The 72,089-nt window shown below is 36.8% G+C and overlaps 2 protein-coding genes across 3 annotated transcripts; both read left to right on the top strand.

The window, feature by feature from the left end:
- Positions 1–21,087: 21,087 nt before the first annotated feature.
- On the top strand, positions 21,088–21,711 carry LOC105420722 (uncharacterized). The gene has a single exon (XM_011625436.1). The coding sequence runs from the start codon at positions 21,088–21,090 to the stop codon at positions 21,709–21,711; it is 624 nt and encodes a 207-aa protein (XP_011623738.1).
- Positions 21,712–30,451: 8,740 nt separating this feature from the next.
- LOC18435007 (lysine histidine transporter 2) lies at positions 30,452–39,971 on the top strand. Of its 2 annotated transcripts, XM_020667806.2 has the most exons (9): positions 30,452–31,118; positions 32,664–32,892; positions 36,815–36,975; positions 37,368–37,751; positions 38,251–38,644; positions 38,801–38,906; positions 39,013–39,104; positions 39,200–39,268; positions 39,533–39,971. In XM_020667806.2, the coding sequence occupies exons 2-9, from the start codon at positions 32,851–32,853 to the stop codon at positions 39,629–39,631; spliced, it is 1,347 nt and encodes a 448-aa protein (XP_020523465.1). In that variant the 5' UTR covers positions 30,452–31,118; positions 32,664–32,850; the 3' UTR covers positions 39,632–39,971. The 2 variants fall into 2 exon arrangements, with proteins under 2 accessions (XP_020523465.1, XP_006845127.2); XM_006845064.4 differs by lacking the exon at positions 30,452–31,118 and having other exon boundaries at positions 32,565–32,892.
- The last annotated feature ends 32,118 nt before the right edge of the window (positions 39,972–72,089 follow it).

The following is a 72,089-nucleotide window of genomic DNA, read 5'->3' on the forward strand; positions in this document are numbered from 1 at the left end:
TCGACCTTGAAATTCATGTTATCTGGCCTTCAATTGAGTGCAAAAATTATATCAAACTGTACCCCTTCGCGATGCGGTTGTAACGGATCCGTATTTACATTGATCTGATACCCGGATCTCGGGTTATAACCTCTCAAAGCACGAGATGTCCTCTTTCAAAATTCTAATTTTCATGCTTTTGGGTCTAACTTCTCTATATAATTCTCTCATCGCGGGCCATGTCATGACGCATGCCATATATCAAAATGACCGGGCCGTCGAGGTCTAGTTCGTGACCGAATTTAAGCTTGTTCTGATTCCAAACGAGCGAGCTATGAGCACTTGAAAATCATCCCGAGGGGTGAAAACACAGTTTTCAGATATGACAACTGGTTCACTGACGCCACATCGCAATAGTATGAAACCTACCTGTTTGTGGTAATTTGGGCTTAAAATGGTCCTGAAATGTCCGATTGAGCCCAAATTTGGTCCTTGGGAGCCTTTCGACGCTCTAGAACTGATGGAAGTGATTTGATATTGTTTTGAAACCCAGAAAATGGGGTTGTAGTTATAAGGTCTCTTTACAGCATGTTAGGAGCTGGATTTGAGAATTAAGTTTCGCCTTGATCATGTCAAATCTTATCGAAATGTAACGAAACTTTGTGAACATCCTTCGGGCATCCCAAATTACCCTTTTTCATAAATTTTTGAGGTCATTCCAATGTTCTTTTCAAGGTTGCCTAACTTTAGTCTTATTTTGTAGTGTTCCTATGGTCTGGCAGTGTCTTAGGTACCAGCAAGACCAGGTTGTTACTGGCTATGTGCTTATGCGATTAAGGAATACAAGTACCTCAAAAATGACGTATGACAACTTGCCCCACCGAATGCTGCTCTTCGAGAGAAGCGAGAAGTGTAGCATTCGAAACAAAATTTTATGTTGAAGTTCATCTTTCGAATCCTTACTAAGACATTTTTATTACCTCTCAACTCTTTTTTTTTTCTCAATCGCTGACATTAGAACAATCCTTGTGGGGGAGATCATGTCAATCTTCTTCCTAGAGGGGTGACCGAAGTGGATCCTAGTGATTGGGGGCCTTGCTTAAGGGCTTCCTTCCTAATGCCACTGTAATCTGTTTTTTTTTTGGGGGGAGAGTATGCTAATAGGGTGCCTTGTGAAAGGGCTTATCATTCCTTCTTAACAACATCTCCTAACGGACCAACTAGTGGGTTCTCTTGGTGGGCATTTTGTCCCAATCTTATTGGTGGATAAGGGCTAGTCTGGATTGCACCCAGTACCTTCCATTTTTCTTTGGCTCTGAGTGGGTGCCTTGTTTGAGGTTGTTGCCCCACATTAGTGGCTTTATTTGTAACAGTTGAGGGTCCTTGGTCGACTTGATCCCAGTGTTGTAGGAACTTCATTTTGGCCCTGAGGCAGGCGAGTGGGTGCCCTTGATGGGCATTTTACCCCAATCTAGGTAGTGGGGAAGGGCTAGTCTGGATTGAACCCAGTACCTTCCAATCTTCTTTCTGTAAATGGCTGAAGTCATCTTTGATTAAAAAGCTGCATCAACATGTTCATTAGTCACCATTTTGGGTTTTCGCCTGAACTGGGTAGAAGTGGTGCCATAATAATGGTTTCACCAACTCTTTTTATTGAGGCTCTTTTACCCGTGACCCTGAAGTCGTGTCGACCTTTGATTTTCATTTTTACTCATGGCGCCCTTTTGGGTTTTCACCATGCCCAGTTTTCATTTTCAGAACTCTCTTACTCATGGCTTCATGACCATGCCGACTTGTTATTTTTACTCGTGGCACCCTTGTGGGTTTTCACCATGCCCAATTGTTTTTATTTTTCTTTGGCAATTTTACCCATAGTTTCTCGACTATGTCCACCTAAAAGTTGTTTCTTACTCATGATAATCCTTATCAGGTGTACAACATGCCTGGCTCAAGGATCCTTCTTCCTTGATGATGTATAGGTCAGAGGGATCATGTTTGCATAAGGCTCCCTGGGTTATCTGGTACCCTAGGTGAGCTGTAAGAGGATGGAGGTGTGACGTAGCCGCATGTTTGTGCAGGAAGGCACACCAAGGCTGCGACATGTGCGTGTGAGTGAAGAGTTGGAGAAAGGTCTTTTGGACAGAGCTGTGTTTCTTGTGACGGACCCACGAGTAGATGAAGCGTTGCCAGGAATGTGAAACGTCTATGTGACGTAACTGTGAGCATATGGAGCATTGATATGAAGGTGAAAAGTTTCTGTGATGGAATTGTGAGTAGATGAAGCGGTGTCAGGAAGGTGAAACGTCTCTGTGACAAAACTGCAAGCAGTTGAAGCGTTGCCAGGAAAGCGATACGTTTCTGTGATGGACCCGCAGATAGAGACGACTTATAAAAGCAAGGGTAGAGGTAGAGAGAAGGGCATTCATTTCCCTTTCAAGAAATTTCTTACCTCTTCGGCTTCCCCCTTTCCTTCTAGAGAGAGAAACAAGATTTTCCCATTTTTCGAAGTGTTCTCCTGTGACGCCATGGCTCTGCTAGTACCAGGGTTCGAGCTTCAAAAGGTACTTTTTCAACTTTTTCCTTCTTTTTACCTTTTGTGTTTGGTAAAACTCTTTCGCAGTTTCCCCTTTGCCTCCTTGGCTCTCTTTTGCTCATGGTCTTTAGATGTAGGTACGTGTTGTACATCATTTTTGGCGTGCCTAAATCCCTAACGCAAATAAGAAGAGAGCCAGTGATGACCTAGTCCTGCTGGTACCCAAGATGCCCCCAGACTAAGGGAAAATTGCAAGAATAAGCCTAACATTAGGTAACCTTGAAAAAAGTACCATCAGACCATAAAGAGACCTTACAACTATAGCCCTATGTTAGGGGCTTCAAAACAGTATCAAACTACCGCCATTGCATCTAGAAAGTCGACAAACCCTTAGGGACCAAATTTGGGCTCAATCGGACCTCCTAAGACCATTCTAGGTCCAAATTATACCGAAAGGGTAAGTTGTACACTATTGCGGTGGAGCCTCACCAAAACCAGTCCCCCAATCATGGAGTTCATTTCTCGGGATGACCTACAAACACCCACGCGTCGCTCGATTGAAGTCGGAGCAAGCTCAAATTCGGACACGAGATAGGTCTCGACGACCCGGTCATTTTAATATATGGCACGCCTCGTGACATGACCCAAAATCAAAGTTTTGTTTAGAGAGAAGATGAACTTGAAACTATGGAAATCAGAGCTTTTTAAAAAAAAAGGCATCGCGAACTTCGTGAAAGCATAAACTCGATAACTGTACATCAGATCATCGAAAAGATAGGTCCAATGAGACTGTATCATGAAGGGCTACAAACTAGTATAATTGTTATATTCAATACAAGGTCAGATAAATAGAAAATCCCAAGGATGAAGAAAATAAGATCGCCCGGTCGCCGGAATCCCTTTTTTCAACGATCTCCCGAAATCAAAAAGTACTTCAAACAAGGACCAAAATCGATAAAAAATGCTGCAAAATGATTGTGGAAGTCTCCTATTTAATTTGCAATCAAAATAAAGACTCGAAACACCATAGATTACGTTGCAATGATGGCTCAAAAGTTCACGATCTAGCCAGGTTTCCACCACTCAGGAAAAATTCCACCTCAAGACGATCAAAAGACATCAAACTCTTTAGAATCAAACAAGCATCAAGACTACGATGATCGATCATCCTCAAACTTCGTCACAACCATCCGAAAAAGCTTCCAAGATCTGGCAATGACAAGAGGCGACTAAGGGATGGATGCTTTTATCATTAGCACAAATGTTTCAGGGGCATTTTAGCCTTCATTCTTAAATTCAGGATTTTATTGTAATTTCTTTTAATTGTAATTAGCTTTAGTTTTGAGTATCCACCCTTGTTTTGTGGATCCTCTATAAATATGAGCCTAAGTCAATTGTAAAACAACCTTAGGATTTGTGCTTATCTTACCTTAGATTAAGTACAACAATTATACCAGTTTGCAGCTCTTCGCGAGATGGTCGCATTGAACTCGGCTTTGCGACAATCCGATGCATAGATCTCGAGTTTTGCTTTACGAGGTTCGAGATGTCATCTTCTTGCAACCCTGATTTTATTGGTTTCGTGCTCATCTTCTTTCTAGAAAACGTTTGACTCTAGGTCGTGTCACGGTGCACGCCCTATGTCAAAATACTGGGGTCGTCGTGATCTAGAATATGTCCAAATTTGAGCTTTTTCTGATTCTAGATGAAGGATCTGTGGATCCTTGAAGTCCGACCTGAGATATGAAGTCGCAGCCTTCATGCTTGGGAAGTGGTTCGGTGAAGCCATATTGCGATAGTGTAAAACCTACCCGCTTTGAGGCAATTTGGGCGTAGAACCACCCAAAAAAGGTTCTCCTTTCTAATAAAGCCTCACCAATGGTATTGATTGCCTTAATGAGCTCATACAGCCATAACCCCTCCATCCTCTTCATCATCAAGAAGGAGGCCTTCCCTTTTATGAAGATAGACACATCCATGAAGCCGTGGGTAAAACCATTCAAAAAGAAAGAGGTCGGGCATGATGAGCATCCGATGAGGATCATCATGAGTAAAAGTGAAAGCATCAAATGGATATGGCCACAAAGCTATGGTTAAAATTGCCAAAAAAAAAGAAAATTGGGCATGGTGAAAACCCAAAAGGGCACCATGAGTAAAAATGAAAAGACTGGCGTGGCCATGAAACCACGAGTAAAAATTTTCAAAAATAGAAAATTGGACATGCTGAAATCCTGAAAGAGCGCCATGAGTAAAAACGGAAATAAAAAGGTGGATGTGACCTTGAAGTCACGGGTAAAAGAGCCTAATAAGAAAGAAGTTGATAAAAACCATGTTGCGGCACCACTTCCACCCATTTCAAGTGAAAATCCGAAAAGGCGCCTGAACTAATAAACAGGTTGATGCAGTGCTCACCTTCATAAGCAGCTTCAGCGCATTCAAAGACACCAAAGGCTCAGTGGTTTAGGAATTAATAGCCATCACAAGGGTACCTCGCCACTAAGACCAAAAAGAGCATAAGAAAACATCAATGAGTTGGGTCATCTTCCAAAGGGACCCTGAAGATAAAAAAAATCATCAAGATGGCAAGTCAGATCAGCCACTTGTCGAAGAGATTTTACAATTCAACACAGCAGCAAGAAATAAGAAGAACATGCTGACAATTCGAGATAGAAGTTCCCAAAAGGTCATTGACTGCTTAGCTTAGACCAATACCTCGGCTCCGAGGGTAACTGTCTTTTCAAAGCTCCCATCTAATTACAAGTTTTGACTTTTCAAGAAGGCCACCAAAAAGCCCTCTACTAAGCTCAGTATGATCGGGGCTCAAGCCTGAAAGAGACTGTCTTACTAAGGCCACAATTATCGACAGGTTTAGACATTCAAGATGGCCGCCAAAAAAACGCCCATGACTAAGCCCAGTATATTGGGTATAAGGCCCCCAAAGAGACACCCCCTTGCCATCAGTCCAAATCCTGTTGAAGTAACTCTATGCCCCATTAAGGGCTCTTCTCGATTGTCTATCCAAAGAAGCGAAGACAAATTAGAGGTCTAGTGTAAAATAGGAACAAAGCCCTCCAAAGGCCCCTGCCACTGGCCTTTTCAAGAAAAAATATGACGAATTGGGAAGGAAGGCTCCAAGCAAGACCCCTGACTGCCAGACACATCTGGATTCTAATAAGATTGGGTCCCAAGCCCTTAAACAAGGCCCCCAGTTATTAGAACCAAAAATACCACTGGATTGGGATTTAAGCTTCAAAGGCACCCATTACTTAGCTCAATTGGAAGAATTGTAGAATTGAGACACATGCCCTTAAGCAAGGCGCTCAGTAATCATGATCCCCTAGAAACAAAGGATTCTAGAAGTATTAGGTGTGTCAAGCCCTTAAACAAGGCCCTTAATCATTAGAATCCACTTCAGTCATCCCTCAAATAAGAAGCTTGGCATAGTCTCCCCCTCAAGGATCATGTTGATGCCGATTATCGAGAAGAAAATTATTGTTGTGAGACTATAAAAGTGCCTCAATAAGTATTCGGAAGATGAATTCTGATAGATTTTGTTTCGAATGTTACACTTTTCGCTTCTCTCAAAGAGTAGCATCCAACGGGTCAATTTGTTATATGTCATTTTTGACGTAGTTGTATTCCCGGGACGCATAAAGAGAGAGGCAGCCGCAAACTGGTCCTGTCGGCGCCAGAAACGCATCCAGACCACGGGAGCACTATAGAAATAAGCTTGATATTGGGTAGCCTCAAAATAAGTGTTAGAATGGCCTCAAATTGCATGAGAAAGTAGCTTTCGATGACCTAAGGGCACTCATCGCATTCCGACAAGTTTTGAGCCTATTAGGATGAAACTCAGTTTTCAAATTCAGTTTCTATCATGCTGAAAAGGGACCATATAACTACAACTCTATTTTTTTGAGTCTCAAAAGAGTGTCAGACCATTACCATTAGATTCAAAATGTTGAAAAACCCCTAAATACCAAATTTTGGCTCAAGTGGACCTTCCAAGACCATTCTGAGCCTAACTAACCAAAAAAATGTGGGTTTTGCACTTTTGCGGTGCAACTTTAGTGATCCAATTTCTATGTATGAAAACTATGTTTTCTCATTTCGGGATGAATTTCAATGCTCATAACTTGCTTATTTTGAGTCTAACTAATCTCAAATTTGGACAGGAGCTAGATCTCATCAATACGCTCATTTTGACGTATGTCACACATCATGACGTGACTCAAAATGAGATAATTTTTAGAGAGAAAATAGACTCGAAACTTGAATTTTCAAATATGAAAACTTAAACATCTCCATATTCAATAGGCGATATCTTGATAAACTAATGTCGGATCACTGCAAGTATAGGTCCGTTGGGACCGCACTTCAAAGGGCTTCAGTTTGATATATTTTTATGAGTGATCGGAAGCTGGATAACACTAAAATTTGAGGTTAAAGAAGGCACATTTTTTGATCGTAGGAATCTCTATCTCCCCAAATTGGAATGTGCTCAAATGGAAACCAAAACAGACGAATTTTATCACAGAACAATTGTGATAGAGTCATCTTCAATTTGTGATAGAAAATACCTCTCGAGACATCATGGATTGTGTTAAATCGGTGGTCGAAGAATCAAAAGTTCATGAACTTGACCGGATTTTGGGTTCTTCATCAAAACTCTGATTCAAGTCGATCAATGGGTATCAAAACGTGCGTAATAATGCAAGCAACGATTCTACGGCATTTGATCGCTAGAATTGCCGTCAGAAGTGTTCGAAAAAGCTCCCAAGGCCTAGCAATGGCAAAAGGCCCCTCAAAGAGGAATAGTTTTATCAATTCAAGGTGCTAAGGTTGCAATTTGGTCATAATTCCTAAAAATGAGATTTTTATTTTATTCCATTAATTTTGTAATTTCAAGTAATTTTAGTGGTTTTTGAGCATCCACCCATGTTTATTGGATGCTCTATATAAACAAGCAAGTCAGTTGTAAACCTAAGTTTTGAAGCATAATAAAAAAATTGGGTTTTTGCCCCTTCAAGCCTTTGCTTGTCCATAGCTTCTAACTTCAAGAGAGAGGAAAGAGCAAACTTTACCACTTTGAGTAATTGCCCTTGGACTTCCCACTTCCAACTACCAACTTCCAAACCCTCCCCTCCCAACTTCCAACTTCCAAACCTCCCACTTCCCAATCTCCCACTTCCAAACCTCCCATATCCAACTCCCAACATTCAAACCTCCCTACTTCCAATTCCCAACTTCCAAACCTTCCACTTCTTACTCCCTAGACCATTCTACATCAAACCTACTCCCTACTCCTTAGACCACTCTAGTCTATACTCCATAGTCATCTTAACCCATCTATGCTCACCCATGACCAAATTTAAACCCTAACCCTCTACTTTAAGGTTCAAGCCTATATTGAAGAACACTCAAGGGACCATTATGGTGCACTTAGCCGTTCGACTTAAGCCATCAATCGAACCTAGGTACCCATTCCACTCTCTCTCCTCCCTCTTCTCTTTCTCTCTCTTGTCTCTCTCTTCTTTCTCTTTCTTCTCTCTCTCTCTCTTCTCTTTCTTTCTTCTTTCTTTCTTCTCTTGTCCCTCGTTGTCACTTATAAGGAGGCTCTTTGGGTTAGTGACATAGTCGCGGGCTAAATCTCGTGCCTGCACTTCCCGAACCTTCTGGGTACCAAGGCTTTAAGCCTAGTACCTTCCTTTGTCTCCGGTAATACCTCTTAGGAGAGGTTATGTCGGAAGACTGCCGAATTCCTGGGCCCCTTCTTTCTCTCTCGTCTTTCTCCTCTCTTCTCAATCTTCTCTTCTATTTCTTCTCTTCTCTTTCTTCTCTTTCTTCTCTCTTATTTCTCTTCCTCTCTTTCTTCTCTCTTATTTCTCTTCCTCTCTTTCTCTCTTCTTTTTCTCTCTTCTCTTTTCCCTCTTCTTTCTTTCTTCTCTCTCTTCTCTCTATTTCTCCTCTCTCTCTTTCTCTTCCTTCTATTTCTCTCTCTTTCTCTCTCCCCTCTCACATTCTTTCTCTCTCACTCACTCTCTTGGACCCACGACAGGTTCGAGCCCTCTCTCTCTCACTCCTCTCTCTCTTTCTCTTCCTTCTATTTTCTCTCTCCCCCTCTCTCATTCTTTCTCTCTCACTCACTCTCTCTCGGATCCACGACATATTCGAGCCCTCTCTCTCTCACTCCTCTCTCGCTCATCTCTCTCTCTCTTTCTCTTTCTTTCTCACTCTCTTTCCCTCCACTGTAGCCGACCCACACTAAGGGCAGGCTTGTCCCCCTCTCTTTTGCTCTTTCTCTTTCTCTCTCTCTCTTTCTCTCTCTCTCTCTCTCTCCATATCACGAGCCCCTGTCATGCCCGTCCTCTTTCTCTCTATCCCTCTCTCACACACTCTCTCACGCACGGACCCAAGGCGGATCCATGACATTTTTCTTTCCTATTCTCTCTTTCTATCTCTCTCATCTCTCTTTGCCACCAACTCAGACCCACAGCAAGTTCAAGCTCCCATTAGCCTCTTTCGTTCTCCTTTCTCATCTTTCCCTTTCCCTCACTCTCCTCTTTCATCCACTCTCATCTCGCTACTTCTTTCCCTTCTTTATTCTCTCTCTTCATTCATCTCTTCTTTCACACTCGAGCCGGTGTCCTCCTGAGACAGTTCCTTTAAAAGGGTGTTAACTCTTGGACTGCTCTAACCACTAGTTCACATGGTGTTTTGGGTTGTGAGATATTTCTATTCTCTCGTGCTCGATTACTGGAACTGGGGTCCTCTTGAGAAAATTTCTTTAAAAGAGTTTTAACCTTTGGACTACTCTAACTACTGATTTACATAGTGTTCAGGTCGTGAGAGACTCTTTCATTTTCTTGTCTCTCTAGGTTACTTTTAGGAGGCTCTTTGGGCTAGTGACATAGTCACGGGCTAAGTCACGTGACTGCATTTCTCGAACCCTTCGGGTACCAAGTACCGGTCAGGAGGCTACCTTCCATTATCTCCTGTAGCACCTCTTTGAAGAGGTTATGTCGGGAGGCTGCCCAATTCTTGAGTCATCCCCTCTCTTCTTCTATCTCACCTTCTTCTTCTTCTCCTTATCTCTAAACTAAACCCCCATCAATTTACTATTATTCCTTTACTTCTATTTTTTTTTCTCTATCTTTTCTTCTTCTCTAGCACTTTTTTCTCTATCGCTTCTTCTTCTCTATCACTTTCTTCTTTATCTTTTCTTCTTCTCTATCACTCAAACTTTCTGACTGGAACCCCCCAATCTACCTAAGAATTAACAATATGATGAAATCCCAAAAGGTATATCCTGAAACCATTTTTAGTGTTTAGATCCAACTGTTGTGTAGTGAAGTGAGGGAGCCAAATTCAAACCGTGCTGCAAGGACTGCCGGAGGGTTTTCGAAATGATCTAAGGAGGCGAATTTGCCCAGACGCGTCTTGCAAACCCAAACGGTGAGGTAGGTGCTCGACCTTTTATTTGTCGATTAAAATATCTCTCTTTATTAGTTCATATTCGCACTACACGCACATGCATATACAGGTGCGTGGGCCTATGATTGTTCGAAAGAGGATTCTTCCGACCGGGTCACCCATATCATGCCGACCCAAGATGGCAAGAAATCAGACGCAACCAACTAGTCCAACAAAAAAACAATGCAGAGTTGAATACATAAGCGCAAAAGTTTCAACTTTTAAAACAACTAGAAGCGTATTGAGAAATTAGGGTGCATGATTGTTTGCACCTTCGTGTACCACCAACCAAGAGAGAGAATGTTGCATACGAAAGTCTCCTAGGCATATAATTTGCGTGCTCATGTTGCCCACATGCAGTGTGCCCCAAAAGAGAATTACGAACAAATATATGAGTCACGTTAGATTCACACGATATGTACTTTGAAAAAGCACCGGCTAAAAAAAAAAAAAAAAAACCCAAGTTTTAAAAATAATGTATATTGCTTGATACTATTTAGGTTGTCCATTTCAAGTGTTCATGGATCTATGAGATATGTACCATTTTTTAAGCTAAAAATTTTATAATCGATGATGAAAATAGCTTTTAAATCCATTTAGGGATTTTCCATCCCCGTATTTTCCGGATGAGGCTTTACTTTTTTCTATAAGGCCTAAGCCTTATGGAAACTACATCTATTATTGAAAGACTTGAGTGAGTTTAGCGGAACCACACTATATACTTACTCCATCAGATAAAAGATCAACTCACTACTGTGCTTTCAATCTAAAATTTTCGAATCCACATTATAATTATCTTATGGGTCTTTTCAAAACAAAAAATTAAATTAAAATATTCAACACCTAGATCTGACCATCTAAAAACTAGGCAATATGTGAGAGAAATTAGGGTCGTGGTGGTAGCACACCCTAGTCACCACGTTGTGGTTTAAATTCTCACCACTAACTCGACCCCATTAATACGTTCAAAAAGCTAACTATTAATCTACTTAAAAAAACGGGTAAGGCCTTGTCTTTTTCCACTAAATTAACCACAAAAAGTTTATGTTTCAAAGTTGATGAATTATTTGAGGAGGTTAGATGACATAATTTTGAAAGCTAAATAGGGCTTTTACCCGAGGAAACCACAGGCCCTAAAGAAATACTATGAACAAGCAATAACACAAAGACCCATGCATATTCTTGCTTCATAGTTGTTGCATGGCTTTCCCTTAGAATAAGGACGAACAGGAATGTGGGGACTTGGTGCCCATAAAAGAGGGAAAAAAAGAGGAGGCTGTTACCAAAGGAGCTATCCAGGAAATTATTTGGTAGGTTACCATTATAATTTAATGGGTTTGACTAATTTTGGTTGGTTCATGGCAATTCCTAGGGTTTGACTAATTTTGGTTGGTTCATGTCAATTCCTAGTTCCATTATCCTATTTTTTTGTATCCAATTGGAGACCGTGTGAGAGAAACATAAACTTAAAAAGAAGGAAAATGTTTTGATAGGACTGCAGCCCTATTAAAATAAGTAAACCTTAATTAAAAACTCGTTAAACATTGTATTTGTGTTGTCGAAAAAACTTCAAATCGATCGTATTGGTCTTGCCCATAAGGATGTAAAAAAAAATATTTTAAGCCCTAAAAATAGTGTACATCAACACATGTGTCTAAACCGTATATTTCACTCTAAAAATAAATGTTTATGGATATATAAGATCTTTATTATTTTTTAACTTCAAATTTCACCGTCGGAGTTGGAAATTGATTTTAGAGCCATTATGTTGTTTTCTAGTACCCACGTGCCTTCCGGATGAGGAAGGGGGTGAGGCTTTAATTTTATTTACATAAAGCCTCTACCTCATAGAAATTCCATCATAAATAGAAACGGAGTTTGTCCTCCTCGTACGAGGAATTATTAGGGGCATAATTCATGATTTCATATTCAAGGGAAAACATTATTGTGGCTTTACGCTTTTATTCATAGTGACTTTTTGTTTTTTTTAAAGGTTAAACGAGTTTAATATAGTGGTTAGGTGTAAAGCTTTTAGATTCACTAAAGTTACGAAATGCAAAGTCATAAGAGCAATTTTCATAGACTCCGAGTAAGTCAACACAAAAAACATGTACGGTTTGAATTATAGGGTTCGAAATGATGATGATGATGTGCAAGTACGAAGAAGGAAGGTGTGGTAAGGAGAAGTTTTGGATCATGGAATTTTCAGAAATTGATCTCTGGTCGAATCGGTTGAATGAGTGATTCAGATTAAACCTGATATGATAAAATTTAAATATCAACATGATACGATAAAATTTAAAATAAAATAAAAAAAATAAAATTGTTTGAAATGTAGTTTAATACTCTCTTGTTGGAAAGATAAATGATAAGGTTGACTTCTAGGAAGGATCGAGTAGACTTAAGAAAGGGGCCGAACCCCAATCTGGTAGGTATAACAATTTTTGTACGCTTAATATATTAATTTTTTAAAGGATGTATACTACGAGACCATTTACTTTTGTAGAAGGAGGATGGTAATACTTCTAACTATCTGATTTTAAATTGGACAAATTACGATGTGTCAAAAATTTTGAGATTTTTTTTTTTTTTTTTTTAACTTTGAACATAGTCAATAATATATTTACAATCACCTATTTGAAATCTGACTAACAAAAATAATTGTGACCACATTTTACTAAAAGTAAATGATCTCTTTATATGCTTTTCTATTTTTAAGTGTTAATATTTTTAAGAAATGTTTTTTTAATAATTAACAAATAAATTTTTTTGAAATGAGAACTTCTTTTTTTAGGAAAGAAAGGATACACACTGTGACGTTCAAACATCAACCACGTTCGCCCACTAATAAACGTGCTAGTCAATCGATAAACCACTCTATTTAATTAAAAGAGGTTGTTTGATGCTCAAATATCCTCAAATTGATCATCTCAACATCAAGATGCATGAATACGAGAAAAAAATGGATTTTATGTTTTGGAAATAATGCACCTTGTAACGCATTTTTAGTCTGTCAATTTTCAATATTTCCAAATTTTCATAGATCTACTCGAGCCACACTATTTTTTTAAGCTTTATATTTTATAATTAGAGGTGAAAATATATTTTAAGGCTATCGCAAATATTTTCAGTATTAAAACCACATTTCTTGACACAATTAGAAGGCGTGCTTTACTTTGATTGTTTAGAGCCTCGGCTCTATACAAACCACACCCTTTAATTATTGTATCTTTTATTTTCAAAAAAAGGAAAGACGTACTTGATGAAGTTTGAATCTTAGAATATCAAACATGCACTGTTTAACAAATTAGCCATATCACCTGGATGTTAATGTTACATATTGCACATGTTCTTTGTTTATTTAAATTCAAAAAAGTAAAAGTTTTCTATATGATTGGGTACAAGGAATTTATATACATGACCCCCCAGCCATCTAATCAGATTAGACGGCTGAAATGGCTCAAGTTGCAATAACATTATTTTATTTTTATAAATCATATTGGCATCAAATTGGGGACTTCCAATCCTCACCTTCAAAAAATATTAAAAAATATTTTCAAAAATTAAAATAACCAAAGTATCATCAAAACATTTTAGGGGCAGTTTGATCATTTTGTTTTCATAAAAAAAAAAATTCATAATTTTTCTCGGTGCACCCCCATTGAGATGATCACATTTACCAAATTTCATATCCATCTGATTTTAAAAAAAAAATTAAAAATAAAATACTTTGTGTCGTCCGATCAAGATCAAATTCTCAAAGCTCACTTGTGACATTATAGGTGAAGGAGTACCAGCCATTCATTCAAATCCGATGGCTGGGAGAGAGTGACATAAATAAATTCCCTATACTTAGTTGCATATGGAAAACTTTCTCTTTAAGAAAACCATCAATATCGACCAAGAATCGGCACCGTCACAAGCAATTTTGGACCCAGATCAGCAAATTTCTGAACATTAGTGGACCAAACTTAATTTTCCATCCAAGTTTGGAGTTAACGCACTCCTTGAAATTTTGTATTATTAATTGCATACAGTTTCTACACATGAAGGGGTGGAGACTTTTTGCTTAGCCTCCCTGTGTGATCATCATTCATTCATAATCTCCACCATTGTAAATGAAAGGTGGATGCACCAGGCATTGCAGCCATATGTCCATGAAAAACATATCCTTAAAACACATTTTAGTTCTCTTGAACTTTTGGTAGAGATGATTTTTCTCTTGGGGGAATTTGGAATGGCTTTTCAAGATATTAACATAAGACCATTAGAAACTTTGATTTATGTGACTGTCCATACGAAAAGGAATAAACTAAAAATAATAAATAATAAAATTTTGTTTTCATTGTATATTTTAGAAAAATTGTTTCATGCGGCAGGGATTGTATTTCTATATTTGTGGTCCCCGAAGTATAAAGCATCCAGCTTTAAATAGTTGGTCCACCAAAAAATAATTGAAATCAACGGTCTAAATGTTTTCTTAATAGAATTTTATTTCTAGTTTTTAAATTTTATTTATTTTTTCATATTCATAATCTCAATGTTATAGATTACATTCTCTTAAAAATTACGTCTAAAAATCCATCTCAAAAATAAATTTTAAGAAGTGAATCATTTCTACATAGACTCATAGAAACCGTGTGCATATTTTAAAGAGATTATTTACTACATGCTAAAACATTTTCACACAGAAATTCTGATTTTGGACAAACTATTTTAAGGTTAAATCGTTTGCCACCATACATGTCACAACTTTATGGCTGAAAGCCATAAAGTAGATGCTCTTTTTTAAAACAAAAAAATAGTATTTATCAATTTTAAAGTTTCTTTAAAAAAAATTATTTGTGATAAATTAATAGACTCTATTTTGTTGAAACACTTTGTGCTTGCTTGTGGAGCTTTTATTAATTTATGATAATTCTAAAAAATATTGTAGGAGCATAGATATCAAAGACAGGTATATTTAGGTACTTGTATGGTTCAAAATAAGCTACATGAGTTACATATGAATGTGAAGGCCGCTATAGTTGGTATCAATGGTTTAAAAAACGGATCGATGCCCTAGATCGGGTATCCTAAAAACCCATCCGGATCGGTAAATCGGCAATTCGGATTGGGAATCGGCCGAATCGGTCGAATTCTGCAATAAAATAACAAAAATCATTATTAAAAATCATTATTAAAAATCATTATAAATTTTTTTTTCAAGAAATCCAATAAAAATTGGGGGTCCTACATTATCAAATTTCATTTTTATTTCATCAAGATGCGAATATTGAGATGTTTGTTCCTTGTATGAATTTATGTTAACCATTAAATTTACATCACACAAAAGAAGAATCATAGAATTATTATGGATGAAGTATCTTATAATATCATCTAATTTAAAATATATTATTGACAACTGTAAGAAAAAATAGTATATTACATCAAGGTTTAAAAAAATAGATCAGTGATTTTTTAAACACTAACTGAATTCAAAAAATAAGACATTATTTAAAAATAAGAACAAATCTACAAGTCTTATAATATCATCGAATTCAAAAAATCTTATTTATAACAGTAAAAAAATACATTACAAATTTATAATACAAATAAATTAATAAATAACATATAAGATTTTATTATCATATATAACTATTAATTCTAACATTATAATAAAAATAAAAATAAAAATAAAACCCCTATAATTTTTAATATTATGAAATTAAAATATTTTAAAAAGAAATTATCTTAAAATTGAAAAATAAAGATACCAAAATTCAAAGAAAAAAAAAACCTCTTGGCAATACACACAAGAGCTACAAAAAAAAAAAAAAACAAAGTAACAAAACTTTGAGTAAGCTTTAAACCTCTTTCAAACATTCAATATAAATATAAGAGTAATGATCCTATGAGACCCTCCCACACCTATGTGTGTAGGACCTCAAAGGATCACCATTTAATTTGGCACAGATATCTAGAAAAGTTATTACATGGATATGGGACTTGACTTTTATAGAGATTTGTGCCAAATTTAATGGTGATCCTTTAGGGTCCTACACACATGGGTGTGGGAGGGTCTCATAGAATCATTACTCTAAATATAAATGATATATTTACAAGTGTATTTCTTTAGGCAATGATGATTAAGTTTCAAAATTTTAAATTCTACCTTGTATATATGGTTTTTCAAAATTTAGCATTAAAAATAAGTAAATGATAGAATGTTATCCATCTGGAATTAGACTGATTCTCTAATATGAGAATTGGTCTAAATAAATATTAAAATACTAATTTAATACTAAAAATAAAATAAAAACAAAAATATTTGCAACATAGAATCAGAGGGAACCTTTTGATCTACCTAAACATACTGACTCGCTTAATTCTTCGACAAAACTAGGTGGGCCACTCTAAACCTAGCTAAATCGCGATTCGAGGTAGGAATTGTCTAGTACCTTGCTTATGTGACCCATATCGCTATTTTTCAAAATCAAGTGAGATAAATATTGTATTATTAACATCATATGACTAACAAAAAGAATTTCTATTAAAGCAAAATTTGGAATCAGGTCTGGGCTTCAGTAGTTATAAGTTGACATTAAGTAACACTATATCTCAAGTTCGATCCCTACCCCTGAACACCAAAAAAAAAAAAAAAAATCCGTAAGTCTTATGTGTTAGTACTTTTTCCCCAAAAAAACTCATAATCACGTGCAGGGATGTCAATGAGTAGGGTGACCTGCCTGGCTTTTTTATAAAAAAAGAAGAAGAAAATTTTTTTATTTTCTTTTGATTTTACTTGGCCCAGCCCGATCGAGCCAAGACTACGTCAAACCTATGGGGTCTGAGGCCTGGCTAGGCTAGAGTGGCCCTGTCCATTGTCAGCCTAATTCACGCGATAACTATTTTGTTATAAACAGCTTAGTATTTAAATGTAGTTACTGCAACCGTGGACTCGAAATCTTTTTTCTTTTTCATATTCATGTATCTCGATGTCGAGATGATCAATTGGAGGGTTTTCTAACATTCAAACTACTTTTTATGACGGAGTTTTTGTATGCACCTTTAATTCTACATTTTTATCATTACAATCTTACATAAGCTTTTTCCTTAACAGATTAATATCTCTGTCCTTGATTCTCTATCTCTTCTAATATCTCATCCTTCTCTCTCACACTAAATAAACACCTCTCCTAATCTCACACACAATCTCTCACCACTCTCTAGCCCTCTCTCTAAAAAAACCTCAAACCTTAGAGGAGAGAGAAAAAAATATTAACCACCTCTATAAATGAAAATCTTTCACACAAAGCTAGTGGAGTTTCGTTGCCTTTGAGCACTTATTATCATGCCTATGTTATTTATGTTGATAAGCAACAATCATAAAAGGTATATTCACGTTCTAATGAGGGGGTGGACATTTTTTCTTAGCCCTAAACTTCCATTACTTTCTATTTTTTAACTTGCTTTTTATTTTTATTGGTTATTTGGTGTTGGAAGAGTTTATTTTTATTGTCTAAAGTTTGGACTATCTTTTGGTGTCTATTTGGGTGATTTAATAAAGGAAAAAGTTTATATAGAGCCGAGGCTCCAAACAATCAAATTTGAGCCTACCTCAAAAATTTCACTAGAAGAGGTTGTTTTAATGTCCAAATATCTTCAAATTGATCATCTCGGCATCAAGATACATGGACATGAGAAAAAAATGGATTTCAAGTTTTGGAAATAGTGTATTTTGTAATACATACCATGAGATATTGTTCATTCTTTTGAGTTCAATCTCATATTGCGATTGTATATCGCAAAATTGTGCACGTTTGTTTCATGTGAAAATATTTTTCAGAAAATATTTTCACGTGAAATAATTATTTTATGTAGTTAGGTGTGGGGATATTTTCACATCAATTGGCTCTGGTGCACGTTTCACACCAATTGGAACTTAATTGGTGTGAAAATATTCCAATACCTAACCATATAAGGGAATTTTTTCATGTGAAAATTTTCACATGAACCAAACGTGCTATTTTCACATGAACTATTGTGTATGAATACTTGTATCTGTGTACAAATAACATGGACACCTATTGCATGACAAAAATAATATATAGGGGAATGATTTCATTCAACGGTATGTACAGTAATATAAAGCAGCAATCTTCAAAAAACCATGGTAGGCCCATTTGTTTGATCTAAATGATGTTTTTTCTTCCCAAATTCTTTAGATAACTTTATTAGCATAAGATTAATAATATTATTTCAAAGAAGTATTCAATTTTGCCTAAGGAAGTAGATGGATAGTAAGGAGGGTTTGAAAAGATCCACAAAGGATAGATGCTGATGGATGAACAAGAGAAAAAGATGAAAACAAAGTTGTTTTTTGTGCATCTTTAATTTTACCTTTTAAGGTTGTAACCTTATACATGATGGATTGGAGGAAGGTTTTGGTCATGGATGATGATGGAAACTGAGACCATGATAGATTGAAGGAAGGTTTTGATAGGAGAAAATTATGAAAAAACTAATGGAGTAAATGGGTCAAATGCTGAGATCTGCACGAGTTCTTCTTGCTCTAAAGTTGTGATTAATCGAGCGGTATTGGAGCAATGCAATATCAATACAAACCTCTGTGTGACTAGTTCTTTTTCACCTCCTTTAACATATTATTTTGGCCTTTTTGACTGGGCCTAGAGAGGGTAGAATCTGTTTTATCTTCCTGATGTAAAGATTATTGGAGCTAATAAAATAGTCTTTAAACTACGGTCAAAAGAAGAGGTACGGAAGGCTTTATCTCATAGGTTTTGTAGAGTTCGAGGTGATTTACTATCTCTTGATCTTTGGAAACCAGCTGATCATGGGGCCTTCCTTCAAAAGAAGTCATGCTGGATTAAACTATGGGGCCTTCCCTTAAATGCTTGGAATCGATTTGCATTGGGATTCTTTTCTAAATCCAAATGCAAATTTGTGTGAGTTAAGTTGTGGGGTTTCCCTGGTATGCAGTTTCTAGAAAACATTCTCCTTAGTGTGGATGATGACCTCTTTACAATTATGGCCATGGATGATGATGGTAGGTCTTTGGCCATAAATTTGGGTCCAGTGTATTCTCAACATAAAGTGATAGATGCTGGGCTAGAAAGATTGGATGTGACAACCGAAAATCCTGATTCTGGCATGAAGATGAACCGCCAGTTAGTGGGTAATCAATTTAGGAGAAATCGACAGCATTTCAAATTTCAAAAGCTTCAAAAATTGCATTACTCAAAGGTTTCAAACCGTTGCATTCCCGTAGGGAGGTTTCTGGAATCTTCTACCGGTTTTTCGCAACAGTTTCATGACCACCAATTTGATGTTTCGAATGATGCCACCGACTACGAACGGGTGCCGTTGAATGACTTCTCGACGACAGGCCTAAAAGCACATGGTGGACCCACGGGTCCATTGTCGTTCTTGCACAGGGAAAGTCCAAATCACTTTGGAAAGCCAAATCACTTTAGAAAGGTGGCGAGCGTAAGTCCCAAGAATGATGTGATGATTAGGGTCAGAGATTTGGTCTACTTTTCAGCAGGCCTTCCTTGTTTCAAGTTGACGGCTATGTCAAAATTTCTCTCCATATCCCATCTTTTGAAGGAGATTGAGTCTAGAAGAAATCTCCTTGAGCTCCTCTCTGTGGTGGTCTTTTCCTTGGTTGCTTGATGCACAGGAAGCTCTCGACGCTACTGTGCCAATGTAGTCTCTTGTGGCTTTGTGTGGTGCTAAGAAGACAAGAACTAGGTTTGATCTCCTGCTGATAGAGCCTTTGACCTTAGTAATGGTGGAACCAGAGGAAGCTCCGTTGGGACCTTTGATAATTGAAGGTGGTGTAGCAGTCCCCCAAGATGATATGAATCCTTCAGGCAAAGAGCTTACTGTACTTGAGGATTTTCGACCGCTCAACATCATTCCACAGGTGGACCTTTCGCATCTGCCTTCCATGGGTTCTGCCTTTGAGGAGTCTCCACTTAAATCAATGTTAGGGTTTCCTGTGAAGGTGGCTCAATTGGATAACTTCCCTGCAGTCTCCAAGATGAAGGATGACATAGGTCTCGATGATGTCCTGCTCCGTGTGGTGATGGAGGACATTAAAGAACAAAGAAGAAAGAGGGTTGATATTAACATGGACGACAAGGGGACTGGGAAGGATTAATCATATGTAAACAGAGAGATGGTTTCGGTAACTCCGACCAAAGTGGCAGATGCAGGCAAGAAAACGAGGATTATAAAGGTTGGGGTTCGATCTTCAGCACGTCTTGAGGCTCGTGGCATTTTCAAGAAAGGTCCCCTTGGTGCTATTGCTTTTGGAGATCCGGTGGTTAGTGATGTGGAACCGTCCTCCTCGAGTGTGGCGTCTCGGGATGATGACGAGTTGAAGGAAGCCATGATGTTATAAGAGCTTTACTTCAGTGTAGGTCCTGAGGGACCAGGAGGTTGCCCAAACAACCCCCCCCCCCCCCCCTCCCTTTTTTTATAAATGAATTTCTTATCTTGGAATGTGTGGGGCTTAGGTGACCCTCTCAGAAAAAGGGATGTTTTGTTTTTGGTGTCCACATATAAACCGGTTGTTTTGTTTTTACAGGAAACCGAACTTCCTATGCCCAACGTGTCAGGTGCTAGGGAAGTTTGGGGTTCCAAGGCTGTTAGTTTTTGTGGTATTGTTATAGTGGGTGCATCATGGGGTTTATAGGTTTTGTGGGACCCGTTGGTTCTGCAGAATTTTGATATCATTGTCAAAATTAGTTTTGTGCTTTTGGGCTTTCATTATCCTAAACTTAGTTTTTCATGAGGTCTTATAAATATTTATGAACCTTCTGTTCTAACTCTAAATGAAGGTTTCATTTCTGAGATGAATGATGTGATTTAATATTTTCCTTTTCATTTGGTGGTTGGGGGTGATTTCAATCTTACTTGTTGGCGAGATGAGTGTCTTGCGGCCACTCTTATTAATTCTTCGATGAGATTGTTTAATAGATTCATCGAAAGTAATGCCCTTAATAGATCATACTATTATTGGATCTAAATTTACCTGGTCCAATAATAGCGTTTCTAGACTAGCCATGTCCAAGTTAGATATATTTTTTACTTCAATGGAATGGTTGGAGGAGTTCCCTTTATCGACTGCTAAGTCTCTTCCAAGAGTTTGCTCTAACCGCCAACCAATTCTATTGAATACAAGTGTGGTGCGAGGTGGTCCGAAACCTTTTCGTCTGAATCTGGAATGGTTGGAGATGGATGGTGTTGGGGACCTTATAAAAGGAGCATGGACAAATTGTGTTGTTGAAGGTATTGTGGATTTTTGGTTGCACCATAAGTTGTTGAACATCAAACGAAAATTGATTAATTGGAAGAAAGAAAATAACTTTGACATTAAAGGAAAAATGGATAAGGTTTTACTTGATATTGAAGGGCTTGATCAGAGCATCCAAGAAGCTGGCACCCTAACAAAGCAGCTTAGATTGGAGAGAAGCGAGAAATTGAAAGAGTTAAATGATCTTAGAAGAGCTGAGGAAATTTATTGGAGATTAAGGTCTAGATCGAAGTGGCTTAAAGATGGAGATCTCAATACCAAATTCTTTCATGCTATTGCTAGTGTTAGAAGAAGACAGAATGATATCTTTGAACTTGTTATTCCAGGGGTTGATTCTGACAATGATCAGGCCATGGAACTTGCAGTGATTAATCACTTCAAGAAGATATTTCAAAGGAAGTGAAGTATACCCCAAAATTTGATAGAATTCCTTTTAAAAATGTTACCTAGCAATTTACAAAGCCAGTTGGAAAGAGAGGTAACTTTGAAAGAGGCGCAAAAGACCGTCTTTGCTCTGCCTGGTGATAAAGCACCTGGAACTAATGGTTTCCCTTTAGTTTTTTTCCAAAAATTTTGGAAGTTAGTCAAGGGTGAATTATTGGAGTTGGTAAGGGGTTTTATGATTACTGGGCAAGTGTTTCGAGGAGTGAATTCTACTTATTTGGCTCTGATCCCATAAAAGTCGGTGATATCGGAAATTTATGATATTAGACTGACTAATCTTCTGACAAGCCTTTAAAAAATCATTGCTAAAGTGTTGGACTAAAATTAGCCCTCCCTCTCATCATTTCTAGTACACAATCAGCTTTTATTGAGGAATGGCAAATTACTAATAGTGTAATGATAGCGTAAGAATGCACTCATTCTCCGGTGATTAGCAAAGAGCCTAGTGTGATGCTCAAGTTAGACATGGAGAAGGCTTGTGATAGAGTGGAATGTGGGGCTCTTTTGGAAATTATGAAGAGGATGGGCTTTGGAAATAGATGAAGAAGCTGAATTTTCAGTTGTTTGTCCTCAGCTCACTTTCCAGTTTTTTTAATGTGAGCCCTATTGGATTCTTCAATGCCTCAAGAGGACTTCACCAAGGGGATCCTCTGTCGCTTTTTTTATTTACCATTTATGCTGAATGTTTCAGCTTGATGTTGATTAAGGTGAAATGAGTTGGTTATTATGGCTTTACCATTTTCCATCTGCAATATGCAGATGATACTCTCATATTTTGTGATGCCGACATCTCTCAAGTGGAGAGCATTGCAAGATTTTTGGAGTGTTGTGAGGTGACTTTGGGCCTAAAAGTTAATTTTCACAAGTGTTCAATGATTGGCATTAACTGTCCACAATCTTGTGTTGATGTTCTGGCGAATGCAATGGGCTGTAAAGTGATATCCTTCCCTATTATTTACCTCGAAATGCCCATATCTCTCTCTTATAGTGTGGGATAAGGTCACCAAGCTTGACTAGTGGAAACCAAAATATCTGTCTCTAGGAGGAAGAGCAACACTGTTGTACTAATGTTTGGCCAATCTGCCAGTATACCAGATGTCGCTGATTACCATACCTGCTTTAGTTGGAAAAAAAATACAGAAAATGATGAGGGACTTTCTGTGGGGTTCTAATAGTAAGATGCACAAATTTCATCTATTACTATGGGGCAGAGTGTGCACTCCTAAGAGAGAAGGAGGTCTAGGCATTTGGAAGATTCGAACTTTTAACCAAGCTTTGCTATGCAAGTGGTGGTGGCGTAGCACTCATTTGAAGGATCATCTCTGGTACCAAGTCTTACATGCCAAATATGGTATGGATAGACTAGATCTGTAGCTTGGGTGTGGAAGGGGTAAGAATATCTCTAATCTTTGGAGAACTATTTTAAATTGCAAGCCAATGATATCTGGTTATTTTAAATGGAATGTTGATTGTGGTGTACAAGTCTCTTTTTGGCACCATAGGTGGTTGGGGGACTATCCTCTTAGGGCCGTCTTTCTGGACCTTTTTAGTCTTGTGAATAAGCCCAACTTGAAGGTTTGTGAGGCAGCAGAAACCAAGGGCCAGTGCATTTCATGGGATATTTCTTTAGCATACAGCTGATTGAATAATGTATTGTTAGCACAATGGTGCTAACTCGTGGAGTAGTTGGATAAAGTGTATTTATCTCAAAATGTCGATGATGAGTTTATCTGGGAAATTGAGAGTGATGGTGTTTTCTCTGTGAATCTTGCTACAATCCTTTTTTTCATGACCGATAGAGATGGTCATGCACGTACATCACCCAAATATGGAAATGGCCAATCCTACACAAAGTTCAAATTTTTATTTGCCTAGTAGCTCATGATAAAACTCTGACCATTGATAATTTGATCCAAAGGGGGAAAGTTTTCCTTAATGTCTGTTTGCTATGCAAGGAGGATGGGGAGACTGGGGCGCATCTCTTAATTCATTGTCATTTTACATTAAGAATTTGGTATTGACTTTTTGATATGGTTGGATACAGATGGTTCTTCCTCAGTTGGTTGGGGGGATTGTGTTGTTTATGACAATGCCCTTTCTGGTTAAGACGGGACTAGTAGTATGGAAGATTGTAGTAGGACTGATTCTCTGGGAGGTATAGAAGGAAAGAAATAAAAGAAATTTTGAAATGATTGCTTGTCCTTTTGATAAGCTAATCCATGCCATAAAATGTTCCATATGGTCGTGGTTGTCAGTGATTAAAGAGGCTTGGGGTATTTTCAAAGTGGATGTGATGGCCAATCAGCGAAATTTGTTCTATCTTGGTTCTAATTGCTCTAGACCGAGATGTATATGGGTGGCACCGTGTTTAGGAAGCCTAACGCTTAACTTTGATGGTAGCTCCTTTGGAAACCCAAGATTAGCAGGGATTGGAGGCATGATGCGATATTGCTCTAGTAATGTTCTTTTCTCCTATGCTGGTCCGCTAGGTTCTGCTACAGCAAATTTTGCAGAACCTAGTGCACTGCTTTATGGTTTGAAGATATTCTTAAAGAGGAATTTGCGGTGTAACTGCACGATTGAAGATGATTCCTTGAATATTATTAAATAGTGCAAAAAATAACTGAAAGTCCCTTGGGAGCTCCGGTCTTTGTGGTTGAAGGTGATGGACTTAGTAGTTGGTGCCTCGGTTTCGATTTCCTTTTCTCATATTATAGGGAAGCCAATAGTGTTGCTGACGTCTTAGCTCAAGGAGGTTCCTCTATCCCCTCTCTTTTGATCTCTGATGATGTAATTTCATTTTTGTAGCTATCAATAAAAGTAGTAACCTTGGTAAAAAAAAAGATTAATAATATTAAAATAAAAAGAAAATAATTTTGAATTCATAAAGGTCTAGATCTTGAAATTCATTAAATGGACAGTCTAGATTCATTATTGGATGAGACTCATTTTGACCATATATAGGGTGCAAGTTATTATGATTATTATTATTATTTTAGATTGAATATTGAAATGAAGAGAGTGTGTGTAAAATTTTGGGTTATACAAATACCACAAACATGCTTTCTAGAAGTGTGGTTGCATCATAATATGATACAACCGTTGCACGAGATCATTTTCCATATATATGTGTGTGTGCACGCGCACTCGCACTACTTCTTGTTTTATTTATTTTTGTAGTGTTTTGTTTTATTTTCTTTTTAATTATTCACTTTTTTTTTCTTTTTAGGTTTATCTTTATTCGATCTACTACTGTTATTTTTAGGTTTATTTTTACCTGTATTTAAAGTTGTTGGGAACTCAATCGTAAGCATGTCTCCAACACAAGCACGTTTTTCTGTGTGTTTTGTTGTGTTTTCTTGCAGGTTTATTTTTGTTGTGTTTTGTTTCATTTTCCATTTAGTTAGTAGTGTTTTATGTTATTCACTATCCTAGCGACCACCAATATCTTCAACTACTAAAAAGGCCAAGTTTCTAACCAATTAAAGCACTCCAAAAAAAAGTTCCAATATGTGCAATGAGCTAAAAGTCCTAATTGCACTTAAACAATCATTCAAATAATTTGCAAAAGCACCTAATTGGCACATAATTTAAGAGTCCAACTTTGAAAGAAGACACTTGACTTGATGAGACCCAAGCCCAACGCAACTTTTTGACCCGTAAGAGATGATGAAAATTATTAAAAATAAAAAAGAAACCCACAAACCGCACACCAGAAAACCAAAACACCGAAAACCTCAACTATGAAGAAACCTTACAACAAAAAACATCAACTATAAAGAAGCTTTAGAAGCACCAAAATTTTAAACAAAAAAGTTTCTCCATACCTTTAACTTTCTGTAAAATATGTCTCAATACATGGGTATTACTACTTCGCAATATTAGTGGATTTTTTTATTAGTAATTTAAATCAAAATAATCATTGTGCCCATTTTTTTGTTTTATTTTTTTTTTATATTTTTTATCTATAAAATTTTATGCTTTTATATTTAAAGAATGATATTTTTAATCACATGCAACGCACGTGTTTTTTACTAGTTATTATTACTATGACATTATTAAGCTAAAGTTAAGGGGTTGACAAGTATTGTTTTTATTTTATTATTATTTTTTACATTATTAAGCCAGAGTAAGAGGTTGACATGCATCATAAAAATAAGAAAAGACCATAATTCTATAGAGTATAAGGCACATTATCATCTCTAGAGAAAGAAAGGTAGAGAGTAAGCACATATCTCTCTCTTAAATATAGTTAACCTCTATCTTTTTAGGATAACCAAATTTAAGAGAGACAAAAAAAGTAAGCATAATTTTTTAGAGAGAGAGAAAGAGAGAGATTAACCGTGTTTAAGGGGAGAGAGATATATTATTTTTTTAAGAGATATGCAACCATATCATGGACAACAGCTATATTTAAGGAGAGAGAACCGTATAGTAAACTTATCCCTTTTTTCCATCTGTTACAATATTGTTGGTGATTATCTTAGTACATCACAATAGATGGAGATAATCATGGGGCTTTTAGATAGAGAAAATCAAGGAGATATGAGATAATATGGACATTAAAATATTTTAGGAGAAAAATAAGATAGAGACTCACGTAAAAATACACTCATATCTTTATATATTTATTCTATTTCATAATATTTTTAAAAACTAAAAAATTATAAGAAACATAATATTTAGAGAGGTCTCTTTGTGTCGCTCTTCTTACAAGATGATTTGAAAGTATTTCTCCCAAGCGCAACTCTCTTTCAATCATTATAAAAGAAGGTACGACCTCGTTGCTTATTATTGTTTCCTCATGGTTGCTATTTTATTATATCTTGAATGTTATAGATTTTCTTTCATGTCTATCTGCCATTGATTTTTTGTTCAGATTTGTAATATTTGTTTTTACCATCCATATATTCAATGGACCGCAATGACCAATTGTACTTTGATATTTCGTGATTCTAATAGTAAATTATTCTTCCTCGTAGTCAATTTCGTTAAAAGCATCAATCTTACATGTAGAAGTACCACATACCTCAAAAATCCATCCGAAAGTGTTGCACCGATGGGAAAAAAATGCCTCAAAAATCCATCAAAAAGTGTTGCACTGATGGAAAAAAAAATACCGCAAAAATCCATCCGAAAATGTTGTTCTGATGGAAAAAAAACTAACCCCAATTCTCAACCTCGAGATGTATTAATATGGAAAACAAGATTTTCAAGTGATGTATGTTGTAATATATTATCTAGACCGTCTATTTTCAAGATTTTGAAGTATTTAGATGATCTACACCATGTTAGTTTAAATATCATAATTAGATGTGAAATAGATTTTTAGGTCACTTTTAAAATTTCTGGCATCAAAATTACATCTTTAAGCAAGCTCCCGTACTTAAATTATTTAGAAACAAACATATTATGCATTAAATACTCAAAAGACTATACTCTTATGACTCAAGCCATCTCGGCCATCTACATGATGGAAACTAGAACTAGGGGTCACTATATATATATATGAGCAATGATCCAATGCAACTGTTGTATCATAGTATAATGCAACAACACTTCTAGAAAATCATGTTTGTGGTTTTTGTATGACCTTAAATTTTGCACACACTCTTTTCATCTCAATAATCAATCCCCAAACAAACAAAATTTCAATTTGAACCCTAGATATGGTCAAAATGAGTACCCTCCAAAAACGAATCTAGATCATTTATTTTATGAATTTCAAGATCTTAGCCTTTATAAACTCAAAATCATTTTTTTCTTTTTTAACATTGTTCATCTAATGATAATAAAGCCATCGAAAAAAATTGGAAATGAAAAAATCCTTCTAAGACCTAGATCTAAACATCTCACCAAAATAAACGGCCTATGTTAATTGGGCTAAAAAATACTTTCTAGGTTGTGTTTTCAAATTTTTCTTTTTTTATGATTGTTCATTAGAATGAAATGAACGTATATTTCAAAACTTGTCCCGTAGATCATACAAATACCACAAACATTATACAAATACTTGAGATGAAGAGAGGGTGTGCGTAAAATTTGGGATCATACAAATACCACAAACATGATTTTCTAGAAGAGTGTTGTTGCATTATACTATCATACAACCGTTGCATAGGATCATTGATATATATATATATATATATATATATATATATATATATATATATATATATATATATATATATATATATATATATATATATATATATATATATATATATATATATATATATAGGTGGTGTCACGCTGAAAGCCCTCCCTATTTTAGGGTTAGGGCAAGGAATAGATGAACCCCCAAAATATCATGTCACCATATTATTGTGTTGGACTTGATTAATATCCTTTTATTTGGTTGAATTTATTTATTTATATTCCTTGGGGATATGTCTCCATTTCTACCCCATAGTACGTTGCCGTAAATAATTCCTTCCATAAATTAGTGGGTTTCATTAAGGAGAAGAAAAAACGTAGTGAAACAAATTTAGAATTTCCACAAATTTCAATTACCCAAAAACTAAATAATGAAAAATTACAAAAAACCTCAAGACCACACTTTCTATGCAACTTACCCCAACTTAATTTTTTCTCACACATTTGTCCTGCAAATACCCCCAAGGCAAAAGTTCATTTTTTAGACGGAAATGCCCTTCCCTTACACAAATCATTTTGGCCAAATTTAATGACTTTTGCACCCAATAGCACATTGTTGTCGGACGCCCTTTGCAACTAGTGGACCCCCTTTGCAACTAATGGACCCCCTTTGCAACTAGTGAAACCCCTTTCGCAACTATCGGACCGTCCTTCGACAACTACCGGACCATCCTTCCGCAACTACCAGACCGTCCTTCCGCAACTACCAGACCGTCCTTTGGCAACTACCGGACCGCCCATTGGAACCTACTGGACCGCCCTTTGGCAAGTATCGGATCGCCCTTTGGCAACTATCGGACCGCCCTTTGGCAACTGTCGGACCGCCACTGCCGCTGAACCTCCTTTTGTCAACTACCGGACCGCCTTTTGGCAACTACCGGACCGCCTTTTGGCAACTACCGAGCCGTCCTTTGGCAACTACCAGACCGTCCTTTGGCAACTACCAAACCGTCCTTTGGCAACTACCGGACCGCCCTTTGTCAACTACCGGACCGCCCTTTGGCAACTACCAGACCGCCACTGCTACTGAACCGCCTTTTGGCAACTGACCACCTTTTGGCAACTGACGAACCGCCACTGCTACCGAACCGCCTTTTGGCAACTACCGGACTGCCTTTTGGCAACTGTCGGACCGCCCTTTGGCAACTGCCGAACTGTCCTTTGGCAACTGTCGGACCGTCCTTTGGCAACTACCGGATCGTCCTTTGGCAACTACCGGACCGTCCTTTGGCAACTACCAGACCGCACTTTGGCAACTACCGGACAGCCCTTTGGCAACTACCGGACCGCCCTTTGGCAACTACCGGACCGCGCTTTGGCAACTATCGGACCGCGCTTTGGCAACTATTGGACCGCCCTTTGGCAACTATCGGACCACTCTTTGGCAACTACTGGACTGCCCTTTGGCAACTGATGGACCGCCACTGCTGCCGAACTGCCTTTTGGCAACTGCCAAACCGCCTTTTGGCAACTGCCGAACCGCCCGCCTTTTGGTAGCCTTTTGGCAACTACCGGACAGCCTTTTGGCAACTGCCGAACGACGTTTTACAACTGCCAAACCACCCTTTACAATTTACTTTACAAAGTGCCGGAACCCTATTGCCAAACCACACTTTACATAGTATCAGTCCCTACTGTCGGACCGCACTTTAAGCCATGTCGGATTGCACAATGTCCGAGCCCTACTGCCGGCCATGCTGAAACCCCTGTTTTGGTGGGATTGAGGTGCTGGATTACACAGTGTCGGACCCCTACTACCGGACCACACTTTAAGCCGTGCCGGATTACACAATGTCCGAGCCCTACTGTCGGCCATGCTGAAACCCCTGTTTTGGTGGGATAGAGCTGCCGGATTATACAGTGTCGGACCCCTACTGTCGGATTGCACTTTAAGTCGTGCCGGATTACACAGTGTCCGAGCCCTACTGCCGGCCATACCCAAACCCCTATTTTGGTGGGATGGAGGTGCCGGATTACACAGTGTCGAACCCCTACTGTTGGACTGCACTTTAACCCGTGCCGGATTGCACAGTGTCCAAGCCCTACTGCCGGCCATGCCAAAGCCCCTATTTTGGTGGAATAGAGGTGCACGGTTGCACAGTGTCGAAGCCCTCCCCATCATGTCGAAGCCCCTGTTTTGGTGGGATAAAGGATTTGACTAGGGTATTTGCATAGGAAGTATATTTTGGTAGAAAAAGTATATTTTGGTGGAAAAAGTATATTTTGGTAGAAAAAGTATATTTTGGTGGAAAAAGTGAGAGAAAAAGTTAGGTTGGGGCTGAGTTGTATAGAAAGTGTAGTCATGCTTTCTTTTTCTTTCTTTTTTTTTTCCAATAAATAACGCTCCTCTGAATGGTACCCAAATTAAACATTTTTATCCCCTAGTAGTCTTAAATTAAATATATTAATGAGTGTTTAAATAGGTCATCTGAATTAGAATTGGCCAATCGGTCAGGTCGATCTGAACTCCATCAAATATCGAGAATATCAAGAATCGACTGGTTCTCCCCATAAATTGGTCGGTTCAAGCTAGTCAGATCTTTAATAGAACCAATATGAACCACATCCGCATTTTTTTATGTTTTTTAATCACTGAAACGGCCGATTTTGGCCAGTTCCGCTCAATTGTATTAGAGAACCGACCTCACTAAAAAAAAAATTAGTTTTTTAAATTTTTTTGGATTCAAAATCCAAAGGGGCTATCCAGGTCCGGTACCTATCGGCTTTTTAAAGCCTTGATCTTAATAGTGCAAGTTTTGGGTTGGTTTTTTTTTTTAATCGATTTTGAGGCAATATTAGGCTATAAGATTGGGTTTTAGATTGGGTTTTAGTTTGTTTCTAACAGATTTTGTTGCTGATTTTGAGGCAATTTTGCGGCTATAAGATAGATACGACCAGCAAATCTTCAAATCCATGATCATTTCATGGACGCTGGTCTTTTTGGCGAAATCTCCCCATCCATGACCACAAACCGTTAAAGATCTTGAATTTCCATGTGATTCCATCTCTCCTGTTTGCATTCCAGCCAGCATTCCGGCTATTTTTGGCTAGAATCCGGGGGGATTTGGTTGGAATCTGTATGAAAAACAAACCCATTGTACACACTACTCAGAGACCTCAAACCTTGAAGATTCCGGTTAATCGAAAGTTGGGGGTGAAAACCGGGGATCTTGAGGCGAGTCGAACTATGTGATTCCTTCTTTTGTACAGGTGCTTCTCTTTGCCGTTCCTTTCTTTCTCTTGATATGCATTCCAGTAATTTTTATTTGAATTCGATTTTAGAAATTTATCAAAACAGACGGGTCCTCGTATGGTCAAGTCAGTGTGCCGTGACTTGCCGGAGCGGTCTCCCCCTAGGCCGAGTTTCTCCCAGTTGGGTATTCTACTAAGGGATATAAAGAGTTATCAAAAATTTTTTAAAAAAATTTAAATGTTGGATTGATTTTATAATCTTTTTTGGGATGAGCTTAGCAAAAGATAGTTTGAGATTTGTTTTTTTTTTCCTCTTTTGTTTTAGAATTTTTTAAGGCTATTTTTTAAAAAATATATTTTCTCTACATTTTTAAGTTTGTTTTAACTTTTTAAAGTTGCTTTAAGTTTCAATTTACTTTTATTACTTCTTGTTTTTTTTTAAAAAAAAAATTTATTTTAAGACCAAAAGCCTTATGTTGGATTTTTCCAAGTAAATCGACAGGCTGGTCCCCACTCTTGGAGCCAACAATTATGGGTAGGAAAGTTCTTGGTTCAACTCGGCCCTCTCTTACTCTTGGAGCCAACAATTATTGGTAGGAAAGTTCTTGGTTCAACTCGGCCCTCTCTTGCTCAGACTTACTGGCTTCACCCACCTGATCCACCTAAGTAGGACCAGGTAGGCAAGACCTCCGGTTCCAAAAATGATCACATTCTATTTTCTAGGTAGAATTTCCCATATGCAGTATTGCAGACACCAAAAGTAAACTTTATAGATAGTCTCCTCCAATCAAACTTTTTTTTTTTTTTAAAAGTAACTTTTACCTTAAAAACAAATTTATAGCATATACTCCCAATACAAAAAAATATACTTTTTTAGATGGATGAAAATGCCTTTTAAAATATTGTCGGACCAGAAACAAAAAATGTTGGACCAGGGGAACCTCTCTTCACCTTCTAGAGTAGAGTCCATCACGAGATTGCGAAACCGCAAAACAAACAGAAGCCAAAGTGCCAGAATGAGTAGGAAAGCGTCGAACCTTAGTTATGCAAGATCAAGCCACAACTCTTGGACCAAGTTATGGATGTGCCAAACTATGTGCAAGTTGCCGGATCCACAGTAGACAACTAAAGAGTACTTTTGTCAGAAAAAATTTATAACTCTTTAACTAGGGTATTTGCTCTAAAATCAAGTTTAAGAGTAAAAAATTCTGTAAGCTTATAAGGGTATATGCAATTTTACCCAAAGAAAAATACCAAACAAAAGGTTTTGCCCGTAAAAGAAGGAAAATAATGTAAAATAAATAAACAAAGAGCCAAAATAGGAGTTGACTCGACCATGGAAAATGGAGTTTTTCGTTAGGTTTTCCTGGAAAACGTTTAGAGTGAGAGAAGATGTTTCTCGAGTCCAAATGGAGAGCGTCACGCTTCCGCAAGCTTTATTCCATGTCGGCCTCTTTGGAGTTCGGACTTCTCAAGTCAATGTTTACAAAAATCTAATTTGGGCGTCACATTCAATATAGCTTTCCGCAATGCATACAAGTCCGCTCACAAAATTCCTTGCAGAGAGGGTGTAAACAGGTTGGACGTTTCTCTATCCCATGCGGCTGTCCGCCCCCTTCAAAATACACAGCGGATTCCCCAATTGTACACCTTCCTGTTTAACATTGCGAGGCTCATTTCCCTCTTATCAAAGGACAGTTTACCCCGGTGAACAAGCCCTTGAAGCAGATTATCAACTACTTCCACAACGATGGGAACTCAGGCTTTTGATGATCAGTCGTACTTTCCCAAGGTATTCGCTTTTCCCTTTTCCCTTTTCCCTTTGTTTCTTTCTTTTATTTGTCCTACTTTCTATGGGTATTCGCTTTTCCCGTTTCCCCCGTTTTCTTTCTTTTTTTTTCTCTTATTTTTTTATTTTTTATTATTTGTCCTACTTTCTCATGGTATTGGCTTTCTCTCTTTTTTTTTTTCTTTTTTTTTTTTTTTTTTTCTTTCTGGGTGAATCAATATCCGGCGATATTCACTTTTTCCCTTTTTCTCATTTTTTTTTTTCTGGGTGAATCAGTATCCGAGGATATTCACTTTTCCCTTCTTTTCTCGTTGTTTTGGTCTTCTGGTAAATCAATAAGGACTACTATTTTTGGGTGAATCAGTAACGACTACTACTCCCTGATTAGCTATACTCTTAATTTCAGAGTTCTCTTCCAGAGGACCACTCTTGAGTAGGCTTAATTTCAGAGTTCTTCTGGGATCCGGGAGAGTTATTCATAGGGGAGAGTTAGTTCATAGAGATGGATTATTTTACATGGGAGAGAGATTTTTGGCACTTAAATAGGTAAAAAGGGGGTTCACAAAAAAAAATAAAAAAAAACGCCGGGTACTGTAAACACTGACGACACGTTCTCTTAGGGCCCAATGTGTACCTCCTTTCCATGAAACAAACATGGCAAGGTGGTGGGGAAGAACTTCCAACTGGAGAAAAATAACCTTCTATTTCTTTGATCGATAAACGGTGCTCAATAATTGAACAACGTTGTTTATTGGGGTGTTTGGAAAATTAAATTACTGCCAGTAACCGGTGATGTCATTTGAAAGAAAAAAGGGCCCAAAGAAAATGACGAGTACTTTTGCAGCCCAAGAAAAAAAATCAAATCTGTATTTTTACCACCCAAGAATAAAAATCAATTCCGTATTTTTGTTTTTGTTGTGACTTTTCTTGTAACAAAGACAAAATGGCATCATATACAATCTCTTTTATGTGATCGTTGCAAAAATATCCCCGCCAGTGATTTCATTTAAAAGAAAAAAGGGCTCGATGACAAGGAAACTTTTACCACCCAAGAAAATCCGTATTTTTATTGATACCTTTTTGTAGCAAAGATAAAATGGCCTCATCAATTTTTTTTTTTTTTTTTTTCTTATTTTTTTTTTTTTTTTTTCTATTATCTTGCCGAAAATATCTCAGTTTTTTTATCTTTGCCCTTTTTCTATTATCTTGCCGAAAATATCTCAGAGTCTTAAAATTTATACATTGAGGGTACAAAGCCCATCTTCCTATTCTCAAACAAGGACCTGTATACTGCTGATTTCTGATATTACCACTATGCTGCACATCATCTCAACCATTAGTCGTTAAGAATCTCATGATTGAGATGAATAATTTCCTTCAAACTGCCTTAAGGATATAAGGGCTATTTCTGTAATTTTGGTGGACAAATCATCAAAACCAGCTGTACATATTATTATATTAATTAACACCTAAGATTAGTTAATGGCCCTTTAACAAACTAACAAAGTCAGATTGGTTTCGTTTTCAGTCCAATTTAAATATCAGTGTTAATTATGTCGTTGTTTTTGGTGGGAAATGCCAAAAGAAATGGTTGAGAAAAGTGGCCCTAAAAATAGGAAAATTGTTTCATGCTCGCTGGACCCATGAGTACATGCCGTCCAGAAAGTGCAAAGCACCCATTTTACGCCGTTCAAAAAGTACAAAGCATCTATTTTTTGCGAGTAGGTGTTTAATATGAAAACAATAGAAACTAAGGGTCCAAATGTATTTTTACTAGAATTATTACTTCTAATTTTTAAAATTTACGTATTTTTTCATGATCTTTATCTTCATGTTAGAGATTATATGTGTTTACAAATTAAGTCCAAAAATTCATTTAAAAAATATATTTATTAATAAGCCCATATTTCTACATATGCGAGCTTGGCCGCATATAAACCAGGTCGATAAAAGATCGATAAAAGAAAGGGATGGTAATGCGTGGACAATTAAAAGATGCACAAACGCTTTTTAATGGCTCAAATTTAACCATCCTCATCAAAGAGTCAAAAATCAATTTTATGTTTTAATTCTAATTTTTATTTCAAAAATGATATATTTATAGTTGAGGTCATTTTAAAATTCAGAAAAAGGTAAAATAGAAGAGAGGGATTTATGGCAAAAAAAAAAAAGAGTGAAAAAAATATAAATCGTACACAAAAAAATGATCGATCGATCCTACATTTTTATATTTTTTAGAATTGTTTTAATTTTAATATGTTATACACACAACTCGGCTACCCAAAGTGTAATGAACTATAGAATTAGGGGTCGTAATGGACCAGGTGGCCTGGTGCTCGAGCCTAGGCCACAAGACAAGACCGGCCTAATTCAGTGCATCCTGATTTTCATTTGTCTTTTTGTTTCTTTTTTAGCACGGCAGGGCTTAGAGCCGGACTAGCCCGGCTCCGCCGGCTGCCAAACTTAATACGAAATATGTGAAAAGATTTATACTATTTAAATAAAGATAAAATCCATGATCTCCATAGATTTTCCATTTGAATATACAATGGAGAGTGATTAATTTCATAGTAATAATAAAATTTCAGTTGAAAGAATTTGGATGGCTACATGTTAGTCCTTTACTTCAAAGAGTTTCGTGGCAAGGCACATTAGTTGTTCCTTTGACTTGGTCGATGACTCGAAAACAAAGTGAATTCATACTCCCACGGGAGTGTTCTGTGCATTTAATCCCTCAGACAAGAGACAAATTTTTTCCATCTAAAATTTTGAAAATGTATGGTATAGGGAGGTCACAATTACTTGTAACTATCCTTTTTCTCCATCTAAAATTTTGAAAATGTATGGTATAAGGAGGTCACAATTACTTGTAACCATCCTATGTGAAATTAAATAGCTTGGGTATATCACAAAGTTACGTGGTCAATGAAGTCAATAAAATAAATGCAGCCACCCAATTTCACATCCAATGCTCAAGATTAATTGTGAACACCCTAGGTAAATGGTCTTATTATATATTCTATTTATTTTTGGTATAGATCAATTACTTATAACCATGTATTCTATTTATTTTTGGTATAGATCAATTACTTATAACCATGTGTATGTAAAATTTGATATCTTAGGTGTGTCACAAAGTTTCGAGAATAAATGCAGCCGCCCAATTTCACATCCAATGGTCAATATTAATTGTGACCACTCTGGTCTCGTTATATACTTTCCGTACATAAAATGCTTATTCATTTTGATAGGTCAGTTGCTAAATTGAGTTGGTTACATCCCGCGGGAGCACATAATTTGAGGGCGTAGAAACAAGCAACTGCGAAAAGCATGCCTGGTTTTTTGCAAAGAATCTTTTCCTATAGAGATTCCTTGAATCTCTGTCGGTGGTCTTGCTGGCTTTCCAACACTTTTTAGAAGGTTAAAGGGATATTAAACACAAAATATAGAATAATAGAGAGAATAGAGATTCTTTGAATCTCTGTCTGTGGTCTTGCTGGCTTTCCAACACTCTTAGAAAGTTAAAACGGCCTCAAAATATAGAATAATAGAGAGAAGAATCATGAAACTATTTCTAAAAATATGAATCTGCCCTTTTATTGTGTATCCTTTGAATCTCAACAACGATTCATGAAACTGTTTCTAAAAATATGAATCTTCCCTTTTATTGTGTTTCCTTTGAATTTCAACAATGGAGAGGTTACAGAGAGAGAGAGGGTTGGGTCCTCTCCCTTTTAAATATTGTACAGTTGTGGAGAGGTTACAGAGAGAAAGAGGGTTGGGTCCTCTCCCTGTTAAATATTGTAGAGTTGTGAGAGAGGGTTGGGTCCTGTCCCTTAAAATATTGTAGAGTTGTGAGAGAGGACCGTGAGTCCTTTGTTTTGTGCTGTGGTTTGTAAGTATGGGTGGTGCATTTGATGGACAGGAGAACGATGTATCCTTGGAGAAGCAGAAGGCCGTGGACGATTGGCTTCCGATCACCTCGTCTCGCAATGCGAAGTGGTGGTACTCTGCCTTCCACAATGTCACAGCCATGGTCGGCGCTGGAGTCCTCAGCTTGCCCTTTGCCATGGCCGAGCTTGGATGGTACCTTTTTTCTTTGTTTTTCAATCTCTCTCTCAGTGTAGTCATCGGAGCCTTATCCCGACGACTTACTGTCTTCTACATTCTCATAGTCAAAATATTGCCATGCTTCTGGTTGAATTTATTTTCAATCGTCTCTTTTTCTTAGTTTTAAGTTTGTTCTTATTCTTCTTTGCCACTTCATCTTCTGTTTGATTTCTTGCCTTCTACAATTTTGCTATTCTCTTTTTCATATTTAATACTTTTTCCGATTCCATAGTCTCTCATGCATGTTAGTTTTTTGTGTTAATGAACAAGATCAGATGTTTTCTACAATTAACAATGTCTCATCTCATTTGAAATAGAATATATATCTCTCTCACTTTTTACTTTTGGTTGGACTGCTATATTTTCAGGGGTCCTGGTGTTGCAATTCTCGTCATCTCATGGATTATAACACTATACACCCTCTGGCAAATGGTTGAGATGCATGAGATGGTCCCCGGAAAGAGGTTTGATCGATACCATGAATTGGGGCAACATGCTTTTGGAGAAAAGCTCGGCCTCTGGATTGTGGTGCCACAACAACTGATTGTGGAAGTCGGGGTCGACATAGTTTACATGGTCACAGGGGGAAAATCCCTGAAAAAATTCCATGATACAGTGTGCCCTGGATGCAAACCTATAAAGCTCACCTATTTCATCCTCATCTTTTCCTCTGTTCACTTCGTTCTCGCTCAGTTACCTAACTTCAATTCCATCTCTGGGGTCTCTTTGGCTGCAGCAGTCATGTCTCTAAGGTACCATTTCTTTTTGAAATCTAACCTTGATGGATTTGCCTTGCCCTTTTCATGTTTATCAGTTTAATAGGTCTGGTTCAAATCAGCTCATATATTAAAATGTCTTCTCTGTGAATTTTTTTGTTTTTGCTTACTTTTCATGTGATGGGGCTTCTGACCTTGGACATGTTTCCTTTCTCAAGAAATTAAACTTCATAAACCAGCTACAAGACTTTCCTGTTTTTTCCATTCATTTTTCACCATTAGTTTCGCATGTACTTTTGTCTTATGGTATATATTTGTATATGTATTTGTAAGCGTGAGAATGTGTTTGTGTGTAACTGTGTGCTTTGCCGAAATAGCAAGATTCCGGTTAGTGCTTAATTTTCCTCAAAAGTTATAGACTCAAAATTTTTTAGAGGCACCCACTGTTTAAGTTCAGCTAACATGCATGTCACAAATTACAAGGGTTTTATCATTGCCCTCGAAAACTGAATATTTGTGTCCCAAAATGATGCAGTTACTCAACAATAGCTTGGGTTGGATCCCTTGATAAAGGGAAGCAACCAGATGTAGACTATAGTTACAGGGCTTCATCAACTTCTTCTGCAGTATTTAACTTCTTCAGTGCACTTGGAGAGGTCGCCTTCGCGTATGCAGGTCACAATGTGGTTTTAGAGATTCAAGCAACAATCCCTTCATCACCTGAGAAGCCATCAAAGAAACCCATGTGGAAGGGTTGTGTCGTTGCTTACATTGTTGTGGCCCTTTGCTATTTCCCTGTCTCTCTAATTGGTTATTGGGCCTTTGGAAATAAAGTCGAAGAAAACATTCTCCTTAGCTTGAATAAACCACGGTGGCTAATTGCAGCTGCTAACATGTTTGTGGTTGTCCATGTTATTGGAAGCTACCAGGTTTCTATAGTTTTCCCTCTTTTCCTCTTCTACTTGCTGCTTGCTCTTTGTCCTCTCCATTTTGAACTCCTAAATAGAACCCTTTTATGATATATAACTTTGAAATTCCTCCTTATTGTGAGGGCTAAGGAGATGTGTATTCTGAAATGTGTGCAGATTTATGCAATGCCTGTGTTTGACATGCTTGAAACTGTGCTGGTAAAAAAGCTTAAGTATACTCCCAGCATAGTGCTACGGTTAATTACTCGCAGCAGTTATGTTGGTAAGTAAAACAAACAATTCAGTTCCTTCAGTTTGATTGATGAGACATTGTGTTCGCAGGCAAGGATCTGATTAAATTCTTTTTTTTGCTCTTTCTTGTGGATCAGCATTCACATGCTTTGTTGCTATAAGCCTTCCTTTCTTTGGTGGACTTCTTGGGTTCTTTGGCGGATTTGCTTTTGCCCCAACAACATATTTTGTAAGAGAAAAGAGGCCCCCTCTCTGTGTTTTGATATCCCTATAATTCTCTCTCAATGTTTTAGCATTGTCTCCTAATGTCTATCGATTTTGCAGCTTCCATGCGTAATGTGGCTTGCTGTCTACAAGCCGAAAAGGTTCAGCTTCTCTTGGATAGCAAACTGGGTATGCTCTAAACTCTGACTAGAGAATGTTGGATTGTACATGTCTGAGATAACTGTTGATCAAATGTCCCATAGGCTTTGGCTTAGTGATAACCATCTTGGATCGTAAGATATCTTGGATAGTAAGATGGAGGCCAATGGTTCAAACGTCTAAATTTTGTCCCAAACATTCAAAAGTTGTTAATATTCCTCTGTTTGCTGGACATTTCTGCATCACATACGATAGTTCAATCTGATAATTTTTTTTGTTATTTTTGCTTGACAGTTCTGCATCATCCTTGGTGTATTACTCATGATCGTTGCTCCTATTGGTGCACTAAGGCAGATTATCCTTAACGCTAAGGGCTACAACTTCTACTCATGATTAATGTGAATTTCCTTCTTATGAGGAACCTCTACATGACGATGGGCACAATGGTTTTACAGTTAAACATGTCTGCAGTTTTTTTAATCCTCTTGCACTGTGTGTGTTTATTTGGCTGGTTTGTGCATCGGTCTATATTTGGCTGGTTTGTGCATCTGTCTCTTTCTATAATGTCAAAAGCAAGGAATGATACAATGACATTTAGTTGTGGGATAGAGAATCGCAATCTTTCTTTCCTTCCTTTCTGTTTACATGAAGTTTCAGATCATACAGTCATACACATTGGGCTCATCCTTATGAATATTAATAATATTATGGGCCACACATGGCATATTATTCAGTGCACTGTATCTGATGTAGTAAACTTAATAACATCAAAGCATTGTGGTCCCTTTATTCTGAATATGCTTACGCTCATCCCTACTGTGTCTCTTCCTATATTGAGATCTTGAAAAGATATTCTGGAACGACCTCAAACCTTAATAAAGCAATAATTCAATAACAAACGAGATAAAATGAATCAAAGGGATTTCTGATCTGCCCGTAACTATAATAATTAATGCCTCACCATGGTTAGTGAGGGAATGACCAGGCAAATAAAAAAATTTGCAATAAATATGTTTTGATCCAGAAAGTTGAAACCCAAAAAATCAGGGACAGAATACATATCACCCAAATTGAAATAAGCTAAATAATGAATATTTTGTTATTTGGCTAGTGAAAAATGAGATATGTACATAGATTATATAAAAAATAGGACACGGTTTCTAGGAGTCCATGTAGAAATGTTTCACCTCTTAAAACTCTATGTTAAGATGGATTTTTTGACTTAATATTTAAGGACATGCAATATCTAACATGGAGATCATGAAAATGAAAAAATAAATAAAATTTGAAAATTAAAAATAATAATTCTATTAATTAAACATTTGGACATATTGCTTTTAAATGGGCCACCTATTTGCGTCCATCTTTAAGAAGGATGCTTTATACCTTGGGGACCGCAAACGTAGAAATGCGGTCCTTGCCGTATGAAACAAATTTTCAAAATAGGAATATGTACATTGAGACCATTGGCTTTTGATACAATGAATTCCCAATTTTGACTATTAGATTTGAAAACATGCGGTTGAGTATGTGTCATTGATTAGGCGCAAACTCCAAAATAAAATTTCTTGAATATTGTGACACTTTCATATATTGGATGTTTGAATCTTTAAGATTTTCAGAAGTAAATAGAGCTATATCAACATGCAAGTTGGGTTTCTAACTCAATCAGAAATATCCACAAACATATGACATGCATTTCTTATCAAAATACCAAAATAACCACAAAAAGTTGCTCTAAATTCTTTAGAACTCAAGAAGATGTACAACTATCACTAACTTTGTAATCCACTAAATAATCTCAACGAAAAATCAATTGCAACTATTGATAAACACTTCTAAACAATCCTAATAGAATTTCTAGCAAGCATGCACCCATCATAAACCATTCCAACAATATAAGATAATGCCCAATACCTTTTCATACAACATTTCTCAACCTTCTTCTAGTATTTCTAGATGCAAGAGATGAAAAAGAAAGTTGAAACAAACTCACCAAATTTGCATGAATATGAAAGCACAGTCTAATAGCCTTTCTAAAGAGAGAATGTGGCTGAAAATGAGTTTTTCAGTAATATACAATACAAGTTTCCTGTAAAACAAAGTTGAATGGGGTATCAAACTTGATTTGGAAAAAGGATATGACAGAGTTGAATGGCCAGTGCTTTTCTAATTTCTAAAAAATATGGGTTTTGAGAAAAAATAAAGTTGCATATTTGGATGTTTATCCTTCTCCCATTTCTTTGTGCTTTTTAAGGGAAGTCTTACTACCTTTTTAAAGGCTTCCAGGGATCTTCGCCAAGGGAATCTTATGTTACATTCCTTTTTTCCATCTATGCATAGTGGTTTAGTCTGATGATTTAAAAAGTGGAAGGTAGTGGTTATTTTTTTAGTTTTGTAGTGGCTAAGATGGACCCTAAAGTCTCTCATTTATAATACACAGATGATACTCTTATCTTTTGTGAAGCAAACCAGGTGCAAGTTAAAAACATTGCATATTTTTTAGATTGTTGTGAGGTGGCATTGGGATTGAAGGTCAATTTCCATAAGACCTCTTTGATAGGTATTAACTGTCCTCTGTCATTGATTCAATCTGTAGCTAATCTTTTGGGATGTTTGGTTGGCTCCTTCCTCTTTTCTTACTTGGGAATGCCATTCTCAAATTCTAAGCATTCTATTGCGGTTTGGGATAACGTGATAGAGATAGTCCAAGTGAAATTGGAGCGTTGAAAGCCGAAACATGTCTTTGAGTCCAAGTAAAATTGGAGCTTTGAAAGCCGAAATACCTGTCTTTGGGTGGTAGTGTTACTTTGTTAAGCTCTTGTTTAGCGAATTTACCAATCTATTTGATGTCTCTTATCTATATGCCAACCTCAGTCATAAAGAAAATTGAAAGAATGATGTGTAATTTTCTGTGGGGGACTTTTGGGGAAGAACAAAAGTATCATTTATTTAGGTAGGATCGTGTTTGTACCCCTAAGTATGAAGGTGTCTTGGCATTAGAAAGTTAAAATATATGAATGAGACATGCTTTGTAAATGGTGGTAGAGAAGTCGTCATTATACAGATCAGCTTTGGTTTTAGGTCTTATCCTCAAAATATGGTCTCTGTGGAAACCCATTTATAGGTGCCGACCGATGATTGCAAGTTACTTTCATTGGAATGTTGGTTGTGGTGATAATATTTTCTTTTGACACCCTATGAAGCTTACTTATCTGGAACTTTTTGCTAAAGTTTCGTAACGTAATGCTAAGGTTTCTGATATGGTTGAAGTTAGTGGTTTCCTTGATGGTTGGAGTATTAATTTCCCATATAATAGGCTGAGCGAAGATACTTATCTTCAATGAAAACATTTGATGGGTATCTTGGATTCGGTTTATATTTCCCAGGGGGCCATGAATAAAGTGATTTGGGAAGTCGAATTTGATGGGGTCTTCTCGATCAAGTTTTATTATAGGCTCTTCTTCCACGATAGATGGAGATCGTCTTTACCTGCTGCAGCCAAGGGATAGAAATTGCCTATTCCCCATAAGGTGCAAGTGTTTTTATGGTTAGCTAGCCAAAATAAAACTTTGACGGTGAACAATGTGATTAAGAGGGGTAAAGTTTTACCTAACATTTGTTTGACGTGCAAAGCGAAAAAGGAAACTGAGATTATTTATTCATCCACTGCCACGTTGCCTCTAGAATTTGGTGTTGGTTGTTTGGTTTACTTAGGGTTCATGCTTCACTGTCCCATTTTGTGATGGGTATAGTGTCACAGTTAGCCTTTAATCATTTACCTTCCATGGGTATTTTGGTTTAGCAAATAGTGAAAGGGGCAACGTTATGGGAAATTTGGTAGTAAAGAAATAAATGGACTTTTGAGGGAGAGAGTATATCTTTTGACAGATTGCTTACTAAAATCAAATTGTCTATTTGGTCATGGTTCTCGGTTACTAAGGAGGGTTAGGGGATTTCACAACCAGATGTTAATGTTGAATTTACTAAATATGTTTTTGATGGGTAGAGTAAAAATGTGACCCAGGAGTATTTGGATGGCACCAGAGAGTGGGGTTTTTAAGTTAAATTTTGACGGGAGTTCTTTGGGTGATCCAACTTTGGCAGGCATTGGGGGTGTGTTGCATGACTGTTTTGGAGAGGTCATCTTCTCATATTCTAGCCCTATTGGTTTAGCCACAGCTAACCAATTGGAGTTATTGGCTTTGCTCCAAGGACTTAAATTTTTTATCTCTAGAAACCTTGGGAGTAACTGCATTATTGAAGGGGACTCTTTGAATGTAATTAGATGGTGCAAGAAGAAGTTGCGCATTCCTTAGAAACTGAGGTCTAGTTAGCTACAGATTATAGATTTGGTGGCTCCACTCTCAATTTCGTTTTACCATGTTTATCTTGAAGCGAATTCCTTGGCTGACTCTCTTACTAAAGGGGGGCTTCATTGCCTGCTCTGGCTATTTCTTCATATGTAATTTGTTTTGAGTATATTTGTTTAATAAAGTAAGGAATATTTGTTAAAAAATGTTTCTTGTAAAACAGTTGTTAGTAAATAATCTAGAGAGAGAAAGCTTCTTCGAGATGCAATACGGTGTTGGACTTGATCATGTGACACTGGCGGGCTCTCATAGATATGAGAGGCACGTCCCTTGCACTCAGGTCACAAAGAAGCATAAGAGATAAAGACGTTTTAGGGAAAGAAAGAGAGCTCGTGCTTGGTGCTCCAGCCTCCCAAAACCCTTTCCATAAATATAGCTACAAAAGAGAAAAATAGAGAGACACATGTAGAGAGAGAAATGACAAGTGTTGCCTTTCAATGGCCACTTGTCCCTCTCTCCACATGGGTCGCTCTTATTCCCTACACAAAGCACTAGCTGATTTTAAAATATAGGTTAAGTAGGGTAGAAAAGAAGATAAATAAATTAAAATTTTTGGGCCCTTATTTTGTAAATATTTGAAATCACAATTTTTTCTTAGTTTCCTCCACTTGTTTCAAAATATTTATAAAACAATCATAAGAACTTTTAGTAACAATATAAAAGTTACTTGAGTTGTACATCCTCAAACAACAAATCCAACCACACATATGATCCATCCACTCAATGGCATCAATTGCACACATTCCCACGCTCATCAATGGTCATGACGTATTACATGATCATCAACTATATCATGAACTTCAACTACGTGCTTTTAGATTAGTGGACTTTCTCTCTCTCGCTAGTGTTCTCTGAAAAGCATCTGACACTCACACCATGATACATACATCACTAAGAGGAATCTTTGTCACCTAAAAAATGTGAAGAACTATCAATACAGCGAGTCATGCCATGATCCCATAAGGATCCTCAAACAGTCCAAATTAGACATCGCAAAGTGGAAAATGGTGTCTATAAGACATGACAACGGAAGGTCATGCTCAGTGAGTCATGTCAAAGACAATTGTCCAATTTGGCCATCACAATTTAGATAATAGATTCAAAATACTGTTAGTCGGATGTCATGTTCAACTGTCACAACCCCGCCCCCTGACCCCTGCCAGAGGGCGACAGAGTGCGGGAATCGCGACCAGAGGTTGCGAACGTCACTCGGGTGGGAGTGGCTCAACACATAAAAACACAGAATCAAGTACAAACTATTGGAGAAAACTAGAATAAATTCATTCAACAGATAAATACCAATTCAAATGTACAACCATCTCATTCATTCAACATCACAAAAGTTCTTACAATTCCTTCAAGGCACTACTGGCCAAAAATACACAAAATAAAAATATACATCATCTTGCTAAAATTATCAAAACATATTATAAAAGTCTTCAGAGGATAGCTTTTCAAACTTCTCAACTTCAAGCTTCAAACCCCCAAACGACCACTCGCCTTTTGCATAGATGAGAACACCCTTCACTCTACAGTTATGTAAATGAGATGGAATGAACTAACAACCCAGTAAACAAATCTACGCCATTGCATTACAACTAGCATAACAGTGATAATAGTATGCAATGTACATATATTCACAAAGTACCAAGTGGAGTCCTCCAATATGCTTTCCAATATTCTAACATTATTACGATGAAGTAATTTAATATACAACACATGAGTCATAAATCACTTCATTATCGACAATATAGTAGGGGCAACATAACACAATTACAGAACTAGTAAAGCCTACTCCCAAAGTAGAAGTTTTATTGCTCAAGTTAAGCCAATCTTACCCCTTGAAACCTCTACCCTCATTTAGGAGGGAGGACAATGACAAGTGGATGCCCCACTTCGAAATGCCCTCACACACATACACACATATCCCCAGTGCGTTTTGAGGTTTTCGATAAGCAGTGGCCTTGCAAGACACGACCTGCTCCTTGTGCCCTTCTGGCAGAGAGCGTTACACTATCATTGGGTGACCCAATGCGTAGTGCTCATATAAATCTGAGGGGTACGACCCTCCCAAATATTCACATTCACATCCTGACTCTCATCCTATTATTGGGAGTTAGGGAAAGATCTTAGCTGCCAGCACCATCATTCACACAGTAGGTGCCCATTCACATAACACATAAGCAGCATGTTACTATACACATATATCATATCAGAATAGTTGACACTACCAATAGATAACCTGTTGCATAGTGCCTTATAATAAAAGTCTTAGAAATCACATATCACATAAACAACACGGTACCATCATTCACAAGGTAGGTACCCATTCACATATCACATAAGCAGCATAGTATCACATTATAACGATATCAGTATCTCATCATGATAGTAGCAATATCACATTTTGGTAGTGGCACATCACATTTTAACAGTATCACAATGATAGTACCATAGTAACCGTAACATTATTTCAGTTAAGCCTTACCGCTCAATTCCTACCATCAAGGACAATAACGTGCGCTTACCATTAGAGTCGTAACCTTTGGACCATTTAGAGTTTGAAGACGGTTCCAAAACCATTTTTGTACTAAACACACCTATCATTCAAATGGGGTGGTTTGAAGACAATTTGACCCCATTTGGCCTCTCAAAGGTTCAAAGCGTTGAGGGTTTACTAGCTGCACCCTGTGGTGCACAGGGGACAGAGACATACCCTGCTTCATATTACTATAACTCTCAAACAGTGAAGTAAATTATAATAGCTTCAAAATAAAATTTTAAGTTAAGATGTATATCTTTCTAACAAAGCTAATTTTAAAGAATTTAGATTCCATTTGATGGTTCAAAGATTTATCCCAAACAAGGTGATAGTTCTTAATTTTATCAACACTGCCCACAGTGACATACCTTCATAAAACGAAGTGTAACTTTCAATCTAAGACGAATTTCAAAATAGTTTCTTCATGCAAATTTTTTCCCATTCAAAGATATTTCAAATGGCTATGGTTTGACAAAAAATAGACTTCGTTTGGTTAGTTAAAATCAGTGACCACAGTAGTGTCAGTGGAAAATCCAAGAAAACAGTCAACAGTGATATACCCTCTCATTTTGAAACATAACTTCATTTTCATAAAGAATTTCAACAGTGGGCAAAGGCAAACATTTACTAGACTTGTACATATTTCCAATGGCGGTGATTTGAGGTCAATCGAACCCTATTTGACTGTTCAAAAGCCTCTTTTAAGAACACACATATTTATGGAATTTCACAGTGGCTTATAACATGTCTCAAGAACACATTCCATGACCTTCATTCCAATATGAACATGATAACAACTATTCTCTCACAATGTATACACATAACATCCATTTCTTACATAATCTAATAATCATATATTCATTCTCAACATCCACCATTATCATAGAACAAAAGCCTCAATTTTCAGTGAACAAGACATAAGGATTTTCTACATCACATACACTTTCATTTCTCATTTCACATGCATAAATTATCATGCATCCTTATGACTACAATGCAATGGTGATGGATCCACTTACATGAACAACAATGGTTTCTTTTCCAATCCTCTTCTCACTGCTCTTATCCGCCCAACAATGGCTGCCTTCCAACAGTCACTTCTTCAAACCTTGTGTCTTAGAGAGAGAGAGAGAGAGAGAGAGAGAGATGAAGTAAAAATGAGTGGCGTGGGTGAGAGAAGAGGCTTAAGTACTCTTGTGTTTGAGGTGGTTGACCAAGTGTCACCAAGAGGCTCAAAAATCTGGACAAGTGGCTCTCAAATCAGCATGCATTTAACAAGTGTCACCTACAACTCATGCATGTTGCACACATGACGAAACATGGCTGGCGCTGCACACACGGTGAAACACATATAGCGCTACTCCAATTGCTCCATCTCACTGTGTGTGAAATTTCTTCCTTGTAGACACTCACGGAATTGACTTTCCTATTTCACAGATGGCACTGGCCTTCTCTCTCTACACAGCCGGCGAAAGCACAGGCGGCAACGACACAACCGGCAAAGCCGTGCGCACATTTCCATGAGCTCTCTCTTCTTCTTCTTTTGACGTGCGCGACGTTACTCCATCTATTTCACAGCCGGCAAAAGAACACTACACGGCCGGCAAAAGAACACTACACAGCTGGCGGAAGAACACAATACTCGCTACGATGCGCTCTTTACTGTCGCGTGCTCTATTGCTGCGCACTCTCTATTATCGTTGTGCGCTCTTCTATCCTTCTTTCCTCCTTATCCTGCAATGGACTATAACTGACAGGAAAAAATTTGGGTCGTCACATCATCCCCCTCTTAAAAAGATTTTGTTCTCAAAATCGTTAATCGAATAAATGGGGGTACAAGGCCCGTATTGCATCTTCTCGCTACCACGTTGATTCTTCCCTCGGATGGTACTGTCATAAAACCCGGACTAGAGGAATCTCTTTATAACGCAATATCTGAATTCTTCTATCCAATGTCTTAATAGGTTGTTCTATATAAGTTAAATCCTCCCTGATTGGGATTGGCTCATACTCCAAAACATGGGACGATGATACCTTCTCAATAACGACACTTGAAATACATTATGGATATTGGCTAACTCGGGCTGTAGGGCCAATTGATATGCCACACCTCCAATCCTTTCTAAAATCTCAAAGGGCCCAATAAATCGTGGACCCAATTTCCCCTTCTTGCTAAATCTCATTATGCCCTTAGTTGGTGATACTTTCAGAAAAATCCGATCACCCACTTCAAATTCAAGGTCCCTTCTCTGATTGTCGGCATAACTCTTCTCCCAACTTTGGGTTGTCTTGAGCCGCTCTCGAATTAAGGCAACCTTTTCTAAGGTTACTTAAGCAATCTCTAGCCCTAAAAGTTTTCTTTCACCAACCTCGTCCCAACATATAGGCGATCTACAACGCCTCAAAAAGTGTCATTTGGATACTGGTCTGGAAACTATTGTTATAAGCAAATTCTATTAGAGGCAAATGATTATCCCAATTCCCCTTAAAGTTTATAACACAGGTCCTCAGCATATCTTCCAGGGTCTATATGGTCCTTTCTGACTGTCCACCTGTTTAAGGGTGGAAAGTTGTACTAAAAGTGAGTTTGGTCCCCATAGCCGACTGTAGGATGTTCCAAAACCTTGAAGTAAATCTGGAGTCTTTGCCCCATGCAGTCTTACTATCTCCTTAATGTATAATCGGGCTAACTTATCCATGGTATACGTAGTACGGACCGGCAAGAAATGAGCGGCTAGTGAGTCAGTCCATAATGACTCAAATATTATCATGCCCCAAACTTGATCTTGGTAGACCAGTCACAAAATCCATAGTTAGGTTCTCCCACTTCCATTCTGGCACAAGTAAGTGTTGTAATTGCCCAGCAAGTTTCTGATATTCAGCCTTCACTTGCTGACAGGTCAAGCACTTGGAAACAAATTGTGCTACTTTTTTCTTCATGCTATTACATCAAAAAACTCTTTTTAAATCCTGATACAATTTCATGCTCTCTAGTTGCACTGTATAACGGGTGTGATGTGCCTCTTCCAAAATAACCCTTTCTATTATTTCATTATCAGGGACACAAACTCGACCTTTAAATAACATATCATCACTGCCCAGAGCAAAATCCTCCTTACATTCTAACTTTATTGCCTTCAAAGTTTTCATAAATTGAGGATCATCCTTTTGTGCCACTTGGATTTGCCGAAAGAGATGGGGCTCTATTCTTATACATGAAATTATTCCTTTCCCATCATCAAGGAGCAGATTTGAGTGCCATTCTACTGCATCTTTTAGTAGCTTCATCTCTCAGACTATCATGTGAGCCATTCACAGGCTTCCTACTTAAAGCATCTGCCACAATATTGGTTTTACCCAGGTGGAGTCGATGGTACAATCATAATTATTAAGCAAGTCCATCCATCTTCTTTGTCTCATATTCAATTCTTTCTGAGAAAACAAGTACTTGAGGGTCTTATGGTCGGTGAACACTTTAAATTGAGTTTCATATAGATAATGTCTCCAAATTTTTAGGGCAAAAACCACAGCTGCCAATTCCAAATCATGAGTGGGATAGTTTTGCTCGTACTACTTTAACTGCCTGGAGGCATAGGCTATAACCTTTCCCCTCTGCATCAGTACACACCCAAGCCCTTTGTGAGAGGCATCAGTAAAAACCATAAAATCTTCATTCCCCTCAGGCAAGGTCAGTACCGGGGCTGTAGTTAGTCTCTTTTTCAGTTCTTGAAAACTTCTCTCGCAGTTATCAGACCATACAAACTTAACTTCCTTTTGGGTTAGGCGGGTTAGGGGAACTGCTATCTTCAAGAACCCCTCTACAAAACGTCTGTAATACCCTGCCAGTCCTAGGAAACTACGAACTTCAGATACATTCATTGGTCTTTCCCACTTAAGTACAGTCTCAATCTTACAAGGATCAACTGTAACCCATTCTTTGGAAATAATGTGCCCGAGGAGCGCCACGCTTGGGAGCCAAAACTCACTCTTATTGAGCTTAGCATACAAATTCTCCGTCCTTAAGAGTTTGGAGGACCACTCTTAAATGTTGTTCATGATTTGTCTGATTCCTAAAATACACCAAAATATCATCAATAAAGACCACTACAATCCAAATAGGGCCTAAAGACTATGTTCATCAGATTTATAAACACAGCCGGGGCGTTCGTCAATCAAAAAAGGCATGACTAAGAACTCGTAGTGGCCATAACGAGTCCTGGACGCAAACTTGGAGATATCCTCTTCCTTAACACGCAATTGGTGATACCCGAACCGGAGGTCAATCTAAGAAATACTTAGGCCCCTTGTAGTTGATCAAATAAGTCATCAATTATGAGCAACGGGTATTTATTCTTCACTGTAATCTGATTCAATTGTCTATAATCAATGCATAGCCTCAAAGACCTATCTTTCTTCTTCACAAATAAAAGCGGTGCGCCCCATGGTGACACACCAGGTCGGATGAACCCCTTATTGAATAATTCCTGTAATTGCTCCTTCAATTCTTTTAAGTCAACTAGGGCCATCCTATATGGGGCTTTAGAAATAGGAGTAGTACCATGGCCCAGCTCTATTTCAAATTCAATCTCTCTAACTGGGGGCAGAGAAGTTAACTCTTCAGGGAAGATCTTTGGATATTCTCTGACCATTGGCATCTCTTCTAATTTAGACTGAACACCCTGGTTTTCTACTACATAAGCTAAGTATCCAACACATCTTTTGGCCAACAGGCGAGTGGCCTGAAGGGCTGAGATGATGTGGAAAGGAAAAACATCCTTAATGCCCTTAAAATATAGTTTAGGTTGACCCGAGCATCTAAAAGTTACAATCTTATCAAAAACGTTCACTGTAGCATAGTGGGTAGACAACCAATACATGCCTAAAATAACATCTGAAAGAATCAAATCTATAGGTGACAAATGTCCTTCAATCACAACCCCACACTGCTTATATATTATATCAGTTTCTATTGATTTTCCCTTAGGCATACATACTACCAGAGTCCAAACAAGTTGTATAGGCTTAACATTCAAGTGACATGCAAAGTGTGGTACAACAAATGAATGGGATGATCCAGGATCAATTAATATTCTTGCTTCAATTCAACATACAGAAAGCGTACCTTGAATCACAGAGGTAGACACTTTGGCCTCTTGCTCGATCAAGGCGAACATTTGCCCTTGAGCCCTCAGTCAATCCTCTGATCCCCTGACGGGACAGTCTTTCACTAGACAGGCCCGAAAGCAAGTCCTAGTCTTCCTGAAACACTCAGCTACCATATTCCCAAACTACAGTGAGGGCAGACTGGGCGTCAGTTGCCCCTTACATCATTTGGAACAACCCCCATGATCCTGACACCACCTTGATTGTTTCTCCCCTTCAACTCTCTCCTTAGAGGTGGTTGTGCCTTCTTCTTAAAACTCTTAGATTGGGCGACACTCAACCTTCCATCTCTTCTTGCCCAAAATTCGTCACAATCTTTCTCTATCTTTAGGGCCACGTCCACCAGCGGGAAGAAGGTCTAGAGGTTTGTTGCGATAATCCTTCCCCTCATATTGGGCCGAAGGCCACTCTCAAATTTACTAGCCTTTCGTGACTCAGAATTAATAATATGGGGCACATATCTGGAGAGTTCAGCAAACTTCGCTGCATATTGCTCAATGGACATATTTCCCTATTGCAGCTATATGAATTCTACCTCTTTCCTTTCCTTTACAGAGTGGGGGAATTATTTCTCACAAAAGACTTCTAGAAAATAGAAAATTCTCCCAAGTAGTCACAACTCTTGACCATTCCCACAACTGTTTTACTGAGCTCCACCAGTGCTCAGCTTCTCCTTCGAGCATAAAAGTACCCAGCCTAACTTTCTGCTCATTTGTGTAATTTAGAACTTCAAAGATCTTTTCTATCTGCCTTCTCCATCTCTCAGCCTTTTCTACTCCCCCATGCCCTACCAAGTTTGGAGGTGCCAGCCTCCTAAACCTTTATATCAAATGTCTATCATTCATATCAGAGGAGGGACCGGCATAGCTTCTCTCATCATTTGTGTCATGGCCCTCAAAGTTTTGACGACATCACTGAAGGCCTCGGTGTTCCCATTACTTGAACTCACATTGTTGGTACGAGTCATCAGCATCTCCAACCTAAAACATAAGCATCCTGCTACTAGCCTATCAAAAAACTATCTTACAGACACTCCTAAAACGCTTTAGACCAAGAATCTTATACTGACTACTCTGATACCATAACTGTCATGACCCTACCCCCTGACCCCTGTCGGAGGGCGATAGAGCGTGGGAATCGCGACCAGAGGTCGCCACGTCACTCATGTGGGAGTGACTCAACGCATAAAAACATGGAATCAAGAGCAAACCATAAGAGAAAACTAGAATAAATCTAGTCAACAAACAAATATTAATTCAAAAGTACAGCCATCTCATTCATTCAATATCCCAAAGTTCTTACAACTCCTTCAAGGTACTACTAGCCCAAAATACACAAAAAAAAATATACATCATATTGTTGAGACCACTAAAACATATTATGAAAGTCTTCGAAGGGTGGCTTTTCAAACTTCTCAACTTTAAGCATCAAACCCCCAAACGGCCACCCACCTTTAGCAATGATGCCAACACCCTTCACTCTACAGTTATGTAAATGAGATGGAATGAGCTAACAGCCCAGTAAGAAGATCTACACCATTACATTCCAACTAGTATAACAGTGATAACAATATGCAGTGTACATATATTCACAAAGTACCAAGTGGAGTCCTCCAATATGCTTTCCAATATTCTAACATTATTATGATGAAGCAGTCTAATATACAGCACATGAGTCATAAATCACTTCATTATCGACAATATAGTAGGGACAACATAACACAGTTACAGAACTAGAAAAGCCTACTCTCGAAGTAGAAGTTTCATTGCTTAGGTTAAGCCAATCCTGCCGCTTGAAACCTCTACCTTCATTCAGGAAGGAGGACAATGACAAGTAGATGCCTCACTTCGTAATGCCCTCACACACACACACACATCCCAACGCGCGTAGGGTTTTCGATAGGCAGTGGCCTCGCAAGACATGATCATTGGGTGACCCAATCCGTAGTACCCATATTAATCTGAGGGGTGTTACCCTCCCAAATATTCACATTCACATCCTGACTCCCATTTTATCATGGGGAGTTAGGGAAAGATCTTAGCTGCTAGCACCATCATTCACACAGTAGGTGCCCATTCACATATCCCATAAGCAGCATGCTACCATACACATATATCATAACAGAACAGTTTACACTACCAACAGATGACCTGTTGCACGGTGCCTTATATCAAAAGTCTTAGAAATCACATATCACATAAGCAGCACGGTACCATCATTCACATAGTAGGTACCCATGCACATATCACACAAGCAACATAGTATCACATTATAACGATATCAGTATCTCATCATGATAGTAGCAATATCACATTTTGGTAGTGGCACATCACATTTTAACAGTATCACAATGACAGTACCATAGTAATAGTAACATTATTTCAGTTAACCTTACACTCAATTTCCTGCCATCAAGGACAATGACGTGCATTTACCATTTGGGTCGTAACCTTTGGACCATTTAGATTTTGAAGATGATTTCAAGACCAGTTTTGTACTAAACACACCTATCCTTCAAATGGGGGGTGGTTTGAAGACAATTGGACCTCGTTTGACCTCTCAAAGGTTCAAAGAGCTGAGGGTTTACTAGATACACCCTGCGGTGCACAGGGGACAGTGACATACCCTTCTTCATATCACTATAACTCTCAAACCGTGAAGCAACTTATGATGGTTCATCAAAGTTTAAGTCAAGACGTATACATTTCTAACAAAGCTAATTTGAAAGCATCTGGATTCCATTTGATGATTCAAAGATTCATGCCAAACAAGGTGATAGTTTTAAACTTTATCAACACTGCCCACAGTGATATACCTTTGTAAAACAAAGTATAACTTTCAATCTAAGAAGAATTTCAAAATAGTTTCTCATGAAAATTTTGTCCGATTCAAAGATCTTTCAAATAGTTGTGGTTTGACCAAAAATAGACTTCATTTGGTTAGTGAAAATCAGTGACCACAGTTGCATCAGTGAAAAATCCAGGAAAACAGTCAACAGTGATATACCCTCTCATTTTGAAACATTACTTCATTTTCATAAAGAATTTCAATAGTGGGAAAAAATGAACATTTTACTATACTCGTACATCTTTCCAATGGTGGTGATTTGAGGTCAATCAGACCCTATTTCATTGTTCCTCTTTCAAGAACACACATATTTTTTAGAACTTTATAGTGCCATATAACATGTCTCAAGAACACATTTCATGACCTTCATTCCATGGTGAAGAACATGATAACAACTATTCTCTCACAATGTATACACATAACATGAATTTCTTATATAATCTAAGAATCATATATTCATTCTCAATATCCACCATTATCATAGAACAAAAGCCCCAATTTTCAGTGAACATAAGGATTTTCAACTTGCCTTCCAAGTGAACATAAGGATTTTCTACATCACATAATCTTTCATTTCTCATTTTGCATGCATAAATTCCTATGCATACTTATGACAACAATGCAATGGTGATGGATCCACTTACATGAACAACAATGGTACCTTCTCCCATCCTCTTCTCACAGCAGTCACCCGCCCAACAATGGCTGCCCTCCAATAATCACTTCTTCAAACCTTATGTCTTAGAGAGAGAGCGAGATGAAGTAAGAATGAGTGGCGTGGGTGAGAGAAGAGGCTTAAGTACTCTTGTATTTGAGGTGGCTGACCAAGTGTCACCAAGAGGCTCAAAAATCTGGATAAGTGGCTCTCAAATCAGCATGCATTTAACAAGTGTTACCTACAACTCATGAATGTTGCACACACGACGAAACACAGTCGGTGCTGTACACATAGCGAAACACAGCCGGCGCAACTCTAATTGCTCCATCTCACTACCGTGTGTGAAATTTATTTCTTGCAGACACTCACAGCATTGAATTTCCTATTTCACATATGGTGCTGCCGTTCTCTCTCTATAGAGCCGGCGGAAGCACAGGCGGCAACGACATAGCCAGCGAAGCTCACTTCACACGCGGTACTTCTTCTCTCTCCTATCACTGCACGCACATCGTCGCGTGCTCTTTCTTCTTCTTCTTTTGATGCGCGCGGTGTTACTCCCTCTATTTCACAGCTGGAGGAAGAACACTACACAGCTGGCAGAAGAATACAACACTCTCGGTGATGCACTCTTTACTGTCGAGTGCTCTATCACCACGCTCTCTTCTATCCTTCCTTCCTCCTTATCCTACCATGCACTCTAACTGGCCAGGAAAAATCTGGGTCATCACATCAACTATCCAGATATCCAAACTAGCCATCATAGTGCGGTAACACGGAGTTAAAAGACTACTAGCTGAAGGTCATGCTCAATAAGTCATGCTAAGTATAACTGTCCAGTCTAATCTCGTAATGTGGAAAACAAAGTCAAAAGACTGCTAGCTGGCGGTGGTTCGTGACACTTACCCCTCCGAGGGATTTGGCCACATACGAACTATTAAATGTCCGAAGACATAACCTAACCACCCTCAACGGGTGCTTACACATGCCACACAGGCGTCATCGCTCTAATATGCCACACATGCAAAAGGTAAGCACATAACATTCCACATGCTCAATAGTTGCACCACTAAGGCTCATCACAGGCATATCACAAGAAACCCATGGATCTCAATCCTATACCCCTTACACACCTTTCATATGTGTTTATGCTGACACATTTAATCAATGTTTCAGCTATCATAAAATCTATGTGGATATACATTACTTCTATATCCTTTCGTCCCACAAACTCTCTCACTGAATGATACTTTCCATCATTGTGTTTTACTATACTGTTTTACATAGGATATTTTGAAATGGCTATGGCAGCTTGATTGTCACAATGAATAACTGTTGGAGTTCTCTCAAACGTAGTCAATGGTATCTCATTGAGCAAATTTTTTAAATATATTGCTTCATTGGCCACCTCATATAAGGCTACATACTCTACCTCCATTCTTGATTGTGACATACTCTTTTGTATATGGCTGCCTCATGATAATACATGCTCCTCCATAAGTGAAAATCCATCCAGTTGTAGATCATAATTCATCCTCTCTGCCAGCCCAGTTAGCATCACTGTAGCCTTGCAATTCTAATTTACCATTTCCATAGTATAGGCTATAACTGGTGGTTTTTTTTAGATATCTAAATATTCTCTTTACAAGTTTCCAATGTTCCATGCTTGGGTTACTCATATAACGGCTAGCAACCCCCACTGTATATGCTAGTTTAATGATCCTACTGCTTGTGCATAAGGGATCTTTTCCATAATATCTTTTTCCTTATAAGTCTTAGGACATAGGTCCTTGGACAGTTTACACCCTTTCTCATATAGATTCATCCATTCTAAACTCTTTCAGTATCTTTATAGTGTATAATTCTTGGCTTAGGTAGAGTAACCTTCTCTTCTTATCTCTTGTGATTTTCATACCAATAACCTGCTCTAGTTCTTTTAAGTCTTTCATCTGAAATTATGAAGATAACCACTCTTTGGTATCTTTAATAACCTTAGGATCATTACTTGTAATGATAATATCATCTACATATAGCATTAAAATGAGATGACTACCCCCATTGCTTCGAATGTATATACAATAGTCAGTACTGGTATTAACAAAGCCATAGTTCTTTATTGAATCGTTGAACTTTAAATACCATTGTCTTGAAGACTGTTTAAATCCATAAAGAGATTTCTTTAACTTGCACACTTTGCCTTCATGTTCTTTAGACTCGAATCCCTTGAGTTGTCTCATAAAAATATCTTCCTTTAATTCACTATTGAGGAATGATATCTTTGCATCCATTTGATGTATGTCAAAGTTAATCCTAATGGAGGACTTTCTAGCAACATGGGAGAAAGTTTTTTTATAATCCACCCCTAGCGACCAGTCTAGGTTCATACCTATCAACTTTTCCATCTTGATTCAGTTTCTTAGTATAGATCCATTTACAACTAATGACTATGGCCTTCTGGTAGGTCTACTAAGGTCCATGTCTCATTCTTCATTAATGAATTATATTTATCTTGCATTGCCTCCATCCAATTGGATGCCTCGGATGAACTTATGGCATCTTTAAAGCTTATGGATACATCATCAGGTTCTATATTATACCCATAGTAGTCATCCAAATAACTAGGTCTTTTAGTTTCCCTAGTATGTTTCCTAGGCTCTACCATAATACGAATATGGTTAACACTACAAGGGTTCTCACAGGAATCACTTGGTTGCCAAATTTCTTTTTTTTCTTATTCTATAATTTTAGGATGTTTTCCCTTTGGCATTTCTTCATCCTCACAAAAATGAGCATCTCTACTTTCTATGATAGTCTTCGTCTCATAATCATAGAATCTATAACCCTTAGAGCGACTAAAATACCCAACAAAAGTGCATTTAATTGTTTTAGGTCTTAGTTTTTCTCTATTTGGGATAAGGACATGAGTTACACAACCCCAAACTCTAATATGATCTAAATTAGGTTTTCTATTAAACCATAATTCAAAAGAGGTTCTACTTGTAGATCTGTTGAGAACTCTATTTAATATATAAGTTGAGGCTAACAAAGCTTCTCCCCAAAATTGGTAAGATATATTAGCTTCTTGTATCATACAATTAACCATCTCTAATAAGGTTCTATTTTTTCTTTTAGCCATACCATTCTATTGGGGTGTAAAAGGGAGTGTGCATTGTCTAATAATCCCATGTTCCTTTCAAAAATTTTCAAACTCAAGTGAAGTATATTCTCCTACTCTATCACTTCTCAAAATTTTGATATTTTATCTACTTAATTTTCTACTTCCATTTTATACTCTTTAAATTTTCTTAAAGCTTCACTTTTATGAGAAATCAAATATATATATGTATATCATGAATAATCATCAATAAAAGTGCTAAAATATTCATGTCCTTTAAAGGTTTTAGTATTTAATTTTCCACAAATATCAGTATGGACTATATGTAGAACATTTTCAACCCTTAATCCCTTTGGGAATGATTTTCTATGCATCATTCTTTTTAAACGGTTCTCACATTTAAATTTATCTTTTTCTTTATAAGGAATTAATTTTTTTCTTTCATCATTCTAGACAATTTTTCATTGCCAATGTGTCATAATCTTCTATGCCATACATTGAGGCTTTCTTGGAAAAAAGAATCAACAATATAAGAGGAATATGATTTCATTTCATTAATTTCAAGTTTATACAAACTGCCACAAAGAGAGACCTTAGCCACTTCTACATCATCCTTAAGAAAGTCGTATTCCCCCCTTTTACATTCACTTGGACCCCATTTTTCTCTACCTTAGACAAGGAAATGATATTTACGCCTCATGTCAGGGGCATAGAGGACATCATTAAGGGTAAGAGGACCCCCACTAGGAAGAGGAAGCTTCACAGTCGCCTCACTAAGAATGTGGACCCAAGAGGAGTTTCCCTTATAGAGCTTCCAATCACCAACCTTCTTCTCTTTGAAGTCCACCACATGTTCCTTGCTCGTGGTGATATGCCTTGTTACAGCCAAATCAATCCACCAATCATTGGATGGCGTAACTCGAGAGAGACTCTTCTACTACGAATGCAATATCCTTTGGGTGATTGGGTTCTCCTCTTTTCATCTTCTTTGGTGGGGCTCTACAAAATTTGGTAATATGACCAAGTTTGTTACAATTAAAATATCTTCTTATCCTTTTAAAGAATTTTCCATTTTTCTTGACTTCTTTCTTTGTTTCCTCATTGTTTTCTTTATTCTCATTTCTCTTCTTATGATTGGGTCTTGGATGCCCTTTTTTAGTAGCCAAATAAGCCTGCTGATGCGTTTTTTTATTTTTCTCTTTAGCCCTATAATTCTCTTTCATCCTAAGATGTCCTCTTAAATTATCAAGGGTGTGGATGGTATCATTATGGCACAAGTTTTTCTTAATGTCTTTCTATAAACTAGGGAGATTTTCTACTATCTTCATGATTTGATGATGCTCGGATATGGGTTATCCATAACCAGCAAGTTGGTTAGTCATTACAATCATGTCATCAAAAAATCCACCACCGATTGGTTCTCTCAATTTTATGTTGGTTATATCTTTCATAAAGTTCATATTTTGCCATATAATTGTCCTCAGTATGTTTTTTCTCAATAGCCTCCCATACGTCTTTAGCATTAGTGTAGCGTTCAAAGACCTTATGCAATCTATCACTAAGGCAATTCAAAATGGCACCCTCACATGTGAAATTATCATTTTTCCATTTCAAGTATCTTTGTCTCTCTCTAAGTGTACAGTCATCATCAAGTTCAGTTATGATTTCTTCTTCAATTACACACAACAAACCCATAGTATGTAGCAAATAAGATATTTTACTTTTCCAAAACGATAAATTATAGCCATCAAGCTTATCAATCTTCACTGAATCAGTCAATACAACTCTAAATTAGTCATTTTCGATACAAATTGAAAACCCCTATGCTCTGATACTAAATAATGTGGCTCTTTAAGATTTTCATAAATAAATAGAGCTATACCAACATGCAAGTTAGGTTTCGAACTCAATCAGAAATATCCACAAACATATGGTATGCAATTCTTATCAAAATACCTACAAAAAGTTGCTGTAAATTCTTTGGAACTCAAGAGGATGTACAAATATCACTAACTTTGTAATCTATTAAAGAATCTCAACCAAATATCAATTGCAACTATTGATAAACTCTTCTAAGCAATCCCAATAGAATTTACAGTAAGCATGCACCCATCAAAAACCATCATAAGCTGTTCCAATAATATAAGATAATGCTCAATACCTTTTCAGTTGCTTATACAATATTTCTCAACCTTCTTGTAGTATTTCTAGATGCCAAATATGCAGAAGAAAGTTAGAACAAACTCACCAAATTCATAGGAATTTGTAGGTACAGTTTGATAACCTTTCTAGATAGAGAATGTGGCTGAAAATGAGTCTTCCAGTAATATATAACACAAATTTCCTGCAAAATAGTTTTTAGCAAATAATCTAGAGAGAGAAAGCTTCTTCAAGATGCAATGCGGTACTAGAATTGATCATGTGATACTGAAGGGATCTCACAAAGATGAGAGGCACATCCCTTGCACCAGCTCACAAGGAAACATAAGAGATAAAGAAGTTTTAGGGAGAGAAAAGAGCTCGTGCTTGGTGCTCCAACCTCCCAAAACCCATTTCCATAAATATAGCTACAAAATAGAAAAATAAAGAGACACGTGTAGAGAAATGACAAGTGTTGCCTGGCCGCTTGTCCTTCACTTCACATGGGTCTTTCTTATTCTCTACAAAAAGCACTAGCTTATTTTAAAATATATTTTAAGTAGGGTAAAAATAAAATAAATAATTTAAAATTTTTGGGACCTTATTTTTTAAATATTTGGAAACACAATTCTCTAACAGATGTCACATCCAATGGCTAAAAACGATTATAACTTCATTGTATAAAAAATAAATGATCATGCTGTATATAATCCCATGAAAATTACCATTTGTAATTATTTGAGGATACAAGTCATTAAACATTAACTCTTTGTCATGACATGGTAGTATTTAGGGTCAAATTGAGAAATCATTTCTCTAAATTTTAAACGAACGCAAAAACATGGTATGCTTCCTTATTTTTACAATAAAAACATACGATGACTTTATTAAAGGTACACAAAAAACCAACAATAATACTAAACATAATAATTACATTAACAAATAACATAATAATTCAAGGCTTAAGATCGATATTAAAAAAAAATCCCTATAAGATTGTTGTTAACAAAATCCAAAAATTGGAAAATGTGGAGCAATGGTTCTTACAAATTGTTGTTATGCACACCAATAAATTTGAAAAAAATTCAAAAAGATGAAATTATACTTATAGGGAAAGTAATAAAAGGCTTGTACGAAGCAACTAAATATTTAGCTGTAACTAAATCACTAGCAATGATGTTCTTACTTTAGAAATATAGAAGATTGTTTGAGTTACTCTTTCTCTATTTCTACAATCTTTTTTGGAAATACAGTTGTTATGGGTTTAAATCAATAAAGAGAATGAAAATTTGAAAAGATTTCAAAAAATAAGGACATAATATGCATTTATATTGTTCCAAAGAAATTATGATTTCTTGACAATCTTTTAAGAAAACTTGAAATTTTTAAGGGATTTCAAATATTAGAGAGTTCTCGAGATTTTGGTGTTTTAACTGGAGACTTGCTAACTATGCTTGATAGAATATTATTGATAGAGGTGATGGAGAGAATGGGATCTACCACTTAACTTTGTCATATTCTCATGAGTCCTACTTTCAATACATTGGAAAATGATTACCCTTAAGGCAGTTTAATAACTAAAAAAAGCGGATAAAATCCTGTAACTTTCCCCAACTTTCACGGTATGGTAGATTCCTCTCATTTAGTGGAGGAGAGCTATAACAAAATTTACCACAACATTTTTATAATGAGGAAGCCCTTTTTAACCCTAGGGTCTAACCAAAGGTTGACCCTTGGGTGAGCTCTGTGTGTGTGTGTGTGACACCCGATACCTCAGGAAGACCATTATAGCACATGATGTGAGTTGTCTCTCAGAGATATCGATCTCGTTAACGATGCATTTCTGTATTCGATTTTCAAGTAAAGGTTTACGATTGACTCTTTAATTGTCTATTATCTCCTTTGTTGGCATTCGATACAAATTATTTATATACTCATTCTTGAAGCATGAATTATAAAAAAAACTCAGTAAATAAAACACCCATGAGACTGATGGGGGAAGAGAGGAAGGGGTGCCCGGCAAGGGGGGCCGGGGGGAGGGAAAGAGAGAGAGATTAATTGAAAGAACATTCTAAACCATCTTCAAATTTAGATAGGCATGGATGAGTTACAACCAAAATATCTCATTCAAAAAGTTATAATCTAACATCCTATTGATGAATTATGAAATGGACAGTTAAAAGGGACAATTTCCGGTTTTCCTAGTTATCAAATAGGGGACACTGACTGCAACAATTTTCCAGATAGGCTACCAAACTAGGGGAACTGATACATCGATTTTCTAGAGAGTTCCCCCTCTCTCCAAACCCTAGAGATTTCCAAGAAATTCCTGGAGAAATTGCAAAGAAAGTTGTAAAGATTACAATAATTGCTTTTCTATGACCAGTTGGACCGTAGTATAATTTTGTCTTTATAAAAACTAAGTTGAAAGCAAACTAGCATAAAAGTTGAAAGTAAATGCAATCATGGTGTTAAGCTTTGCCAAAGTCAATTAGTTCATGTTTGAATCAACCTTATTACTGGTTCTCACCTTCAGGGCGACGCTGCGTAACTTGAAATTTAGGATTGAGTTACCTCTATAGGAAGCGAATAATGGTTTCATGTGAAATTTTCAAGAGAATTAAAAAGAAGGAAATTTGTGTTCCTTGGTGACCTAAATATTTCATATTTCATACTTAGGGCCTCACTGTTTACAAAGGTGCATGACTATATGGATCATCATTATCATTAATGCATTTTTTCAACTATTTGGGATCGGCTACTTGAATTTTGGTCTGTCATTCTGATCTATCAAAGGCCACACACTCCATAATAAGACGTCATATATTTTTTCACTACTTCCAACTGTGTTCTTTTGAGCCTATCCCTTACCTTTTTTTAGCCTTCCACTTGAACCAACTCGCAGTTCCTGACAGGTGTTGTACTGGGTTTATGTTGTCCAAACCAACCAACCAACCTAAATCTATTTTTTCTCATCTTATCACCTATTGAAACCAATAGGTGACAAAGAACTTTTTGCGAAAACATGGTGAGTTCCACATTGCACAAGCAAATGGATGTAGATTAATAAAAACTCGTTTGTGAAAGTATGGTAAGTTCCATTACCATCCGGTTTTCTTCACTGCGAGTGGTTTATCCTTCTTCCCTCCAATGGTCTTTTTGTGTCATGGACTACTACAATCATTCAACTTTGAATTTTATATCCACATTTACCATATGAACCTAAAGGGTATTTATATATATAAATATAATTTACAAAGAGTTATGTACAATTGTTTCCATGTATTATGAACTCCAGCCCTACCTAATTTACATAAATCTTATAGGGTATGACACAGTGAGTGCCCATGATGAAAATATGAAGTAGAGGTAAACTTAGAGCTCAGGAGATAAATGAGACTTTGTAAGCGCAAGTACATTGTCAATATGGGTCTTTCAAATCCAGCATCCTAGAGGATTGAAAGGAGGTCCAATAGAGGATTTGGTAGTTAATGAACATCAAAGGCACAAACATTTGATTAAAGCAATCTTGGGAAACAATAGTAAAACATGTATGCAGAAGAATTGTAACAAATATTATCTTTTTCTTTTAATGTACCCACAGCGGTTTATAAGGGACCCCCACCTTTTATCTACAATGAACTAAGCTTGCATTCCTTTAAACTACAAAGGGAGTAGAGAGGATAAAAGGGTGAGAACTATAATTCTAGATGCATTTCCTCTTCATGTTTTTGCATTAAGAGAGGTTATATGGGCATGTAAAATCACCATTGGATGTAAAATTAGATGGTTGTATTTATTCCATTGACCAAACTCAAACTTCAAAAGAAATTTTCTCCAACTTTGTGACACATCCAAAGTTTGATGGTTGTATTTATTCCATTCAGTGGGGAACACAGCCCCTACCCATAGATTAGAAGTTAGCTTTGCACCTCCTACTTTGAAAAATGACCCATGTATTGCAAAGTCAAGTTTGGAACTCAATTTTGTAAGAGTTAAAAAAGCAAGGTTAGCATTAGTTGAGTCTCTCTCTTTATAGCTAAGACATTTAAGGTGTAGATTGGTGCTTGCTCTCTATCACTTGCTAAATCTGGCATTTGTTCTCATACTCTCTCTAAATTGTTAGATAGAGAATATTTACTCTCTTTCTAAATTATTTGGTAGAGAACAATTACTGCAATGGTTGCCCTTACAATAGTTCATATGTGTTGTTATTTTTGAGGGGAGGGTTCAATTATTTTACAAAACGAATAATGTCTTTTAGAATTTATTTTTTTAATAAAACAAACAGGTGTTTAGAATGTATTTTTAAAGTTTTATTTCATAAAGGCACTTTCTCAAAAATTGTTAAAACTTTCTAAATTATCTAAGGAATCTGTAATAATTTAAGACATTTTGATAATGTGGAATACTTAATTGTATCGAGCCAAATTATAAAAATAATAGTAGTTGGAAAAGTATTGTATCAAAATTATATAAGATCTATAGACACTAAGACAAGAAATGACGTCTCTTTTTTTTGTATTTTTGTATCAAAAGTAATATCTATAGACACTAAGACAAGAAATGACGTCCCTTTTTTTTTTTGTATTTTTGTAAAATAATGAAAATAGATATGTACCACTCCTAATTTTTATTGAAAACCAAAAAAAACTTTGTTTAGGGATTTTTAATTTTTTTAATAAAAAATTTAGGCCAAAACTGGTCCATCCGGCTAATTCTTCAATTTGGATTACCGATCCACCGATCTGACCAGGTTTTCGAGGTGACTTATCCGAGTCATCGGTCCGTTTTTTTAAAGGTCGACTCAAACACAACCAACAATCCTACTCGCTCCCAACAACGAAATCATGAAAAAGAATCCAAACCCTTGGACCTCAAGGCAAACTTTCTCGTAAGAGGTGGTTGTATGAAATGTACCTTTAGAATTTGAAACTCAAGACATTCAATTGTCTCAGCAAAAGATGAACAAGTCAATATTGTAGAACTTGATTAAGAAATGTGGCTGGAGTGCTTAAAGAGTTCATATTTAACCCAATAGGCTACTTCATTAGGAAAGGCCTAAGTGGAGCCAATCCATTAGAAGATAAAAAAAAGAAGAAAAAAGCCAAATCATTAGAAGAAATCTATGCCATTAGAAGAAGGAAAATGCTTATATAAGGCTGCAATCTTAAAATGTAGACTTAAGGTGCATCTCAAAAATCCATTATAAAATGATGTTTTGATGTTGGAAACCCTCTAATTGATCATCTTGACATTGAGATGTATGAATACTAAAAGAAAAAATGATTTTGAGTCTTAAAAACAGTGTATCTTGCAACATATTATCTAGACAGTCCATTTTCAAGATTTTCAATTGTTTATAAATCTACGTGGTTTGAATCATTTTTGGAGTTTTATAATTAGAGATGAAAATAGATTCTCAAAATATCTTAAGAATTTTTTATAACAAAATTATATTTATGACAAAATTTAGAGGTACACCTTAATTTGATTGTTGAATGTTGCAACCTTATACAAACCACATCCTTAGAAGAAATGTGGCTTGATTGTACATGACGGGAGGCTCTCATCCAACAGAACCGAATACTATGGTCCGGGCTGGCCTATTTTGTTATTATGTTATTTTATACATTTTTTTTTAGTAGATCAATGGGGAATACAAGCCCCTACCCATTTTAGAAATAATTAGGGGTTTTTTAATGTGTCAATTAAAATGGAAACTTAGACTAGTAGCTCAGGCTCATTGACTTTTTTATATAAATTTTTCTATTAAATAAAAATGATAGTTAGTACATTTTTATATAAACCGATAAAATGCCCCTACAAATATTAAATGTGTAGGACATTTTGGCTTTTTGTCGAATTGGATAAGGTTGATCTTGGCTAGAGTAAACTTCATGTTCAATGTACTACCCATCTGGGCCACCATTTGATGGTGATCAAATTTGCCTAGAACTCATGGTTTGTTAGTCAAGTAGTTTGACTTTATGTAAACCGCACCCTTATTTTTATCCTACTCACATATTATTTTTGTCCTACTCACAATTAGAAGTGGCAATGGATGCATTAAAATCCTCATAACTAGCATCCCAAAAGCCCCCACTTAGAAATAGTTCTTCACCTAAATGCAACCCCAAACCATGGCTTGGTTTTTTTGGCAATTAGAGCTATAAATTATGTATAATAAGATACTTTCATAGACTTCCCACACAATTACAAGAAATATATATATATATATATATATATATATATTTCTTACTAATTTGAGCAAGAAATATCTTATCCTGAAAATTCAAGATTTCTGGATTCCAATCCCAACAAAGTAGGACCTCAAAAGATTACCAATATATATATATATATATATATATATATATATATATATATATATATATATATATATATATATTATTTCAATTTTTTTTATTAATTTTTTTTATTAATTTTTTTTATTGTTCTTAACTTTCTTGATCACTCTAGGGACTTTTTCTTTAGCTTTTCTGAAAATTTTTGCTCTGAAAATTGACTTGTGCTTCTTTCTTTTTCTTTGTTTATTTTATTTGAATTACCATCTCTTGCTTCCCTAAAAAACGAGCTTCCTCTAGGTCCTGTTTGATAATTGGCAAGTAAATTTTTCCTGGAAATTGGAAGTTCTTCGTGTATATGTTTGATAACTTGCTGGCATGTTAAAGAAGTTTTAAGTACCTATGTTTGACAACATGTTGAAATATAAAGCCATGTTTATTTAAATATTATTTAAAAGTTATTAAAATATTATATATTATTTAAATATTATTTTTATATTAGATATAAAATAATTTATAGTATATATTGTATTGTGAATATTTTATATTATGTAATATATTATATTATATTAAATAAGTATATATTATATATAATAGTATAAAACATATATATATATATGGTAATAATTTAAATATAAATATATGATCTTTATAACATACTATAATATTTAATATAGTGTATTTTATATTTATTTTTTTATATAAATATTAATATAATAATACAAATATAAACATACCATAATATTTAATATAGTGTATTTTATATGTATTTATATATATATTAATATAATAATACAAATATAAATTATCAATATAAATATAAATATAAATATAAAGAGAGAGACAAAATAGGGTTCGAGGAACCAAATTCCTATTTTAAATTCCATCATTTTAGATGGAACTTTTTTTTCTTTAAGCACAAAGAAATAGGGGAGTTCTAGGTGGAATTTCTTTATTGTTTAAGTTTCGTGCATCAAACTTGTACAATAGTGAGAATTTCCTTCTTCCTCCCTGACTGCCTGATATCAAACCCACCCTTAGAGTTGGAATCACAAACCTTGGTATTGATATTGTCCAAAATTTTGGTTCTTTAAAATTGAAAACAGGATATGAACTTATTGCGTGAATGTTTGGAAGAAAAAAGGAGTGTTTGGGGAGATATTTTCCTTGATTCATGAAACCGGTTGTTGGGCGGTTTTTGAAGCTCGTGCGTGAATATGCAATTTTGACTTTAGAAATGCTCAAACACCCCACCCTGCCAGATGATTAGGGTTGAATAGAGCTGTTTGGGTCTGTTTTGTGAGACTTTTGAGGAATTTTGCCATTGACAAAAAGCCGGAATTTAGCATCCGAGGAAATAAGATGAATGGATTGAGTTTAAGGGAGTACTGACCGGGAAAGCTCTCATAAAATGGGAAGTTTTGCCTTTGAATGCTTATTAACTATAAGTGGTTAAATTAGTTGGAAATGATAAGTAGATAAACGAGTAAATGGCATCACAGAGAGGATTTTTGTCATCAAGAGAATAAGGATGAAAAAGCATGGATTTGAATTTGAAATTCTAACAAACAGATGGGGTGCTCAAATGTTGTTCACCAAGAGAACGAAGAAAAGAGATGTTTATTTCAAATCATAACTAATTTCTCTATCTGGAATCTATAAAAAAAAAAAATTTGATTGAAGAAAAGAGGACCCTGGAGTCCATAAAAGAACTTTGATTGACGAAAAGAGGACCCTTAATCAAGTCCTCATATAATTGTAATTAAGCACAAAGCAAAGTTGTAAAAGGAAGTAGCACAAAGCATTGTTCTCAGCGTAACCACGACGAAAACTTGCTCACCGTACATCTTTAGAATGAGGCCCTAAACGGCTGAGCTGTGTTATTTTGAGTACGCTTCCTGTGTAAGTCGGGCTGACAGATAAGGGTATTCCTTGTTTGCTTAACCAAACTTATATGTAAATGAATTTAGGCATATTTGTAGCGTTTAGAGCTCTTCCTTAATCCAAACTTATATTTCAATCGAATTTCAAGTTTTCCCCATGTTGTTGCCTCTCACTGGTTTCTCTCGGGTTACTTTCTTTCTCTTTCCTCTTTCTTTGCGACATCGTTTCAAAGAGACACATTTTGGGCGAATCAGTTCTTAGGCGACTTCAATGGGGGAAGAGCTCACCCTTCATCCTATCAGCCTAAACCCGAAATGAATAAATATATATATATATATATATAGGAGGAGCCATGACGATGCGTAGCGGCTTCTTCATGATAGGAACTGTGCTTGTGCCGGTGCCACCAAGAGAAGGCAACTGAGTAAGGAGCCTATATGCACAAAGCCAAGATCACAAGCCTCTTCAAAGCCTGGAAGATACGGCACAAATACCGCCAAAAAAATTTACTTTCGAAGTGACCTAGAGAGATTTGAGCGCGCGCAAAAGGAACCATAGGCACCACGCCACAAAATCAAGTTCTTTCCTTGCATTATCACCAAGGCACAAAGCCTCATGTTCACAAACGCTAAGAATGATTCCTGATCGAGCAGTTTGCATACACGCATTAATTGCCATTTAAAATATGTGAATTGTATAGATGCATAAGCAGAGTGGTAGTATTGCTGAGCCCCATGGTGAGGCCTCTGACACCATTCTCATCAAAGGGTAGGTGCCTAAATTCCCACTACTTTACCACTTTTCGAGAATGGGCTAGGGCCTTAGTGGAAGTATCAACGAGCCGTATGATGAAGTCTTTAACTCGATTCTCACTAAAGGTTCGGTGTCTTCTACACCAATGTGGATTTGATGCCCTTGATGTTCATATGGGAGGGCTCATAGATGGCCTCAAAGCATTTGTAAACTCCTTCAAAGAAAGTCTTATAGTCATACAAGCACGTACGAAATCCTTTTGTGTCTAGGTGATTTTTGTAACAATCAAGAGATCAAAAGAACAAAATAAAACGTGCCAAAGCCTAATTAACAGGACAATGTGGATATTGTACAATTGCAATCAATAATGAACTTAAAGGTCCAACCCAGTAACAAAATGGTGGATGCCTGTATCATTATAAATTTTCATGCACCAAGCTCTAGAGGAACTGAAAAGGTATATGGATCGTGCATACAAAAAGTTGTCAGGTTTTAAGACAAGTTAATATTTGATCATCATGAACTAAGGTGGGGAGCAAGATCGTCCATTCTTAGGATCGAGCCATGGTTTAAGATTAAAAGAAAACACGCAATGTTGATGATTATCACAGTTAGCTTCCACTGCAGTCAATTTTGTGCCTACAAATACAAGTAAATACATAAGTAATAAAACAATAATAATTTAAAAACTTTAAAGAGATGAGTACGATACACGCTCATCATCTTAAACTTCCAAGGGAAAAATGTCATCGTATCAGAGGTGCTGAGATCGTTGATGAGCCTAATTATAAACAAATTCATTCTATGTTTTTTCTTTTCTAACGAATATTAATTAATATTATGGATAATAACTAATGAAATACATTAGAGATTTAAGGCATCAAAGGCAACAAGCTATTGTTCACAAATACCATGCTTAGTTAATCCATCCACAAACTCATTAGCCTTCCTATAATCATGTGTAAAAGATATCCCCAGCTCAATAAATATTTCCATGATCTGCCTCCATATTGATCTTAAAGTCCAAGGTGGAGTGGATGCAGAATTGCAACAATTTATAGCATTAAGTAAATCACCTTCTACTACAAATAACCACTAACATGCCTCTCCTTAAGGAATTTCAGTCCTTGTAGAAGAGCTATAATCTCAACGTCATTTGCTGTCACATTTCCACAAAGACCCCAATAACAAAAAATCATAAATCCCTCAGCATTCCTCACTAATCCACCAATCCCAGCTGGTCCCAGATTTTGCGTTGAATTTCCGTCAAAGTTCAATTTCAGACATCCATCCAAGGGAGGAATTATGGTCTCACTTTCACAAATGCAAAAACAGGTGATCACCTATTTCTTCATTATTTTTACAAAATAAGCATCCCTTCACCACAACGATTTCTCTCTTTTTCAGATTATCAAGTATTAGAGTTTTGCCTTAAAGCAAAATCCAAAGGAAAGCCTGAACCTTATGTAAATGAACCACTTCCAACACCTTCAGCAGAGTAGGTTGCTCCCATATCAACTTATCATGATAAAGGATCTAATAAGTAGGTTTAATCGAAAAACGTATGCTCTTGTCACCTCTTAAACCACCTCATCATCCACATTTGGTGAAAGATGTCAAGTTTCTAGTTCCTTCAATAATGCTACAAATTGCTGCAACGCCCCATCAGAGACTCTATTTTGCACACCAGACCCCTGACTATTTTGATTACATACTTCATTATTCCTCACCAGTGGGTTTGTTACTTTTTCAAAAACCTCAAGGTAACACTGTTTCAAGGCTCTATCTCTAACCATTTCTAGTATCTGAAAAGAAAATCGTCTCCCTTCCCCACCAACCATAGACTATGGCTTGTAACAAAAGCTCTATAAGACATAATCCTCTTCCACAGAAGATAATACTGACTTACTCCATTTCGCTTTCCCACCTATGAGTATCAAATGACTATTAAGGTCGTATTCATCTACAAGCACCTACCCCCACAAAAGTATCTCACTTTGCATCGACCACCACCACCATTTAGCAATCAATGCCTTGTTTGTAATCTGTAGTTTTCTAATGTGAAGACCCCCTTCTATCTTCACTGTACACACTCTATTCTGATTGACTAGATGAAAAACATTTTACATTATCATAGGATCCCCATAAGAAATTTCTCATCATCTACTCAACTTCCTTCACAATCGAGCTCAATATTTGCAAAATTGATATTTGATATATAGGAAATTTTACCAAAGACGATTTAATTAAAGTAATCCTCCCACCACTAATAGATATTTCGTCTTCAATGAATCGAATTTTACCTAAATCCTTTTTCTAGTTGGTTTCCAAATCATTCAAGGCAATCTCAAACTAGAAATTAGCATTCCAATGTACGTGATAGGGAAATTTTCAACTCGACAACCCAGAAGAGAAGCCAAAGAAGAAACCAACTCCTCATGACAGGTAACCCCTATCAAATTTGTTTTTTCGAAATTTATTTTGAGACCAACTGCAATCTCACAATACCTCAAAAATATTCTAATGTGTAAAATTTTATCAGTATTTGCATCACAAAAAATGATTGTGTCATTTGCATATTAAAGGTGAGAGATACAAGAGAATTTTTAGAAATTTTATAGCCATTGAAACATCCTTAACCTCAAGATTCCTTAGCATTAAGTTAAAATCATCAGCCACCAATGTAAAAAGGAAACGTGAGAGAGGATCACCATGTCTAGTCCATCTCAAGGCTTTAAAGAATCCCCCTTGGATTAGAGGTGTTTAGGGCCATCTATCGTCATGAAAATGTAGATTGTTCCGAAAGGAGCATTTTGATATATGATTTGCATGATGTCATGAATTTTTTCTCGTTTGGTTGAAGTTTCAATATTCTGGCCAATCGAAGAGGAAGTCGTTGTGGTTGTTTTGTTTAAAACCATGCGATTGGGACTCCGATTGACCATTTTATGGTTTTTGAAAGTTGCTAGAAAATGGTTTTTTGACGACTCGAAATTGTGCTTTTGTACAAGCTTCGAACAGATGCCTTCCCAATCTCATCTTGGGTGAATTTTACTTTAAATCGAAGCCCTTGAA

The sequence above is a fragment of the Amborella trichopoda genome, chromosome 6, assembly GCF_054954075.1.
Source record: "Amborella trichopoda isolate Santa Cruz 75 chromosome 6, AtrichopodaSantaCruz75HAP2 v2.0, whole genome shotgun sequence".
Classification (NCBI taxonomy): Eukaryota; Viridiplantae; Streptophyta; class Magnoliopsida; order Amborellales; family Amborellaceae; genus Amborella; species Amborella trichopoda.

Coding starts and splice junctions, on each gene's coding strand:
- LOC105420722 (XM_011625436.1), top strand. CDS start 21,088: ATGGAATGGTTGGAGGAGTTCCCTTTATCGACTGCTAAGTCTCTTCCA.
- LOC18435007 (XM_020667806.2), top strand. CDS start 32,851: ATGGGAACTCAGGCTTTTGATGATCAGTCGTACTTTCCCAAG. Junction 32,893..36,814: donor ATCAGTCGTACTTTCCCAAG/GTATTCGCTTTT, acceptor TTTGATGGACAG/GAGAACGATGTATCCTTGGA. Junction 39,269..39,532: donor TCTCTTGGATAGCAAACTGG/GTATGCTCTAAA, acceptor TTTGCTTGACAG/TTCTGCATCATCCTTGGTGT.